At 42.7% G+C, this 72,089-nt stretch overlaps 1 protein-coding gene across 7 annotated transcripts; it reads left to right on the top strand.

Annotated features, from left to right (window-relative positions):
* Positions 1 to 18,423: 18,423 nt before the first annotated feature.
* LOC121552870 (ankyrin repeat and EF-hand domain-containing protein 1) lies at positions 18,424 to 52,548 on the top strand. 7 transcript variants are annotated; one of them, XM_045218427.1, is made up of 13 exons: positions 18,424 to 18,446; positions 39,599 to 39,756; positions 40,058 to 40,341; positions 40,803 to 40,888; positions 45,476 to 45,877; positions 46,509 to 46,708; positions 47,060 to 47,209; positions 48,063 to 48,186; positions 48,439 to 49,273; positions 49,553 to 49,779; positions 49,968 to 50,125; positions 50,765 to 50,905; positions 51,531 to 52,548. In XM_045218427.1, the coding sequence occupies exons 5-13, from the start codon at positions 45,526 to 45,528 to the stop codon at positions 51,684 to 51,686; spliced, it is 2,343 nt and encodes a 780-aa protein (XP_045074362.1). In that variant the 5' UTR covers positions 18,424 to 18,446; positions 39,599 to 39,756; positions 40,058 to 40,341; positions 40,803 to 40,888; positions 45,476 to 45,525; the 3' UTR covers positions 51,687 to 52,548. The 7 variants fall into 7 exon arrangements, with proteins under 7 accessions (XP_045074362.1, XP_041721886.1, XP_045074360.1 ...); XM_041865952.2 differs by lacking the exon at positions 18,424 to 18,446 and having other exon boundaries at positions 39,345 to 39,756; positions 45,500 to 45,877; XM_045218425.1 differs by lacking the exon at positions 18,424 to 18,446 and having other exon boundaries at positions 39,345 to 39,756.
* The last annotated feature ends 19,541 nt before the right edge of the window (positions 52,549 to 72,089 follow it).

Raw genomic sequence — 72,089 nt, 5'->3', positions numbered from 1 at the left:
ACACACTGTTGCTGGTATTTTGGCCCATTCCTCCATGCAGATCTCCTCTAGAGCAGTGATGTTTTGGGGGCTGTCGCTGGGCAACACAGACTTTCAACTCCCTCCAAAGATTTTCTATGGGGTTGAGATCTGGAGACTGGCTAGAGCCACTCCAGGACCTTGAAATGCTTCTTACGAAGCCACTCCCTTCGTTGCCCGGAACGGTGTGTTTGGGATCATTGTCATGCTGAAAGACCCAGCCACGCGTTTCATCTTCAATGCCCTTGCTGATGGAAGGAGGTTTTCACTCAAAATCTCACGATACATGGCCCCATTCATTCTTTCCCTTTACACGGATCAGTCGTCCTGGTCCCTTTGCAGAAAAACAGCCCCAAAGCATGATGTTTCCACCCCCATGCTTCACAGTAGGTATGGTGTTCTTTGGATGCAACTCAGCATTCTTGTCCTCCAAACACAAGTTTTTACCAAAAGTTATATTTTGGTTTCATCTGAGCATATGACATTCTCCCAATCCTCTTCTGGATCATCCAAATGCACTCTAGCAAACTTCAGACGGGCCTGGACATGTACTGGCTTAAGCAGGGGGATACGTCTGGCACTGCAGGATTTGAGTCCCTGGCGCTAGTGTGTTACTGATGGTAGGCTTTGTTACTTTGGTCCCAGCTCTCTGCAGGTCATTCACTAGGTCCCCCCGTGTGGTTCTGGGATTTTTGCTCACCGTTCTTGTGATCATTTTGACCCCACGGGGTGAGATCTTGAGTGGAGCCCCAGATCGATGGAGATTATCAGTGGTCTTGTATGTCTTCCATTTCCTAATAATTGCTCCCACAGTTGATTTCTTCAAACCAAGCTGCTTACCTATTGCAGATTCAGTCTTCCCAGCCTGGTGCAGGTCTACAATTTAGTTTCTATAGTGTCCTTTGACAGCTCGTTGGTCTTGGCCATAGTGGAGTTTGGAGGTGACTGTTTGAGGTTGTGGACAGGTGTCTTTTATACTGATAACAAGTTCAAACAGGTGCCATTAATACAGGTAACAAGTGGAGGACAGAGGCGCCTCTTAAAGAAGAAGTTACAGGTCTGTGAGAGCCAGAAATCTTGCTTGTTTGTAGGTGACCAAATACTTATTTTCCACCATAATTTGCAAATAAATTCATTAAAATCCTACAATGTGATTTCCTGGATTTATTTTTTCTCATTTTGTCTGTCATAGTTGACGTGTACCTATGATGAAAATTACAGGCCTCTCTCATCTTTTAAAGTGGGAGAACTTGCACAATTGGTGGCTGACTAAATACTTTTTTTTCCCCCACTGTATTTGTCTGCTAAACTATACTCAATACTGTATGGTGAGAAACTTGCTGTACTGAGACATTCTGACAGAGGTGAGTCAGATTGAGAGGACAATGGTTGAAATAGCAGTTTTAAGGCTGCTTGGGTCCCCTTTTGTATCTGATAAATATAATATACATTTTGATAAGTACATTTTTGTTGTGACATTCTGTGGATAAAATTATTCAATTTATGTGAAAAGCATACCTGTGAAATCTGTAAAGTATAATCTATATAAAAAATAATGATCTTATATTGCTATTGTCAGGTGTCAGGTTCAATGTTCAGGTTCAATGTTAGCTAGCTAGCTAACATTAGGCTATAACTAGCAATGCAAATGGATTTCTGAGATACTAATAATATTACTACACAGCTCATACACGTAATGTTAGATAGCGAGCCAGCCAGCTAACGTTAGCTAGCTAGCTAACAGTAAGCTTTAACTTGCAATGAAAACAACTTTCTGACAAAATTAGAAACTTATAATATCTGAAAATGTAGCTAGACTCTTACTTGTATACATATATGGACGCTTCTCCCTCTCTGTCACGGATGCCATGGTTGCCCTTAGTTTGAAGATGTAATCCGTGGAAAGGTGTTTTATACAACAGCTTTCTGTGTTCTCTTTTCGACTCCCACCGCATTTGCAGTCATACTCTGCTTCCACCGGGCATTCCACTGATTTTAAACTTCCTTGTGACAACAACAGTGTTGATCGCTGTTTCTTTCCCTATCACTGTCATCAGAAGACTCCTAATATGTCTGGTTCAATTAAAATGTTTTTACCACCACTACCGGTCAAAAGTTTTAGAACACCTACTCATTCAAGGGTTTTTCTTCATTTTTACTATTTTCTACTTTGTAGAATAATAGTGAAGACATCACAACTATAAAATAACATAGATGGAGTCATGTAGTAACCAAAAAAGTGTAAATCAAATGAAAATATATTTTATATTTGAGATTCCTTCAAATAGCCACCCTTTACCTTGATGACAGCTTTGCACACTCTTGACATTCTCTCAACCAGCTAGACCTGGAATGCTTTTCCAACAGTCTTGAAGGAGTTCCCACATATGCTGAGCACTCGGGGGATTGTGGAGGCCAGGTCACTCTGGGTCTTCCATTCCTGTGGCGGTCCTCATGAGAGCCAGTTTCATAATAGCGCTTGATGGTTTTTGCGACTGCGCTTGAAGAAACTTTAAAAGTTATTGAAATGTTCCGTATTGACTGACCTTCATGTCTTAAAGTAAAGTCTCTTTGCTTATTTGAGCTGTTGTTGCCATAATATGGACTTGGTCTTTTACCAAATAGGGCTATCTTCTATATGCCCCCCCCCCCCACACAACTGATTGGCTCAAACGCATTAAGAAGGAAAGAAATTCCACAAATTAACCTTTTAAGAAGGCACACCTGTTAATTGAAATGCATTCCAGGTGACTATCTCATGAAGCTGGTTGAGAGAATGCCAAGAGTGTACACAGCTGTCATCAAGGCAAAGGGTGGCTATTTGAAGAATCTCATATATAAAATATATTTTGATTTGTTGAACACTTTTTTGGTTACTACATGATTCCATATGTGATATTTCACAGCATTGATGTCTTCACTATTATTCTACAATGTAGAAAATAGTAAAAATAAAGAAAAACCCTTGAATGAGTAGGTGTTCTAAAACTTATGACCGGTAGTGTAAATCAGGAATTTATTCGTCGTCTGATTCATTTTCGGAGTCAGAGAGAGTCAGAATGGCACAATCCTCCTCCAGAAAGTAGTCCATCACAACTTTTCCCACTTATCTTTGTCGATAGCGCCTGCAAACTCTGTGCAGCAATGTATCTTTCAAAAGCTGATGTAGAAAGGATGATCTACACATTCTGAGCAGCTCATGTTATAGACATACCAATCCGAACTCATCTCTCGGCATATCCAGCCCATCCATTATCTCAGCCAATCATGGCTAGTGGGAAGGTTTCTGTCTTTTTCCATGGCTAAACCAACTAGGCTCGTAATTTAACAATTGTATTTGTATTTACAGATGGCATACAAGTTTGTTATTAAGGCACATGAAAGTCCATATGTTCCAGAAGGCATTTTGGCCAAAAAACACATTTTGATTTAAATAAAAGATAATAAATTACGTTCAAATGCCTCACCTGTTAAGTAGTGACGTGCACGTATGCCTAGCTTCCTGGAATGGGTCACAAACACACATTATTGCATGAGACAAGCTATACTTTTCACTTGTTTTTTTAACTAGATCCTGTGCATTGTTTCTATTTTAATTTGATTTATGTAGTGTCTAAATGCAGGAAACCACTCCAAACTACCAGCCAATGAGGACATGGTCAGTGCATCAAAATATGATGACATTTCTTTCATTATATTTACTCATATGAATCATGATTAAATCCAGCTGTTATCAAACAATGGGATGAATGTCCGAGTTTAAAGGCTTCATCTGTCATTTTGTCCTACTCCTCTTTGCAGATCTTCTCCAAGTCATTAAGGTGTCGAGGCTGACGCTTGGCAACTCGAACCTTCAGCTCCCTCCACAGATTTTCTATGGGATTAAGGTCTGGAGACTGGCTAGGTCACTCCAGGACCTTAATGTGCTTCTTCTTGAGCCACTCCTTTGTGGCCTTGGCCGTGTGTTTTGGGTCATTGTCATGCTGGAATACCCATCCACGACCCATTTTCAATGCCCTGGCTGAGGGAAGGAGGTTCTCACCAAGATTTGACGGTACATGGCCCCGTCCATCGTCCCCTTTGATGTGGTGAAGTTGTCCTGTCCCCTTAGCAGAAAAACACCCCCAAAGCATAATGTTTCCACCTCCATGTTTGACGGTGGGGATGGTGTTCTTTGGGTCATAGGCAGCATTCCTCCTCCTCCAAACACGGCGAGTTGAGTTGATGCCAAAGAGCTCGATTTTGGTCTCATCCGACCACAACACTTTCACCCAGTTCTCCTCTGAATCATTCAGATGTTCATTGGCAAACTTCAGACGGGCCTGTATATGTGCTTTCTTGAGCAGGGGGGCCTTGCGGGCGCTGCAGGATTTCAGTCCTTCACAGCGTAGTGTGTACCAATTGTTTTCTTGGTGACTATGGTCCCAGCTGCCTTGAGATCATCGACAAGATCCTCCCGTGTAGTTTTGGGCTGATTCTCACCGTTCTCATGATCATTGCAACTCCACGAGGTGAGATCTTGCATGGAGCCCAGGCCGAGGGAGATTGACAGTTATTTTGTGTTTCTTCCATTTGCGAATAATTGCACCAACTGTTGTCACCTTCTCACCAAGCTGCTTGGCGATGGTCTTGTAGCCCATTCCAGCCTTGTGTAGGTCTACAATCTTGTCCCTGACATTCTTGGAGAGCTCTTTGGTCTTGGCCATGGTGGAGAGTTTGGAATCTGATTGATTGATTGCTTTGGGACAGGTGTCTTTTATACAGGTAACAAACTGAGATTAGGAGCACTCCCTTTAAGAGTGTGCTCCTAATCTCAGCTCGTTACCTGTATAAAAGACACCTGGGAGCCAGAAATCTTTCTGATTGAGAGGGGGTCAAATACTTATTTCCCTCATTAAAATGCAAATCAATTTATAACATTTGTGACATGTGTTTTTCTGGATTTTTTTGTTGTTATTCTGTCTCACTGTTCAAATAAACCTACCATTACAATTATAGACTGATCATTTCTTTGTCAGTGGGCAAACATACAAAATCAGCAGGGGATCAAATACTTTTTTTCCCTCACTGTATATATATATTTTTTACATTTGCAAAAATGTCAAAAAAACAGTTTTCACTTTGTCATTATGCTGTATTGTGTGAAATTCATTAGGACTTTTATTTATTTAATCAATTTAGAATAAGGCTGTAACGTAACAAAATGTGGAAAAAGTCAAGGCACTTCATGTTTTGATAAGGTTTGTATCACAACTTAAGTGGCCAAATAACTTCTAAAATTAAGCACATTAATCCACTTTACAACCGGTGTAGAGCCTAACTGGCATACATACGCAGCGCTGAGTTTCAAGTATGGGGAAGATCATTTCCACCATATAAATGCACCTTTATAATAAAGCATTACATGCATAATCGCATTTGTGGTCACTTTTGAGAATGGTGTTTTCAGCCTCATTGCTTTTAAAACGTTTTTTTGATGCGAGCGGTTGTAATAATTTGGGATCTATCTTATCACACAGCTGTCCCAGACTATGTTTGGAATATTTATTACTCGCACAGAAGGACAAGTTGACCAATAGAATAGCTCAACGTTTGTACTATGGGGGATTGTAGATTGACATAGGCTAGTGCTTTTGCTGTTTGTTTGGCCTACTCATCTTGCTGGCTGAAGAATAGTAAATGTGACAGTTCTGCTAACATCTTCAATATGTGCCTCGAAATCGATAAGAAGGCGCTGCAGTTAAGGTCCCCTGATGTGTCTCTCTTCACTTGTAGCCTACTTCAGAGCTAGATAGATGCCTGTGAGAAGAACCCGATCACCTGACGGGCATTGGCTAATAAGAATTGTCATATCTGAGAGAGCCACGTGTATCACAACTAAAGTTGCATAAATAACTCTAAATTAAGCATATAGGAGGACCTGTTCCTTTGTTAACCGCTCAACACAGAATAGCTGCATGTGTGTGCACTCCTCAGAAATCGTTTGGAGAAAACATCCTTTCTATTTTATTCAGCTATGTTCAATTGTATTCTTCATACTATAAAATAATATAAAATAATGCCATGGAATTCTAAGCAAATAACTAGTGTAGCCCACAGCCATATGCTTATATGGCATAGCCAAATCAGGGCCTAACATAAGGACCACTCAGAGTATGCTATTCTGTTCTTCTGAAATAGACTACATTTTCTTCATATAGTGTTTCTTTAGACCTGTCTAAAATAAATAATGGATTTATTGTGATGGTGCAGGCTATATTCAATGGATTTATTAGACTTTTTAACATGTAGATGTTCCAAAGGTCTGCATCAGTGGCTTGTAGGCTATGCATGGAAGCCAGGAGATGCTAAATGTGTTTATGTTAATTAACAGTAAATTACTGTGAGACCAGAAGGTATTTGCTTGACAATCAACGGCTGACAATATGTCATGACCTCTACAGCCCTAGGTGCAACTCAATAGTAGGAAAGTGTTCTTAATGTTTTGTACACTCAGTGAATATTTACCACTTATAATGGATCCAATCTTTATGAAATTATTTGAGAAATTATTATGCTGTGTTACATGGATTAACTTTGTCTTACTTTCTAGGTGTGAGTGGAAACAAACTCTCTCAATATGTCAATGTGGGGGTTGATGTCCATCTACCTTGTCACAATACGGCTGATCCAGAAGACTGCTCCTCAACTACATGGCTTTACTCCAGAGCTGGGATTGGGAATGCTATTGCAGTTTTCTCTAAGGGGGAGGTGAGACATAACTCACAGAGAACTGAGAGACTGAGGTGAAGGCTCAGTCTCTATATCTGTAAGTCGCTTTGGATAAAAGCGTCTGCTAAATGGCATATTATTATTTATTATTATATCTTCAAAGTGTCACAGCTGAAGATGCTGGACTCTACACCTGTTGAGTAAACAACAGAACCCCATTTGAGACAGATAATGATACCTATTTGTCTATTCTCACCAGTGAGTTTTTCTGTTTACAGTAAAGTCAAGAGCGAAAAGTTGTCTTAGTTATACAACATATACAATACAGTAGTACACAATAAATGTACAACTACCACAATATTGTATTTTTCTTCTGTCTCTCCCAGTCTCCTCATCCACACCAGAGACAGATCTAAAGCCTAATAGATCAGTAACTTTAAGTTGCTCTCAGCACACATTTGATGGACTTGGAACAAGTATCCACCATTGACCATGCAGTTAGTCTTAGCTGGGAGGATGACAGGTAGTGAGCTGCAGGGAGACTCCAGATACCAGGTCAGAGGGTTTCGCTGTGACCTCACTCTGTGACACTCCAGAGGGAGGACAACAACAGGAAGTGGATGTGTCAGCTGACTGACAAGGGAAAAGTGAAGAACTCCATTGACTTCACCTCTACATTCTCAGGTACGTATTCTTCACAGGGGGCTGCTGAGGGAGGACGACTCATAATAATGGCTGTAACGAGCCGAATGTAATGAGCATCAAACACATGGAAACCATGTGTTTGATGTATTCGAACCATTCCACTTATTCCGCTCCAGCCATTACCACGAGCCCGTCCTCCCCAATTAAGGTGCCACCAACCTCCTGTGGTATTCTTGTTATGCTACTCTGGAAAAAAATGAACAAGAATGTAATATTAAACCTGATAATTTGGTAATGACCTGAAAAATAGGAAAACGTTGGTAAGAAAAAAATCTACTAAGTAAAAATTCAAACCCTGTTCATCAAGGCAACACTTTCACTACTGTACCTCATTGTGCTTCATCTATGTACTGTGTCATTTGTGTGTCAGTCCCTCTTTCACTCAACCTCCTTGTTGTGAGCCAGGCTGATGTTATTGTGAATATCATGTGTGTGTGTGTGTGTGTTTGTGAGTGTGTGTGTGTGTGTGTGTGTGTAGGGCCAGAGAACAGACATTACCTATACTGAGGTCAACCTTCCCACTGGTAGACTAACAGACTGAGTATGCAACCATTAGATCAAGACCCTGAACCATAGACTATTCACTATTAAGACTATAATCTTATATTGATATATTAAAGAGGTTAGTAGAATAATCAGATATTCAAATTCTCACCATTTCTGTTGCAAGATATATGTTTAAAGCAGTCGCAATGTGACGCAAGTTTTGACTGGGCTGAGCGGGACCTGTTCTTCCGCAGAGGTAGGGGGAAGAGACTCACGAAACTCACGTGAGTATTGTATTGCAAATGCAGCTGCCGACCGTGAAGTAGATCTTTTTTTACTAATAAAAAAGATTGGGTGTCGATGTCTTGCCAAGGCTGCACTGCAGCGTGTACTCACAGACGCTATCCCACTACTGGACGGCACGGGGGGGCTTTGACCTGCTTCGTTTCCGATCTGGGCCGGTACACCCCTCCTTAGACGACCTGGTGGTCCCCGGGCTCCCCCAGGAACACCATATCGATACCAAACTTAGTGCGGACACCCGTTCGACATACCGCGCTGCAGCCCAGAGCTCCTCAGCTCATTCGATCCACCAACCTCAGCCTCCCAGTGACTTGGATTACAGGCACGCGCCACCGCGCCCGGCGAGAAACTCAGCTGCAGGTAACGGTGATAAAGTGAGTAAGTAGCCCAGTCTGCAGCGTCATTTCGAAGAAGGGGTGTAGGCTACATTCCTTTGCAATGTCAATGGAAATAACTTAAACCTTTAAGTGCATCAAATTGCCTTACATTTGAATAGTTTTTCAATGAAAGTCAGAGTAGATAACGGAACATCTCTGACGGTCATTTGTTGATGTTTCTAGGATACAAAAGTAGTCTAGCCTGGGCCTATCTGTGCTGCTGGCTAGGTTGTAAAAATGAATTAAGGTAAATTATGCATGGTTTACCATACATTGTGGAAGTGTAAAGTAAAAACACCTGTAACTAACAGTTTGAAATATTGTATTTTTATTAGTTACAAAATATATTTTAAAACAGTAACAGATTCAATAAAATACTTAGAAAAAGTATTGTGCTAATTTAAAATCTGCTAAGGCCCAAAAACATATGAATGAACAAAACCAAGGAATATGCTGACTTCATGCACATCACAATGGGACATAATAAACACCAAACATATCATTCACACATCAACCATGCTTTGCTTAATTGATGTCTGCATCCCTACTGCATGCAATAAAAAAGTGTGTGAAAAATATACTAAAAGATGAGAATAGAACTATGAAGTCATCTTCAAGCACACTATGTGCTATCATAGAAGCTCAATACCAGATGTGGCTTCTTCTATACAGAGAACAAAACAACACACATGGTTCCTCCTGGTTGTGTAAATGGTGACTATGGCAACCATGATGGGCAGTGCCATAAAGAGCATGATGTGACTGATGGGCAACTCAACAACATTTCTGGTACCTGGACAATGAGACAGACAGTGATTAAACAAAATCATTTTGATTAATTTATTTGAAAGTAAAGGTTAGTATCACACAGCAGCCACTAGAGGCTGCTGAAGATCAATATCCATTAACCATTAACCGTTAACCAAACACCTACAACTCTGTTTATATTGCTTCATCACAGAAGCTTTATTATTCAGTAAATATTTTACCCTGTGGAAGTAGATTGATGAATAGAAAAGGATCTTTAGTTTGCAAACACATAACCATTCTCAATCCTGTCCTTTTGATAATGGCGTCTTTTTTGTAGGCACTAACTCCGCCATGGTTTGTTGGACAAAGCCTATGGGAAAATGATGAGTTTTCGTACGGTTTTTGGATAAACGAGAAAATATGGTCTGTGGTAAACACAGGCTTAGAAGATTTAATAAGTTTTGTTCTGTGAGATAATCTTCATCAGTTAACATCACTTTTTGTTATATACCCTTTGTTGGCAATGACACAGGTCAAACGTTTTCTGTAAGTCTTCACACACTGTTGCTGGTATTTTGGCCCATTCCTCCATGCAGATCTCCTCTAGAGCAGTGATGTTTTGGGGCTGTCGCTGGGCAACACAGACTTTCAACTCCCTCCAAAGATTTTCTATGGGGTTGAGATCTGGAGACTGGCTAGGCCACTCCAGGACCTTGAAATGCTTCTTACGAAGCCACTCCCGTTGCCCGTCGGTGTGTTTGGGATCATTGTCATGCTGAAAGACCCAGCCACGTTTCATCTTCAATGCCCTTGCTGATGGAAGGAGGTTTTCACTCAAAATCTCACGATACATGGCCCCATTCATTCTTTCCTTTACACGGATCAGTCGTCCTGGTCCCTTTGCAGAAAAACAGCCCCAAAGCATGATGTTTCCACCCCCATGCTTCACAGTAGGTATGGTGTTCTTTGGATGCAACTCAGCATTCTTTGTCCTCCAAACACAAGTTTTTACCAAAAAGTTATATTTGGTTTCATCTGAGCATATGACATTCTCCCAATCCTCTTCTGGATCATCCAAATGCACTCTAGCAAACTTCAGACGGGCCTGGACATGTACTGGCTTAAGCAGGGGGACACGTCTGGCACTGCAGGATTTGAGTCCCTGGCGGCGTAGTGTTACTGATGGTAGGCTTTGTTACTTTGGTCCCAGCTCTCTGCAGGTCATTCACTAGGTCCCCCCCGTGTGGTTCTGGGATTTTTGCTCACCGTTCTTGTGATCATTTTGACCCCACGGGGTGAGATCTTGAGTGGAGCTCCGAGATCGATGGAGATTATCAGTGGTCTTGTATGTCTTCCATTTCTAATAATTGCTCCCACAGTTGATTTCTTCAAACCAAGCTGCTTACCTATTGCAGATTCAGTCTTCCCAGCCTGGTGCAGGTCTACAATTTAGTTTCTATAGTGTCCTTTGACAGCTCGTTGGTCTTGGCCATAGTGGAGTTTGGAGTGTGACTGTTTGAGGTTGTGGACAGGTGTCTTTTATACTGATAACAAGTTCAAACAGGTGCCATTAATACAGGTAACAAGTGGAGGACAGAGGCGCCTCTTAAAGAAGAAGTTACAGGTCTGTGAGAGCCAGAAATCTTGCTTGTTTGTAGGTGACCAAATACTTATTTTCCACCATAATTTGCAAATAAATTCATTAAAAAATCCTACAATGTGATTTCCTGGATTTATTTTTTCTCATTTTGTCTGTCATAGTTGACGTGTACCTATGATGAAAATTACAGGCCTCTCTCATCTTTTTAAGTGGGAGAACTTGCACAATTGGTGGCTGACTAAATACTTTTTTCCCCCACTGTATTTGTCTGCTAAACTATACTCAATACTGTATGGTGAGAAACTTGCTGTACTGAGACATTCTGACAGAGGTGAGTCAGATTGAGAGGACAATGGTTGAAATAGCAGTTTTAAGGCTGCTTGGGTCCCCTTTTGTATCTGATAAATATAATATACATTTTGATAAGTACATTTTTGTTGTGACATTCTGTGGATAAAATTATTCAATTTATGTGAAAAGCATACCTGTGAAATCTGTAAAGTATAATCTATATAAAAAATAATGATCTTATATTGCTATTGTCAGGTGTCAGGTTCAATGTTCAGGTTCAATGTTAGCTAGCTAGCTAACATTAGGCTATAACTAGCAATGCAAATGGATTTCTGAGATACTAATAATATTACTACACAGCTCATACACGTAATGTTAGATAGCGAGCCAGCCAGCTAACGTTAGCTAGCTAGCTAACAGTAAGCTTTAACTTGCAATGAAAACAACTTTCTGACAAAATTAGAAACTTATAATATCTGAAAATGTAGCTAGACTCTTACTTGTATACATATATGGACGCTTCTCCCTCTCTGTCACTGGATGCCATGGTTGCCCTTAGTTTGAAGATGTAATCCGTGGAAAGGTGTTTTATACAACAGCTTTCTGTGTTCTTTTTCGACTCCCACCGCATTTGCAGTCATACTTCCTGCTTCCACCGGGCATTCCACTGATTTTAAAACTTTTGTGACAACAACAGTGTTGATCGCTGTTTCTTCCCTATCACTGTCATCAGAAGACTCTAATATGTCTGGTTCAATTAAAATGTTTTTACCTACACTACCGGTCAAAAGTTTTAGAACACCTACTCATTCAAGGGTTTTTCTTCATTTTTACTATTTTCTACTTTGTAGAATAATAGTGAAGACATCACAACTATAAAATAACATAGATGGAGTCATGTAGTAACCAAAAAAGTGTAAAACAAATGAAAATATATTTTATATTTGAGATTCTTCAAATAGCCACCCTTTACCTTGATGACAGCTTTGCACACTCTTGACATTCTCTCAACCAGCTAGACCTGGAATGCTTTTCCAACAGTCTTGAAGGAGTTCCCACATATGCTGAGCACTCGGGGATTGTGGAGGCCAGGTCACTCTGGGTCTTCCATTCCTGTGGCGGTCCTCATGAGAGCCAGTTTCATAATAGCGCTTGATGGTTTTTGCGACTGCGCTTGAAGAAACTTTAAAAGTTATTGAAATGTTCCGGATTGACTGACCTTCATGTCTTAAAGTAAAGTCTCTTTGCTTATTTGAGCTGTTGTTGCCATAATATGGACTTGGTCTTTACCAAATAGGGCTATCTTCTATATACCCCCCCCCCCACACACAACTGATTGGCTCAAACGCATTAAGAAGGAAATAAATTCCACAAATTAACCTTTAAGAAGGCACACCTGTTAATTGAAATGCATTCCAGGTGACACCTCATGAAGCTGGTTGAGAGAATGCCAAGAGTGTACACAGCTGTCATCAAGGCAAAGGGTGGTTATTTGAAGAATCTCATATATAAAATATATTTTGATTTGTTGAACACTTTTTTGGTTACTACATGATTCCATATGTGATATTTCACAGTATTGATGTCTTCACTATTATTCTACAATGTAGAAAATAGTAAAAATAAAGAAAAACCCTTGAATGAGTAGGTGTTCTAAAACTTATGACCGGGTAGTGTAAATCAGGAATTTATTCGCCGTCTGATTCATTTTCGGAGTCAGAGAGAGTCAGAATGGCACAATCCTCCTCCAGAAAGTAGTCCATCACAACTTTTTCCCCACTTATCTTTGTCGATAGCGCCTGCTAAACTCTGTGCAGCAATGTATCTTTCAAAAAGCTGATGTAGAAAGGATGATCTACACATTCTGAGCAGCTCATGTTATAGACATACCAATTCGAACTCATCTCTCGGCATATCCAGCCCATCCATTATCTCAGCCAATCATGGCTAGTGGGAAGGTTTCTGTCTTTTTCCATGGCTAAACCAACTAGGCTCGTAATTTAACAATTGTATTTGTATTTACAGATGGCATACAGCGTTTGTTATTAAGGCACATGAAAGTCCATATGTTCCAGAAGGCATTTTGGCCAAAAAACACATTTTGATTTAAATAAAAGATAATAAATTACGTTCAAATGCCTCACCTGTTAAGTAGTGACGTGCACGTATGCCTAGCTTCCTGGAATGGGTCACAAATACACATTATTGCATGAGACAAGCTATACTTTTCACTTGTTTTTTTAACTAGATCCTGTGCATTGTTTCTATTTTAATTTGATTTATGTAGTGTCTAAATGCAGAAACCACTCCAAACTACCAGCCAATGAGGACATGGTCAGTGCATCAAAATATGATGACATTTCTTTCATTATATTTACTCATATGAATCATGATTAAATCCAGCTGTTATCAAACAATGGGATGAATGTCCGGTTTAAAGGCTTCATCTGTCATTTTGTCCACTCCTCTTTGCAGATCTTCTCCAAGTCATTAAGGTGCTCGAGGCTGACGCTTGGCAACCGAACCTAGCTCCCCTCCACAGATTTTCTATGGGATTAAGGTCTGGAGACTGGCTAGGTCACCCAGGACCTTAATGTGCTTCTTCTTGAGCCACTCCTTTGTGGCCTTTGGCCGTGTGTGTTTGGGTCATTGTCATGCTGGAATACCCATCCACGACCCATTTTCAATGCCCTGGCTGAGGGAAGGAGGTTCTCACCAAGATTTGACGGTACATGGCCCCGTCCATCGTCCCCTTTGATGCGGTGAAGTTGTCCTGTCCCCTTAGCAGAAAAACACCCCCAAAGACATAATGTTTCCACCTCATGTTTGACCGGTGGGGATGGTGTTCTTTGGGTCATAGGCAGCATTCCTCCTCCTCCAAACACGGCGAGTTGAGTTGATGCCAAAGAGCTCGATTTTGGTCTCATCTGACCACAACACTTTCACCCAGTTCTCCTCTGAATCATTCAGATGTTCATTGGCAAACTTCAGACGGGCCTGTATATGTGCTTTCTTGAGCAGGGGGGGCTCTGGGCGGGCGCTGCAGGATTTCAGTCCTTCACAGCGTAGTGTGTTACCAATTGTTTTCTTGGTGACTATGGTCCCAGCTGCCTTGAGATCATCGACAAGATCCTCCCGTGTAGTTTTGGGCTGATTCCTTCACCGTTCTCATGATCATTGCAACTCCACGAGGTGAGATCTTGCATGGAGCCCCAGGCCGAGGGAGATTGACAGTTATTTTGTGTTTCTTCCATTTGCGAATAATTGCACCAACTGTTGTCACCTTCTCACCAAGCTGCTTGGCGATGGTCTTGTAGCCCATTCCAGCCTTGTGTAGGTCTACAATCTTGTCCCTGACATTCTTGGAGAGCTCTTTGGTCTTGGCCATGGTGGAGAGTTTGGAATCTGATTGATTGATTGCTTTGTGGACAGGTGTCTTTATACAGGTAACAAACTGAGATTAGGAGCACTCCCTTTAAGAGTGTGCTCCTAATCTCAGCTCGTTACCTGTATAAAAGACACCTGGGAGCCAGAAATCTTTCTGATTGAGAGGGGGTCAAATACTTATTTCCCTCATTAAAATGCAAATCAATTTATAACATTTGTGACATGTGTTTTTTCTGGATTTTTTTGTTGTTATTCTGTCTCTCACTGTTCAAATAAACCTACCATTACAATTATAGACTGATCATTTCTTTGTCAGTGGGCAAACATACAAAATCAGCAGGGGATCAAATACTTTTTTTCCTCACTGTATATATATATTTTTTACATTTGCAAAAATGTCAAAAAACAGTTTTCACTTTGTCATTATGCTGTATTGTGTGTAAATTCATTAGGACTTTTTATTTATTTAATCAATTTTAGAATAAGGCTGTAACGTAACAAAATGTGGAAAAAGTCAAGGCACTTCATGTTTTGATAAGGTTTGTATCACAACTTAAGTGGCCAAATAACTTCTTAAAATTAAGCACATTAATCCACTTTACAACCGTGTAGAGCCTAACTGGCATACATACGCAGCGCGTGAGTTTCAAGTATGGGGGAAGATCATTTCCACCATATAAATGCACCTTTATAATAAAGCATTACATGCATAATCGCATTTGTGGTCACTTTTGAGAATGGTGTTTTCAGCCTCATTGCTTTTAAAAACGTTTTTTGATGCGAGCGGTTGTAATAATTTGGGATCTATCTTATCACACAACTGTCCCAGACTATGTTTGGAATATTTATTACTTCGTCACAGAAGGACAAGTTGACCAATAGAATAGCTCAACGTTTGTACTATGGGGGATTGTAGATTGACATAGGCTAGTGCTTTTGCTGTTTGTTTGGCCTACTCATCTTGCTGGCTGAAGAATAGTAAATGTGGACAGTTCTGCTAACATCTTCAATATGTGCCCCGAAATCGATAAGAAGGACGCTGCGGTTGCGTCCCCTGATGTGTCTCTCTTCACTTGTAGCCTACTTAGAGCTTAGATAGATGCCTGTGAGAAGAACCCGATCACCTGACGGGCATTGGCTAATAAGAATTGTCATATCGAGAGAGCCACGTGTATCACAACTAAAGTTGCATAAATAACTCTAAATTAAGCATATAGGAGGACCTGTTCCTTTGTTAACCGCTCAACACAAATAGCTGCATGTGTGCACTCCCTCAGAAATCGTTTGGAGAAAAACATCCTTTCTATTTTATTCAGCTATGTTCAATTGTATTCTTCATACTATAAAATAATATAAAATAATGCCATGAATTCTAAGCAAATAACTAGTGTAGCCCACAGCCATATGCTTATATGGCATAGCCAAATCAGGGCCTAACATAAGGACCACTCAGAGTATGCTATTCTGTTCTTCTGAAATAGACTACATTTTCTTCATATAGTGTTTCTTTAGACCTGTCTAAAATAAATAATGGATTTATTGTGATGGTGTAGGCTATATTCAATGGATTTATTAGACTTTTAACATGTAGATGTTCCAAGGGTCTGCATCAGTGGCTTGTAGGCTATGCACTGGAAGCCAGAGATGCTAAATGTGTTTATGTTAATTAACGGTAAATTACTGTGAGACCAGAAGGTATTTGCTTGACAATCAACGGCTGACAATATGTCATGACCTCTACAGCCCTAGGTGCAACTCAATAGTAGGAAAGTGTTCTTAATGTTTTGTACACTCAGTGAATATTTACCATTTGTAATGGATCCAATCTTTATGAAATTATTTGAGAAATTATTATGCTGTGTTACATGGATTAACTTTGTCTTACTTTCTAGGTGTGAGTGGAAACAAACTCTCTCAATATGTCAATGTGGGGGTTGATGTCCATCTCACCTTGTCACAATACGGCTGATCCAGAAGACTGCTCCTCAACTACATGGCTTTACTCCAGAGCTGGGATTGGGAATGCTATTGCAGTTTTCTCAAAGGGAAGGTGAGACATAACTACAGAGAACTGAGAGACTGAGTGTAAGGCTCAGTCTCTATATCTGTAAGTCGCTTGATAAAAGCGTCTGCTAAATGGCAGTATATATTATTGTTTATTATTATTTCAAAGTGTGAAGATGTGACTTACACCAGATGAGTAAAACAACAGAACCCCATTTGAGACAGATAAGGATACCTATTTGTCTATTCTCACCAGTGAGTTTTTTCTGTTTACAGTAAAGTCAAGAGCGAAAAGTTGTCTTAGTTATACAACTATACAAACAGTAGAACACAAGAAATGTACAACTACCATAATATTGTATTTTTCTCTGTCCTCCCGGTCCCTCATCCACACCAGAGACAGATTAAAGTAAATTTGGTTGAGCACACATTTGATGGACTTGGAACAAGTATCTCACACATTGACCAAGTGCAGTTAAAGGTTAGCTGGGAGGATGACAGGCAGTGAGCTGCAGGGAGACTCCAGATACCAGGTCAGAGGGTTTCGCTGTGACGAATCCCACTCTGCGACACTCCAGAGGGAGGGCAAACAACAGGAAGTGGATGTGCCAGCTGACTGACAAGGGAAAAGTGAAGAACTCCATTGACTTCACCTCTACATCTCAGGTATCGATATTTCAAGGGGTTGCTGAGGGAGGATGACTCATAGACAACTGTAACGGTTAGCGACATATAGTACCAAACACATGGAAACCATGGGTTTGATGTATTTGAGTACCATTCCACTTATTCCGCTTCAGCTAATACCACGAGCAAAGGACCTGTCCTTCCCAACTAAGGTGCCACCAACTTGTCTTGGTAGGCTACTGGAAAAAATGAACAAGAATGATTAAAGCTGATAATTATGGTAATGACGAACAATGAGGAAAACGATGGTAAGAAACAATAAGAAACAATCTACTAAGTAAAATTCAAACCTTGTCATCAAGGCAACACTTTCACTACTGTACCAGTCATTGAGCCTCATCTATGTGCGGGGTTATTTGTGTGTCAAGTCTCACTGCAACCTCCTTTTGTGAGCCAGGCTTACGTGATAGAAGACGATGTGTGTGTGTGTGTGTGTGTGTGTGTGTGTGTTTGAGAGTGTGTGTGTGTGTGTAGGGCCAGAGAAACAGACATTACCTAGTACGAGGTCAACCTTCCCACTGGTAGACTAACTAGACTGAGTATGCAACCATTAGATTAGGACCTGAACCATAGACTATTCACGATTAGAGACTATAATCTTATATTATATATTAAAGAGGTTAGTAGAATAATCAGATATTCAAATTCTCACCATTCTGTTGCAAGATATATGTTTAAAGCAGCCCAATGTGACGTAAGTTTCTGACTGGGCTGAGCGGGACCTGTTCTTCCGCAGAGGTAGGGGGAAGGAGACTCACCGAAACTCACGTGAGTATTGTATTGCAAAAGCAGCTGCCGACCGGAAGTAGATCTTTTAGCCAAGAAAAAAGATTGGGTATCGTTTGCCAAGCTGCAGACTGCAGCGTACTCAAGCAGACGCTATCCCACTACTGACGGCACGGGGCTTTGACCTGCTTCGCCTCCGATCTGGGCCGCAGACACTCTCCTTAGATGACTGGTGGTCCGGCTCCAGGAACACCAATCGATACCAACTTAGTGCTACACCGCGACAACCGAGCTGCAGCCAGAGCTCTCAGCCCACAACCAACCAGCCTCCCGGTGATGGATTACAGACACGCGCCACCGCGCCCCGAAGCAGAAACCCAGCTGCAGGTAACGGTGATAAAGTGAGCAGCGATCCCAGCCCCTAGCGCCATTTCGAAGACAAGGGGTGAAGCGCATTCCCTTGCAATGTCAATGGAAATAACTTAAACCTTTGCGGAAATCAAAATTGCCCTACATTTGAATAGTTTTTCAATGTGAAGTGCCTAAAAAGAACCACTTTTGCTGGTCCATATGCTAGCAGATGATAAAAAGATCCGTCTCGACACTGTACTCTGTTTCACAAAGGCTTTTATTATAACAAAGAGTTTACAAGTAATTCGAATTTTGACCTAACACCTGCAGTATGTTTTGGAGAGCAAGCCAAACAATCTTCTATTCCTATTCTATTGTTCAAGACATGGTTTTATATCCCTTTATGACGTAATATGGTGTGATTCTAAAAACCAATCCCTGGCCATACATATCCTCTTTCCAGGAATTTAGTAAGTTTCTGTCCAGATGTTTCCAGCACAGGAGTACACCATTTTGCCACATCAGCAAAATCTTAGTGGCGCCAAGTTCCCCTATCACACTTTCTTTGCAACAATCAGCATTTCTAGACTGCTTAAGATACTACATATTTCCTCGAGACTAATTACGTCTCAAAGCAAAAAGAATAGGATTAAGACAAAGAACTACTTTTAAGCCCATGAGTAACTTTTAATAATAAACCAAAATTAATGGAGATTAAACAATGTTTATATAGACACATTTTTGTAAGGTAGTGTAAATACATTATTATTAAATAAATTGTTATGGAGTGTAAGTAAATTGTCATGGGAGTGTAGGTAAATTGTCATGGAGTGTAAATAAATTGTCAGGGAGTGTAAATAAATTGTCATGGGAGTGTAGATGAATTGTCATGGAGAGTAAAAATGAATTGTTATGGAGTGTAAGAGCGAAAACCTGTCTGGCAGCTTTCATTCCAAATATCCATTAGCCGTCAAGACAGGAAAATTCTTCCCACGGCCTTCTCCCTAGGCGACTCCCTAAGCACTCCAGATCAAATCCACATCTTCATGAATGCATTTAAGCTATGATGCAAATTGAAGACATAAGGAAACCCCGGCAAACAAAATACAATCAAAATGTCCACATCAGGCTGGTCGACTCCATCGACCCCCTGTGGATTCTTTCTGTCCTTGCCGAGATCCATATCCCTAAACTTCAACGAAATAAACAAAAACATCTGAGGTCCACATGTACCAACACAGAAAACATAATTTCTTCAAAAATTAATACAGAAAGAATATAACACTGGAATGTATCCACAACACTTCATTTCTCCATAGTGTCGTTTCAATGCGACGCTGAAGTGATGGAATCGGAACATTTCCACCCTTCCTTGTTCCACTTCCTCCAGTCCATTCATATTGTCCATGTTTGAGTATTTGAGTCTCTACTTATTCCCCATATGCTTCTGGAAGAAAAGAATACCAAACAGCATCTTTTGCAAAAAAACATATGCAAATTAAAATCATCAATGTCAGAACTAAAAATGATAAGAAACTTAGATATAAAATGAATCACATTCCATTTCCCCTTGATTCATCACAGAATAATATAATCATCCCACAATCAGATATTCCAATTTCCCAGAGATATTTCACCTAGTTTTCATAACATTTTAGTCTGACTTTTTCCAATTTTATCTTTTTAATTTTTTTTTTTTTTTCCAAAAACCATTTCACTGATTTATTCACAAAACTCTTTCCCATTTTCTGAGGATATTAAATTGAAAATTCCCACTCTGTGATACACTATTCAAACACGAGTGTTATTTTAGCTTAATGAAGCATTCTATGCAACCTCTTGGTATATGAATGTAACCAAGAATAATACCAGTGCTCATATTATTTTTCGGATAGATTATGCACCTACCTATGACATAATTGGTCTGATTCAAGAGAAATATGGTTCCCGCAAAAATCCCCACTTCTTGTGATCTTTATCCTAATCTCCCTTTTACACACATTAGCTAACCGATAGCTTCCAAATCATCATGGTATCTCCAAAACAATAATTGATTGCTACTTTAACCGATTTTTCTTTTTGTTGTTTCCCACAAACACTTGCTTTTCGAAAGTCTCAATTTGTGGTTCAATTTCCTTGGATTGCTTCATCTTTCAATGGATACGGATTCTTCCAAGGATGTCTTCCTCCTCAACTTTCACCTCAATTGGGCTGATTTCACAAATCCAATATCAGTACTACTTTGATATCTAAAAAGCGTTTCTTGAACTTTTTTTTTTTTTTTTTTTTTTTTTCAACATCTCTTCTTCCATAGATTCTCAATCCATCTCTACACCTTCAAACACATTCATTTATCTTCCGTATAGCTTATGACTCTCCTTGTCCGAGCCAAAATCATCATTTCCAGAAATCGCTGATTTTCACTCCTCCAAATCCTTCTCATAATTAGTTGATTTGACATGAGTGAGATGTGTAACCTCTTCAGGCTGAACACAGATAAAAGCCTTTCAATGCTACCTCCATCATTACTTTCATAGTCCATTGTTTATTTTCACTTCCATTGTTGGATCTTTTTCTCTTCTTCTCTAATCGAATGCTATCAGTTGAAACTCCTCCTTTCGGACTCTGGCACCTCTAGAATTCTTGCTCCTTTCCTCCAAAGGGTTCACCTGTCCTCAGATGATCTTCACTTGCTCGTACTTCCTCTGAACTTATTTCTTTCCAGAAACTATCTATGGATATGAAACAACTTGTACCACTAGTTGTGGCTGGTACAGTTGCATTTGACCTTGTTCAGTTGAAACTGTAGCAGTGATTGTTGATTTGGTTCACACTGATTCTGCACAACCAAAGCTTCTCTTCCTTCCTTCTTCTCAACCAGTTGTATTTGATTGAGTTTTCTGAGAGTTTCTTGGTCCTGTTCTTTCTGGTTGTGTTCTTTTTTTCCGGATACAGATCCACTTGATGGGCTAGTAGGATCTGTATAGACACCTTTTGTCATGCTCCCAAGTCCAACCATTTCTGCCAGTTTGCTCCTTACGGTAAGGGCAGTCCCATCTGTAGTTTAGCTCTCAAGATTGACTGCTCAATTTTGACTCACATCTGGATCATTTCCGGTAATATTTCTCCACACTTGATGAACTCTGACACGTAGGCTCTTGGATTTTCTTGTTGTCCTAGTGGGTCAATCAGAATGTTGTCAGGATGCAATTTGTTGGAAACGTATCCTTCAGTGCTCTCCACAGCATTCCTACCAGCCAACAATTCAGGATCGTTCACTGCAGTCCCCACATATCTATGAAGTCCAGCTCTCTGAAAAATTTCTTCCACCTGGAATCCCAAGGAGATTAGCCAAAAGTCTCTTGATGTCTCCTATGGCAGACTGTGTTCCACTGCAATTTCTTCCAACTTTGAAATCAAGGATATGCCCATCTTGAAGAGTAGGCAGCTTCTCAAGTATATCTGACATATCGGTATTCTGCAAAGGCTTATATTCTAGGTTTTGTCCTCGAATGATCACCGGCATAATTTTCTTACTAGTGCCATCTTTCCTTGGCCTCAATGTATATCTCTTCTCAGATTTTTGGGATTCTTTTCTTTGCAGCTTCCTTTCCTTTGTCTTCAGCTTTTTGAGTCGTTCTTCCAGTTCTTTACTTCTTCTAAGTTATTGGCCTTATACAGGTATGATACGCATCGGTCCTATCTCTTTGTACTTCTTCTGTGTTAGTCATTGGAGGATAAAATCCTGAATATGAAGCACCTTTAGTCTCCAAATCTTCATCGCTGTCTCCATCTTCATTTTCATCAGGGCTTGAATCGCTTGTATTCTTCTTCTTCCAACTTCCATCACCTTCTTTCCGCAAACTCACAACCCATCTGTCTGATGACAGGGTCATATCCACCCATGATCTCTTCTGAATCACTCTGATCATCATCATCATCACATCATCAAGTTCCCATCCTCCTTGATCTCACTCTACCCTTAGTCTCCAGACATCTCGTTTGTTTTCCTGCCTTTGGAGTTTGGATTCATCTTTGTATGGTCGTTTCTGCTTGTCCTCTCTCTGTATTCGTTCATCCTCATCTCTGATGCAATAATCACCTTCCTGAATGATACTGGAAGCTGAGATGAACGTCCTAAACTTTCTTCTTTCTCATAAGGTGGGGTGTTTTTGCTGAATCCATATGAGAAAGGTGTATTGACTCTGCAATCAGTTTTCTGTCACCTTCACCTCTTTTGCCATTTTCTCTGTATCTCTGTCTCTCCTGTCTTTTGTATCTTTTATCAGTTTTTGTCCTTCATTTTCAAACAGCTTAAGAACATCCAGCTCTCTTTGTCTTTTTTTTCTTTGCGAAGTTTTCCCTTCTTCCCCCTTCTTTTTTGTTCTGCCTTATACGTGGATACAAGCACTGCATTATCTTGATGACGTCTGGATTAAAAGTGCCTTCAATGGCCATGGTTGTTCAATGTCAGGCCAACGCTTTATTCCATTTCTCAGATAGTTTTGCTATACCATTAACTAGAGGATTACTATTCTGTACTACATGAAGAGGAGTAATTGCTTTTGTAGTTTTGATGTCCTTTTTCCCCCATTGTAATGACTATGTTATGTGTTTCTCTTGTTTCCCTCTTTTTTTTTTTTTTTTAATTAAAAAATATTTAATCAATTAATCCAATCAATCAATTAACCAATTAATCAACTAATCAATGAAATCAAATCAAATCAATCAATCAATCAACTAATTATATCAATCAATCAAATCAATCCAATCAACTAATTAAACCAAATCAATCAATCAATTACTAATCAATCAATCAATTGATCACCAATCAAATCAATCAATCAATCGATCATCAATGAAATCAATCAATCAACCAGTCAATCAATTAATTAACTAAATCAATCAAATAATCAATCCAATCAATCAATCAACTAATTACTTCAATCAACAAATTTAACCAATCAACTAATCTGATCAATCAATAATCAACCCAACTCAATCAAACAAACAATCAATCAATTAACTAAATCAATCAATCCAACCAATCAATCAAATCAATCAATCAGTCACTAATAAATCAATCAATCAATCGATCACCAATGAAATCAATCAATCAACTAATTAAACCAAATCAATCAATCAATTACCAATCAATCAATCAATGAATCGATTACCAATGAAATCAATCAATCAACTAATTAAACCAAATCAATCAATCAATTAATTAAAAATACAAAATCAATCAACCAATTCAATCAATAAATCAATCAATCAATTAATTAATTAAATAAAATCTATCAACCAATCAATCAATAAATCAATCAACCAATAATCAATTAACACATCAATCAACCAATTAACCAAATCAATCAATCAATTAACTAAATCAATCAATCAACCAACCAACTAAATCAACCAATTCAATCCATCAATTCAATCAATATATCAATTTGTTTGTGAATTCTATTTTACCAAATTATTGATTGGTGGCAGTCTTACCACATCCGATCAGGAAAGGTAAAGGAAAGTAGTCAACTCCAGAGCAATTCAATAATAAAAAATAAAATAAAAACCTGTACCAGCAACACTACCCAATTGCTTAATAAGCAATTAATTACCTTAATTTTACAGAATAATTTCAATGCTGGATTTCCAACACAACTCTAATCAAAACAAGTCATTGACAAAAACTGTAATGTGCAATTATCAATTACATAAATTCATCAGTCTGTTGCCAAGCTCTTGTAAATGGTCACAACATGAATATTCTATGAAACACAATGTATCAATTATATCCTGAAGGGAAAGTAGATTTGTGAATAATGACAGCACTGGCCTTGATTTGGACAGGGTTGCCGTCACTAGGTGTCAGTTGATGTCAGCCCCTCCTCTTTCTCTCTCTCTCTTCTCTGCTCCTTCTCCGTCTCTCGTATGACATAAAGACAAAAGCACAAAGAAGAGTTTAGTTTATACTTTTTTCCACATTCACGCTAAGAAATAAGCAAACAGCTTAACTCAGGAATATTATAAATAGCTCAATAACATTTTATTTTATTCATTTATTTTATTATTATTATTATTAATCCGTCAATATATCTGTCATTCACCAACTCAACCGATTATCAACCAAACAGTTTTACAGTCAAGCAATAGTTAATTCAAAAGAAAATTTCACTTGTGTGCAAAATTCCCCCTCCTGTTTTTCTATTTTGTCTGCACTGAAAACGGACTCTCCCTTTCTCTCTCCAGTTCAGTGCAGGGGAGTGGCTAACTCATGAATCTACGCGTGCGCAGTTCAGTCACCAATGTGATTTCAGAGTGGTAGGAGCGGACAGAGCAGACTGTTGCTCCGTTCTCTCCTCCCATAGACAATAACACTTAAGACTTTAACAGAGCTCTAGAAACTGAACACATAGAACATACAGAACACAGAACACAAACCCACTACCAAGCTTGTTATCTTTCACTTATCTGCAGATTTATAGTTATGCTGTTATCAATTACAAAACATCTCTATACACTCTTAAAAAAGTCCTCCCTGTAGGCTCATGATTCGTTAGTAAACGTTCTCTTTTATAGAGACTCATAAGATCTTTAAACTTATAGTCCTTCCAGGGGGCCTCATAGTTTATATAGTTTAAGAATTACAAACGTTCTCACAAACAGAGACTCATAAGATATTTAACCTTAACTGTGTTGTAGGGGTTTTAACTTTTTACTCTAGGGGCTTAACTTTTGAAAACCAAGATACCTAACACATTTATTTACAAGAGACCAAAAACTCTGCTCAAAACCTTAGTCGACACACATCTGGAAGTCATCAAGCACGTAGCCACACTCACTCCGTTTCACAAAACACACACACACACACACACAGGCTACGTTTCTGTCACATACAGGATCCGTTCGCACAAGGCATGCCTATCGCCGTTTCTTTGTCTTTTAAATTGTTTTGCTAAATTTCTGCTACCTTAAGTTGACGACATTAAATGAGAGGCGACATTGGATATACACTCGTCAACTATATACCAAGAGGTTACATACAATTTAATATATGTCGTACAAACTCACTGTTCCCAGAACAGACCAGAGAGTCAATCTAACAACTCCCCTGGTTTTACGGCCATCATATGGATGCCTTGGTCTCACAAGGGCTTCCTTAAATTAACGGCGCCCTAAAAGTATACTGTTGACTCATATCACGCGTTATCCTCTAAGCCTTTCATTGGACACTCCTTTCACTTTTATTCAAGGCAAAATATGTGTGTCCAAATCGGTGTGCCCTACAGACACTCCCCACTGTTTGCGTTGTTCTCAACGCAAACTAATTCAGAAAAATTTAGAACGGAACTCCTACCACACAGCAAAAAGAACCAGCAAAATGCACGCATAAGTAATTTAACGGTACATCTCTAACGCACACACTCTCTGGACTCACAAAACGACCAACGCCCAATGATTTAGTGATAAAAACTCACCCTTAGTTGCCGGCTTCTTGAGAGGTAGTCGTTTTGTAGCCCAGGAATGGAATGCAAAGAAGAGACATAGCACGTCCCAAAGAACAATAAAAATAAAATAAAACTACCTCGTCGCCATTAATGTAGTGCCTAAAAGAAACACTTTTGCTGGTCCATGCTTGTGATGATAAAAAGATCAGCCGACACTGTACTCTGTTCACAAAGGTTTATTATAACAAAGAGTTTACAGCATCGAATTTTGACCAACACCTGCAGATGTCTGGAGATAGCAACAGCCAAATCAATAATTCGCTATTCCCCTATTCTATTGTTCAAGACATGGTTTTATATCCTTTATGACGTATTATGGTGTGATTCTAAAAAACCAATCCCTGGCCATTACATATCCTCTTTTCCAGGAATTTAGTAATGCTTTCCAGATGTTTCCAGCACAGTAGAGTACACCATTTTGCCACATCAGCAAAATCTTAGGGCCAAGTTCCCTCTATCACACTTTCTGCAACAATCAGCATTTCTAGACTGTTTAAGATACTACAAATGAAAGTCAGAGTAGATAACGGAACATCTCTGACGGTCATTTGTTGATGTTTCTAGGATACAAAAGTAGTCTAGCCTGGGCCTATCTGTGCTGCTGGCTAGGTTGTAAAAATGAATTAAGGTAAATTATGCATGGTTTACCATACATTGTGGAAGTGTAAAGTAAAAACACCTGTAACTAACAGTTTGAAATATTGTATTTTTATTAGTTACAAAATATATTTTAAAACAGTAACAGATTCAATAAAATACTTAGAAAAGTATTGTGCTAATTTAAAATCTGCTAAGGCCCAAAAAACATATGAATGAACAAAACCAAGGAATATGCTGACTTCATGCACATCACAATGGACATAATAAACACTAAACATATCATTCACACATCAACCATGCTTTGTTAATTGATGTCTGCATCCCTACTGCATGCAATAAAAAAGTGTGTGAAAAAATATACTAAAAGATGAGAATAGAACTATGAAGTCATCTTCAAGCACACTATGTGCTATCATAGAAGCTCAATACCAGATGCTTCTTCTATACAGAGAACAAAACAACACACATGGTTCCTCCTGGTTGTGTAAATGGTGACTATGGCAACCATGATGGGCAGTGCCATAAAGAGCATGATGTGACTGATGGGCAACTCAACAACATTTCTGGTACCTGGACAATGAGACAGACAGTGATTAAACAAAATCATTTTGATTAATTTATTTGAAAGTAAAGGTTGTATCACACAGCAGCCACTAGAGGCTGCTGAAGATCAATATCCATTAACCATTAACCGTTAACCAAACACCTACAACTCTGTTTATATTGCTTCATCACAGAAGCTTTATTATTCAGTAAATATTTTACCTTGGAAGTAGATTGATGAATAGAAAAGGATCTTTAGTTTGCAAACACATAACCATTCTCAATCCTGTCCTTTTTGATAATGGCGTCTTTTTGTAGGCACTAACTCCGCCATGGTTTGTTGGACAAAGCCTATGGGAAAATGAATGGAGTTTTCGTACGGTTTTTGGATAAACGCAGAAAATATGGTCTGTGGTAAACACAGGCTTAGAAGATTTAATAAGTTTTGTTCTGTGAGATAATCTTCATCAGTTAACATCACTTTTTGTTATATACCCTTTGTTGGCAATGACACAGGTCAAACGTTTTTCTGTAAGTCTTCACACACTGTTGCTGGTATTTTGGCCCATTCCTCCATGCAGATCTCCTCTAGAGCAGTGATGTTTTGGGGCTGTCGCTAGGCAACACAGACTTTCAACTCCCTCCAAAGATTTTCTATGGGGTTGAGATCTGGAGACTGGCTAGGCCACTCCAGGACCTTGAAATGCTTCTTACGAAGCCACTCCTTCGTTGCCCGGGCGGTGTGTTTGGGATCATTGTCATGCTGAAAGACCCAGCCACGTTTCATCTTCAATGCCCTTGCTGATGGAAGGAGGTTTTCACTCAAAATCTCACGATACATGGCCCCATTCATTCTTTCCTTTACAGGATCAGTCGTCCTGGTCCCTTTGCAGAAAAAACAGCCCCAAAGCATGATGTTTCCACCCCCATGCTTCACAGTAGGTATGGTGTTCTTTGGATGCAACTCAGCATTCTTTGTCCTCCAAACACAAGTTTTTACCAAAAAGTTATATTTTGGTTTCATCTGAGCATATGACATTCTCCCAATCCTCTTCTGGATCATCCAAATGCACTCTAGCAAACTTCAGACGGGCCTGGACATGTACTGGCTTAAGCAGGGGGACACGTCTGGCACTGCAGGATTTGAGTCCCTGGCGGCGTAGTGTGTTACTGATGGTAGGCTTTGTTACTTTGGTCCCAGCTCTCTGCAGGTCATTCACTAGGTCCCCCGTGTGGTTCTGGGATTTTTTGCTCACCGTTCTTGTGATCATTTTGACTCCCACGGGGTGAGATCTTGAGTGGAGCCCCAGATCGATGGAGATTATCAGTGGTCTTGTATGTCTTCCATTTCCTAATAATTGCTCCCACAGTTGATTTCTTCAAACCAAGCTGCTTACCTATTGCAGATTCAGTCTTCCCAGCCTGGTGCAGGTCTACAATTTAGTTTCTATAGTGTCCTTTGACAGCTCGTTGGTCTTGGCCATAGTGGAGTTTGGAGTGTGACTGTTTGAGGTTGTGGACAGGTGTCTTTTATACTGATAACAAGTTCAAACAGGTGCCATTAATACAGGTAACGAGTGGAGGACAGAGGCGCCTCTTAAAGAAGAAGTTACAGGTCTGTGAGAGCCAGAAATCTTGCTTGTTTGTAGGTGACCAAATACTTATTTTCCACCATAATTTGCTAATAAATTCATTAAAAATCCTACAATGTGATTTCCTGGATTTATTTTTCTCATTTTGTCTGTCATAGTTGACGTGTACCTATGATGAAAATTACAGGCCTCTCTCATCTTTTTAAGTGGGAGAACTTGCACAATTGGTGGCTGACTAAATACTTTTTTCCCCCACTGTATTTGTCTGCTAAACTATACTCAATACTGTATGGTGAGAAACTTGCTGTACTGAGACATTCTGACAGAGGTGAGTCAGATTGAGAGGACAATGGTTGAAATAGCAGTTTTAAGGCTGCTTGGGTCCCTTTTGTATCTGATAAATATAATATACATTTTGATAAGTACATTTTTGTTGTGACATTCTGTGGATAAAATTATTCAATTTATGTGAAAAGCATACCTGTGAAATCTGTAAAGTATAATCTATATAAAAAATAATGATCTTATATTGCTATTGTCAGGTGTCAGGTTCAATGTTCAGGTTCAATGTTAGCTAGCTAGCTAACATTAGGCTATAACTAGCAATGCAAATGGATTTCTGAGATAATAATAATATTACTACACAGCTCATACACGTAATGTTAGATAGCGAGCCAGCCAGCTAACGTTAGCTAGCTAGCTAACAGTAAGCTTTAACTTGCAATGAAAAACAACTTTCTGACAAAATTAGAAACGTATAATATCTGAAAATGTAGCTAGACTCTTACTTGTATACATATATGGACGCTTCTCCCTCTCTGTCACGGATGCCATGGTTGCCCTTAGTTTGAAGATGTAATCCGTGGAAAGGTGTTTTATACAACAGCTTTCTGTGTTCTCTTTTCGACTCCCACCGCATTTGCAGTCATACTCTGCTTCCACCGGGCATTCCACTGATTTTAAAACTTTGTGACAACAACAGTGTTGATCGCTGTTTCTTCCCTATCACTGTCATCAGAAGACTCTAATATGTCTGGTTCAATTAAAATGTTTTTACCTACACTACCGGTCAAAAGTTTTAGAACACCTACTCATTCAAGGGTTTTTCTTCATTTTTACTATTTTCTACTTTGTAGAATAATAGTGAAGACATCACAACTATAAAATAACATAGATGGAGTCATGTAGTAACCAAAAAAGTGTAAAACAAATGAAAATATATTTTATATTTGAGATTCTTCAAATAGCCACCCTTTACCTTGATGACAGCTTTGCACACTCTTGACATTCTCTCAACTAGCTAGACCTGGAATGCTTTTCCAACAGTCTTGAAGGAGTTCCCACATATGCTGAGCACTCGGGGGATTGTGGAGGCCAGGTCACTCTGGGTCTTCCATTCCTGTGGCGGTCCTCATGAGAGCCAGTTTCATAATAGCGCTTGATGGTTTTTGCGACTGCGCTTGAAGAAACTTTAAAAGTTATTGAAATGTTCCGTATTGACTGACCTTCATGTCTTAAAGTAAAGTCTCTTTGCTTATTTGAGCTGTTGTTGCCATAATATGGACTTGGTCTTTTACCAAATAGGGCTATCTTCTATATAACCCCTCAAACGCATTAAGAAGGAAAGAAATTCCACAAATTAACCTTTAAGAAGGCACACCTGTTAATTGAAATGCATTCCAGGTGACTACCTCATGAAGCTGGTTGAGAGAATGCCAAGAGTGTACACAGCTGTCATCAAGGCAAAGGGTGGCTATTTGAAGAATCTCATATATAAAATATATTTTGATTTGTTGAACACTTTTTTGGTTACTACATGATTCCATATGTGATATTTCACAGTATTGATGTCTTCACTATTATTCTACAATGTAGAAAATAGTAAAAATAAAGAAAAACCCTTGAATGAGTAGGTGTTCTAAAACTTATGACCGGTAGTGTAAATCAGGAATTTATTCGTCGTCTGATTCATTTTCGGAGTCAGAGAGAGTCAGAATGGCACAATCCTCCTCCAGAAAGTAGTCCATCACAACTTTTTCCCACTTATCTTTGTCGATAGCGCCTGTTAAACTCTGTGCAGCAATGTATCTTTCAAAAAAGCTGATGTAGAAAGGATGATCTACACATTCTGAGCAGCTCATGTTATAGACATACCAATTCGAACTCATCTCTCGGCATATCCAGCCCATCCATTATCTCAGCCAATCATGGCTAGTGGGAAGGTTTCTGTCTTTTTTCCATGGCTAAACCAACTAGGCTCGTAATTTAACAATTGTATTTGTATTTACAGATGGCATACAAGTTTGTTATTAAGGCACATGAAAGTCCATATGTTCCAGAAGGCATTTTGGCCAAAAACACATTTTGATTTAAATAAAAGATAATAAATTACGTTCAAATGCCTCACCTGTTAAGTAGTGACGTGCACGTATGCCTAGCTTCCTGGAATGGGTCACAAATACACATTATTGCATGAGACAAGCTATACTTTTTCACTTGTTTTTTTTAACTAGATCCTGTGCATTGTTTCTATTTTAATTTGATTTATGTAGTGTCTAAATGCAGGAAACCACTCCAAACTACCAGCCAATGAGGACATGGTCAGTGCATCAAAATATGATGACATTTCTTTCATTATATTTACTCATATGAATCATGATTAAATCCAGCTGTTATCAAACAATGGGATGAATGTCCGGTTTAAAGGCTTCATCTGTCATTTTGTCCTACTCCTCTTTGCAGATCTTCTCCAAGTCATTAAGGTGTCGAGGCTGACGTTTGGGCAACTCGAACCTTCAGCTCCCTCCACAGATTTTCTATGGGATTAAGGTCTGGAGACTGGCTAGGTCACTCCAGGACCTTAATGTGCTTCTTCTTGAGCCACTCCTTTGTGGCCTTGGCCGTGTGTTTTGGGTCATTGTCATGCTGGAATACCCATCCACGACCCATTTTCAATGCCCTGGCTGAGGGAAGGAGGTTCTCACCCAAGATTTGACGGTACATGGCCCCGTCCATCGTCCCTTTGATGCGGTGAAGTTGTCCTGTCCCCTTAGCAGAAAAACACCCCCAAAGCATAATGTTTCCACCTCCATGTTTGACGGTGGGGATGGTGTTCTTTGGGTCATAGGCAGCATTCCTCCTCCTCCAAACACGGCGAGTTGAGTTGATGCCAAAGAGCTCGATTTTGGTCTCATCTGACCACAACACTTTCACCCAGTTCTCCTCTGAATCATTCAGATGTTCATTGGCAAACTTCAGACGGGCCTGTATATGTGCTTTCTTGAGCAGGGGGGCCTTGCGGGCGCTGCAGGATTTCAGTCCTTCACAGCGTAGTGTGTTACCAATTGTTTTCTTGGTGACTATGGTCCCAGCTGCCTTGAGATCATCGACAAGATCCTCCCGTGTAGTTTTGGGCTGATTCCTCACCGTTCTCATGATCATTGCAACTCCACGAGGTGAGATCTTGCATGGAGCCCCAGGCCGAGGGAGATTGACAGTTATTTTGTGTTTCTTCCATTTGCGAATAATTGCACCAACTGTTGTCACCTTCTCACCAAGCTGCTTGGCGATGGTCTTGTAGCCCATTCCAGCCTTGTGTAGGTCTACAATCTTGTCCCTGACATTCTTGGAGAGCTCTTTGGTCTTGGCCATGGTGGAGAGTTTGGAATCTGATTGATTGATTGCTTCTGTGGACAGGTGTCTTTTATACAGGTAACAAACTGAGATTGTTATGATTTAACTGGATAGAACCCAAATGCAGACAAGTACACCAAGCCAGAGAAGTTTTAACAGGTTTATTATAATGTTCAATAGTCCAGGTTTCCAATAAATGGGGAAGAGCAAGTCCAGGTTACAGGGAGGGTACAGATCCAGGTCAGGGCAGGTGTGGTACCGTAATGTCCTAGTGTCCGTGGTGAGTCCAAAGGAGAGGCCCGATAGTGGAGAGCAGGATGGTGGTGGCAGGAGTGAAGCGGAGGCAGGAGTCAGGTTCCAAATATCTGTGGCACAGGAGAAAAAGTAAATAAACAGTCCAAAAAACACAAGAGCGAAAACAGACAGGTTGAGTCGGCAGCGAGACTAACATGGTTGTCTTGACTATGATCTGACGATGAGTGGAAAGTTTGACCGGGTCTTAAAGGCTGAGGTGATTATGGTGAATGAGCTGCAGCTGGAACCCTGACTCCCGCACACCAGACTTCACTCCTGCAATCAAGGACAGACAGAGGGAGGGGGAGAGCAGAGAGAGAGCTACCTAGCAGCAGTAGGCCTAACAGTACCCCCCCTCTACGGACGCCACCTGGCGGCCGACAGGGTTTATCAGGATGTAACCTATGAAACTCACGAACCAGAGCAGGATCCACAATGAAGCTCCTGGGCACCCAGGAACGTTCCTCAGGACCATAACCCTCCCAATCCACCAGGTACTGGAAACCACGACCCCGGCGGCGAACATCCAGAAGTCGCCGGACAGTGTAGACCGGACCCCCACCCACGATCTTGGGCGGAGGAGGGGGACGAGAGGGCGGGCACAAAGGGCTAACCGACACAGGCTTAATCTGGGAAACATGAAAGGTGGAATGAACCCGTAGGGAGGCAGGAAGCTGTAGCTTAACCGCGCAGGGGGTTAACAATAGACAGTATCTTGAACGGTCCTATAAAACGAGGCGCCATCTTCTTCGACTCCACCTTCAATGGAAGGTCCCGTGACTTCAGCCATACCTCTTGACCAGGAGAGTAACCGGGAGCCTGGGACCGGTGACGGTTGGCTTGCCTCTGCATGTACGCCGGCTCGGGACAGAGCTACCCTGGCCTTCCTCCAGACCTTGCAGCAGCGGCGCATGTGGGACTGCACCGAGGGTACCGCAAGTTCCCTCTCTTGGGAAGGGAACAGGGGAGGTTGATAACCCAGAGCACACAGAAAAGGAGACAAACCAGAGGAAGCGTTAGTCAAGGTGTTATGAGCATATTCCACCCAGGGGAGCATGGAGCTCCATGACCCAGGGTTAGACCCAGTGACACAGCGAAGTGCGGTCTCCATCTCCTGGTTCGCTCTCTCGGCTTGCCCGTTGGTCTGGGGGTGATATCCAGAGGACAGGCTGGATGTAATGCCCAAAGCTTTACAGAAAGCTTTCCACACCTGGGGAGACAAACTGGGGACCCCTGTCAGAGACAATATCCGTGGGTAGACCATGAGCGGAACACATGTTCAACAAAATATCAGCCGTCTCTCTGGCAGTGGGCAGTTTAGGTAGGGCCAAAAAATGAGCGAACTTAGAAAAACGATCAATCACCGTAAGAATGACAGTCTTACCAGATGAGGGGGAAGTCCAGTGACAAAATCCATAGCGATATGCGACCAGGGCCGGCTGGGTATAGGTAGAGGTCGTAGATGACCAGCGCTGGCCTGGGTGGAGTTTTTACTTCGTGCACATACCGTACAAGCAGCAATGAAGGCTCGAGTGTCCGCCTCCATCGTGGCCCACCAGAACTTCCGTCGCACAAAGTCAAGGGTCCGCGAAACTCCAGGGTGACAGGTAAGGGGAGACGAGTGAGCCCACTGAAGTACCTGGGAGCGAGCAGACTCAGGGACAAACATCCGGTTAGGAGGACCCCTCCCAGGGTCAGCTTGATGATGTTGAGCCTGTCTAACAATCCCTCGATGTCACATGTGATGACTGCAATACTGCAGGTAGGAGGCAAAATGGGTTCAGGGTTACTACCAGTATCAACAGCCGAATGAACACGAGACAGGGCGTCAGGCTTGACGTTACGTGACCCAGGACGGTAAGACAGAGAAAAATTGAATCTCCCAAAAAATAGTGCCCACCTGGCTTGACGGGGGTTGAGCTGCTTCGCTGACTGGAGGTAAGCCAGATTCTTATGATCCGTCCAAACGATGAAGGGTTGTTCCGCCCCCTCCAACCAATGTCGCCACTCCTCGAGAGCCAGCTTAACGCGAGCAGTTCACGATTTCCAACATCATAATTCCTCTCTGCCTGAGAAAGTTTCCTTGAGAGAAAAGCACAGGGATGCAGTTTGTTATCTTCAGGAGAACGTTGTGACAACACTGCACCTACCCCAGTGTCGGATGCATCCACCTCCACGACAAACTGGCGGTCGGGGTCCGGCTGCATCAGAATGGGAGCCGAGGCGAGCGATGTTTCAGTTCTTCGAACGCTGATTCGGCCCCCTTCATTCCAAGCGAACGGTCGTGAGATGGAGGTGAGAGCGGTGAGTGGCGCCGCAATGCGGCTGTAGTCCTTGATGAACCTCCTATAGAAGTTCGCAAACCCCAGGAATCGTTGAAGTTGTTTGCGGGTAGAGGGAGCTGGCCAGTCCGTGACAGCAGAGATCTTAGCTGGGTCCATCCGCAGCTCCCCCTGAGCTATGATGTAACCCAAAAGAGGTCTCAGACACATGAAATTCACATTTCTCCATCTTCACAAACAGTTTGTTCTCCAACAACCTTTGCAACACCTGGCGCACATGCAGTTCATGTTCCTGGGAGGACTCTGAGAAAATCAAGATATCATCCAGATAGACAAAAACAAACCCGATTCAACATGTCCCGAAGGACATCATTGACTAGTGCCTGAAAAACAGCAGGGCATTAGACAACCCAAAAAGGCATAACCCGATACTCAAAATGTCCCAAGGGTGTGTTGAAGGCAGTCTTCCATTCATCACCCTTACGAATGCGCACCAGGTGATACGCATTTCGTAGATCCAGTTTCGTAAAGATGGTAGCACCATGAAGGAGGGGAAAAGCAGAATTAATCAAAGGCAGAGAATACTTGTTCTTAATGGTGATGTTGTTAAGTCCACGGTAATCAATACAGGGTCTGAGGGTCTTATCCTTCTTAGCAACAAAAAGAATCCCGCTCCTACAGGTGACGAGGAAGGACGCATAATACCTGCCGCCAAGGAGTCCCGAATGTAGTTCTCCATAGCCTCCGTCTCCGGCCGGGAGAGATTGTACAGGCGGCTGCTGGGGAGCGGGGCTCCTGGCTGGAGGTCAATGGCGCAGTCGTAAGGCCGGTGAGGAGGAAGAGAAGTAGCTCTGTGTTTGCAGAAAACGGATGCCAGGTCATGATACACGTCAGGAACAGCAGAAAGATCCATGGACTCCAGTGGAGGTTGAGGCACAGTACTGGCAGGAGTCTGAGCAGAACACAAACAATTCACATGACAAAATGTGCTCCATGAAACAATGCTACCTGTCACCCAATCAATGTGTGGATTGTGTTTTATGAGCCAGGGGATACCAAGGACCAGGGGAGTCTGTGGGCAGTCGATAATATGGAATTGAATGTTCTCCTGATGATTTCCCGACACTCTAAGACAAACAGGAACAGTCTGATGGGTAATGCGGGTCAACAATTGTCCATTTAGACCCTTAGCCTGCAGCGGACAGTCCATAGGAACAGTCTCCAAATCCATTTGTTGAGCCCACTCTCTATCCAAAAAGCTTTACGTCGGCACCAGAGTCAATCAGCGCACTAACAGAGAAATTCTGGGACTGCCACTGGAGGGATGCCTGGAGCAGAATGCGGGGAGAAGAGGAAGAATCCGCTGCTCGGCTCACCAAAACTTCTCCCATAAATGATGAGCCGGCCCTTTTCCCCGGACGAACTGGGCAGGAAGGAACGAAATGACCAGCTTCTCCACAATACAGGCAGACCCGAGCCTGAATACGACGTGCACGCTCCTCTGAGGACAACCGTGCACGACCCACCTCCATGGCTTCGGGTTCAGTGCTCCTCGTATCGACTCGGGAAGACACGGCTCTCTCCGTAGGGACGATGCAGGGAGGAGTTTGTTGATGACAGACAGGTTGCTTGGAACTAACACTCCTCTCCCGGCGGCGCTCCCGAATCCGATTATCCAACCTGATAGTGAGTGAAATAAGATTATCCAGCGTAGGCGATTCATCATATGACACCAATTCATCTTTTAAAGTCTCCGACAAAGCATTGATGAACACTCCTTGTAATGCCTCGTCATTCCAACCACTCACTGCTGCTAAAGTCCGAAACTCCACTGCCATCTCCGCCACACTCACGAGCCCCCTGCCGAGAGAAAACAACCGTTTCGCAGCCTCCTTGCCTCGTGCGGGGTGGTCAAAAACCTTCCTCATCTCCGTGGTGAAGGCCACGTAAGCGTTGCAAATGTCCGACTGACTCTCCCAGACCGCGGATCCCCAGGCACGAGCGGAACCGCTAGTAGAGTTGATAAGGTAGGCAATACGGGCTCTTTCTGAGGCGTAGGTGAGGGGGCTGTTGTTCAAACACTAACGAGCATTGAGTCAAAAAATCGCCACAGGTTCCCATGTTCCCGTCATAGCGCTCTGGAGCAGGAACAAAAGGCTCTCTGATCTGGGCTGAAGGGGTAGTAAGGGCAGACACTTGATTGGTGAGTAATTGAACCTGATTAAGCAGCACCTGACTGTCCTCAGCAATCGTCTTAAACAGGGTATCATGTTGGCCAAGTAGAATGCCCTGATTGGCTATGGCAGTCCAAATTTGAGTGCACTCTGGGGTGGTATCCGAGCTACTGTCTGCTGGGTTCATGTTGGTCAGATCATACTGTTATGATTTAACTGGATAGAACCCAAATGCAGACAAGTACACCAAGCCAGAGAAGTTTTAACAGGTTTATTATAATGTTCAATAGTCCAGGTTTCCAATAAATGGGGAAGAGCAAGTCCAGGTTACAGGGAGGGTACAGATCCAGGTCAGGGCAGGTGTGGTACCGTAATGTCCTAGTGTCCGTGGTGAGTCCAAAGGAGAGGCCCGATAGTGGAGAGCAGGATGGTGGTGGCAGGAGTGAAGCGGAGGCAGGAGTCAGGTTCCAAATATCTGTGGCACAGGAGAAAAAGTAAATAAACAGTCCAAAAAAACACAAGAGCGAAAACAGACAGGTTGAGTCGGCAGCGAGACTAACATGGTTGTCTTGACTATGATCTGACGATGAGTGGAAAGTTTGACCGGTCTTAAAGGCTGAGGTGATTATGGTGAATGAGCTGCAGCTGGAACCCTGACTCCCGCACACCAGACTTCACTCCTGCAATCAAGGACAGACAGAGGGGGAGGGAGAGCAGCAGAGAGAGGCTACCTAGCAGCAGTAGGCCTAACAGAGATTAGGAGCACTCCCCTTTAAGAGTGTGCTCCTAATCTCAGCTCACTACCTGTATAAAAGACACCTGGGAGCCAGAAATCTTTCTGATTGAGAGGGGGTCAAATACTTATTTCCCCTCATTAAAATGCAAATCAATTTATAACATTTGTGACATGCGTTTTTCTGGATTTTTGTTGTTGTTATTCTGTCTCTCACTGTTCAAATAAACCTACCATTACAATTATAGACTGATCATTTCTTTGTCAGTGGGCAAACGTACAAAATCAGCAGGGGATCAAATACTTTTTTCCCTCACTGTATATATATATTTTTTAACATTTGCAAAAATGTCAAAAAAACTGTTTTCACTTTGTCATTATGCTGTATTGTGTGTAAATTCATTAGGACTTTTATTTATTTAATCAATTTTAGAATAAGGCTGTAACGTAACAAAATGTGGAAAAAGTCAAGGGTCTTTCACTTCATGTTTTGATAAGGTTTGTATCACAACTAAAGTGGCCAAATAACTTCTTAAAATTAAGCACATTAATCCACTTTACAACCGGTGTAGAGCCTAACTGGCATACATACGCAGCGCGTGAGTTTCAAGTATGGGGAAGATCATTTCCACCATAAAAATGCACCTTTATAATAAAGCATTACATGCATAATCGCATTTGTGGTCACTTTTGAGAATGGTGTTTTCAGCCTCATTGCTTTTAAAACATTTTTTGATGCGAGCGGTTGTAATAATTTGGGATCTATCTTATCACACAACTGTCCCAGACTATGTTTGGAATATTTATTACTCGCACAGAAGGACAAGTTGACCAATAGAATAGTTCAACGTTTGTACTATGGGGGATTGTAGATTGACATAGGCTAGTGCTTTTGCTGTTTGTTTGGCCTACTCATCTTGCTGGCTGAAGAATAGTAAATGTGGACATCTTCAATATGTGCCTCGGAAATCGATAAGAAGGACGCCGCGGTTGCGTCCCTGATGTGTCTCTCTTCACTTGTAGCCTACTTCAGAGCTTAGATAGATGCCTGTGAGAAGAACCCGATCACCTGACGGGCATTGGCTAATAAGAATTGTCATATCTGAGAGAGCCACGTGTATCACAACTAAAGTTGCATAAATAACTCTAAATTAAGCATATAGGAGGACCTGTTCCTTTGTTAACCGCTCAACACAGAATAGCTGCATGTGTGCACTCCCTCAGAAATCGTTTGGAGAAAACATCCTTTCTATTTTATTCAGCTATGTTCAATTGTATTCTTCATACTATAAAATAATATAAAATAATGCCATGGAATTCTAAGCAAATAACTAGTGTAGCCCACAGCCATATGCTTATATGGCATAGCCAAATCAGGGCCTAACATAAGGACCACTCAGAGTATGCTATTCTGTTCTTCTGAAATAGACTACATTTTCTTCATATAGTGTTTCTTTAGACCTGTCTAAAATAAATAATGGATTTATTGTGATGGTGTAGGCTATATTCAATGGATTTATTAGACTTTTTAACATGTAGATGTTCCAAAGGTCTGCATCAGTGGCTTGTAGGCTATGCATGGAAGCCAGGAGATGCTAAATGTGTTTATGTTAATTAACGGTAAATTACTGTGAGACCAGAAGGTATTTGCTTGACAATCAACGGCTGACAATATGTCATGACCTCTACAGCCCTAGGTGCAACTCAATAGTAGGAAAGTGTTCTTAATGTTTTGTACACTCAGTGAATATTTACCACTTATAATGGATCCAATCTTTATGAAATTATTTGAGAAATTATTATGCTGTGTTACATGGATTAACTTTGTCTTACTTTCTAGGTGTGAGTGGAAACAAACTCTCTCAATATGTCAATGTGGGGGTTGATGTCCATCTACCTTGTCACAATACGGCTGATCCAGAAGACTGCTCCTCAACTACATGGCTTTACTCCAGAGCTGGGATTGGGAATGCTATTGCAGTTTTCTCTAAGGGGGAGGTGAGACATAACTCACAGAGAACTGAGAGACTGAGTGTGAAGGCTCAGTCTCTATATCTGTAAGTCTTTAACTCAAAGTGTCACAGCTGAAGATGCTGGACTCTACACCTGTTGAGTAAACAACAGAACCCCATTTGAGACAGATAATGATACCTATTTGTCTATTCTCACCAGTGAGTTTTTCTGTTTACAGTAAAGTCAAGAGCGAAAAGTTGTCTTAGTTATACAACATATACAATACAGTAGTACACAATAAATGTACAACTACCACAATATTGTATTTTTCTTCTGTCTCTCCCAGTCTCCTCATCCACACCAGAGACAGATCAGTAACTTTAAGTTGCTCTCAGCACACATTTGATGGACTTGGAACAAGTATCTCACTCATTGACCATGCAGTTAGTCTTAGCTGGGAGGATGACAGGTAGTGAGCTGCAGGGAGACTCCAGATACCAGGTCAGAGGGTTTCGCTGTGACCTCACTCTGTGACACTCCAGAGGGAGGACAACAACAGGAAGTGGATGTGTCAGCTGACTGACAAGGGAAAAGTGAAGAACTCCATTGACTTCACCTCTACATTCTCAGGTACGTATTCTTCACAGGGGGCTGCTGAGGGAGGACGACTCATAATAATGGCTGTAACGGAGCGAATGTAATGGCATCAAACACATGGAAACCATGTGTTTGATGTATTTGATACCATTCCACTTATTCCGCTCCAGCCATTACCACGAGCCCGTCCTCCCCAATTAAGGTGCCACCAACCTCCTGTGGTATTCTTGTTATGCTACTCTGGAAAAAATGAACAAGAATGTAATATTAAACCTGATAATTATGGTAATGACGAAAAATAGGAAAACGACGGTAAGAAACAATCTACTAAGTAAAATTCAAACCCTGTTCATCAAGGCAACACTTTCACTACTGTACCTCATTGTGCTTCATCTATGTACGGTGTCATTTGTGTGTCAGTCCCTCTTTCACTCAACCTCCTTGTTGTGAGCCAGGCTGATCTCAAGTGACACAGGTGTGCTCTGTGTCATCAGGTCTTAACCAGTCGGGGGTGATTTGGGTGTCAGTGGGGCTGTGTGTGTGGCCGCAGCTCTGGTTGTCATCTTCAGGAGGAGGGCGCGTAAGTCATCTACAACTCTCTTAATTACCCTCTGAAGTCAGGTTCTATTCTATCTGAACTGAACTAATTTCCTTCATACAGTTAGTAGATATTTATAATGTTGTATAGTAAAGAAAACCTTTATTTTGGTGTGAAATTAGTATTTTATTAAGGATTCACGATCGTTCTACCTCAGATTCTGTTTCAGAAAATCAGATGCTAGTCAACACAGGAAATGTTATTGTGAATATCATGTGTGTGTGTGTGTGTGTGTGTGTGTGTGTGTGTGTGTGTGTGTGTGAGAGTGTGTGTGTGTGTGTGTGTGTAGGGCCAGAGAACAGACATTACCTATACTGAGGTCAACCTTCCCACTGGTAGACCAACAGACTGAGTATGCAACCATTAGATCAAGACCCTGAACCATAGACTATTCACTATTAAGACTATAATCTTATATTGATATATTAAAGAGGTTAGTAGAATAATCAGATATTCAAATTCTCACCATTTCTGTTGCAAGATATATGTTTAAAGCAGTCGCAATGTGCCAAATTACTTCCCTGTGCTTGGTCATTGAGCAACAGATAATGATGTTGTTTGAGACGTATGTGTGCCATGTTAAAATATTTGCTTTTGTTTTGTAAAATTACTTGATTGTTTTTCATTTACTGGCTCTGAGTTTCAAGATTGTCAAGTGGAGACGAGGAGAAAGATGTACAAATGTAAGAACTTGAAGGTTCATTTTAAAGAAACTTTCTCAGTAAAGCTATACCAAAAAGGGTACTTCTTCCATCACCACACCTTTTCAGAGGAATAGTTGGCCTTGCATCAGTCTACTCAGCGACAACTTCCTGTGTAGTCTCGACTTCCCTTTCTTATTCTGCTCCAATGCATGATGAAAATAGATTTTACTGTTATTCTCAATCATAGCGGTCAAGAGGTCACAGAGGAATCTAAAAGAGGAATCCTCATGAAGTACTACTGAATTACTACTCATCACTACTACACAAGATCGACACAGAACCTACTGGTTTTACTACATGATTGCTATTGAAATGTGTAGTAAACCAGTAGTGATTTATGTAGTAATTTAAGTAGTAATGAGTGATAAATTGGGACATTTCACTACTGGTGACCACTACATATTTCCTACTCAAATCACTGCATAATTATCCCTTAATGACTACTGTGTAACTACTGAGCTTTTGGGTAGCTACTACTTAAAACCTACACATATCTACACAATTCCTACAAGTTTTCAATTGAATTACTACACAATGCCTACACATTACTTCTGTATGTCTACTCAATCCCTATTGAATTACTACTACCAGTGCCATCTCTGTGTGTAGTGTTGTGTCACTACTGAATTGCTCCTGAGACTATTTAATTTCCTACATAAACCCTTTTGAATTACTATTGAAAACATTTGACTACTTTTTGCCTATTCAAAATTATTCTTGTTTCACTACTGTGTCACTACTAGAGCAGTGCACGTTATTTCCTCAAGTTTCTAAATGTAGTTATATCATAAAACAAAAAATACTAAGCGTAGCTCAGTTGGTAGAGCATGGCGCTTGCAATGCTAGGGTTGTGGGTTCAATTCCCACAGGGGCCTGGAGGGCCAGTATGAAGATGTATGCACTCACTAACTGTAAGTCGCTCTGGATAAGAGCGTCTGCTAAATGACTAAAATGTAAAAAATATATATATGTAAATGATATTACAACCAAAATACAAACATTTTTGTCATTAAATTACATATTTACACTTTTTTGTTAATCCCTTTGAGGCCTTGTCTTCATTCAGCTTTCACTCTTTTGTGCTTGTAGTTGAACCCCCCAAACCGTTAAAAAATATATTTTGTTTGGTTACAGAGAGTCATCATTTGCCATAGACAATAATGCATTATGAAAATGTGTCTAAGCATGTTATAAAACGCTCCAAAACACTCCAAACCAACTCATATTACATCAGAATCTCATTCTGGATAATGTCTCTCCACTCAATTTTGTTTTTAAAAATCCACTGTCCCATAAATCCATATTTGCATCTTTTTGTTGTTGTTGTAAGCAGCATTATCTAAATTTTCTCAAATTTAGTGCAGAGACTTCCAGAATGAGATTCTGAGTTGGTTTGGAGTGTTTGTAGTATTTTATAACATGCTTTAGACACATTTTCACAATGCATTGTAGTCAATGGCAAGTGATGACTCCGCAAAATGTGACAACCATTATTTTGCAACAAAACAACTAAAAGCACAGAAAGAGTGAAAATAAGGCCACATGTAAAAATGGGTTAACTTCCCTTTTAACTTTTTGTTGCAGCCACATTTCTACACCATGTAACCTTTTAGAAAATAAAGACAAGCACAAGAGACTACCATTATACGGGCCTCTGTAGCTCAATTGGTAGAGCATGGCGCTTGAAACGCCAGGGTAGTGGGTTCGATCCCCGGGACCACCCATACGTAAAAATGTATGCACACGTGACTGTAAGTCGCTTTGGATAAAAGCGTCTGCTAAATGGCATATTATATTATATAAGCCATTATCAATAATATGCTAAGAGGTCACATAAGACAATACAGACAAACATTTGAAAACAATTTTAATCTTACCAACAACGGCCTCCAGTCTTCCTTGACAACAGGTCAAAAGGGGTAAGTAGAATCGGTAAGTATACCAATATGAACATACTGTACATTTGTATACAAACACATTACTTATTAGCAAGCATGACAAAAACAAAGGCTACGTAGTCATAGCTACATTTCAATATGGTTAGCAAACAGCTAGGCTAGACTCAATACATCTCTATGACAACAGCTAAGACCATTTTTGCTAGCAATCTTTTTTATGTGGTAAAAAGAAGAAGGTATTCAGAAAACATAAAGGAACATTACATTTACATATGGTGATAAGGAAGACAGGATGACGAAGAATGGAAGATGATTACATTCGGGATTGTCAAAAACAGTAGCTACAGTAGCTAACAACAACAAAGTAGGCTACTTTCTGTTTGGTCTTCTTCTCCGGTGTAGTCTGTTGTGATAGGCCTACTTATTTATTACCAACATCAATAAGTAAAAATCTCTACCTGATTACTACGGGAAATTACTGTTTTCCTACTAAACACTACAAAACTCTACTTGTGTATCTTGAGTAGTGCATAAACTACACATTCACCACACAATCCCTACATGTCTCTACATAGTCACTACTGCACGAATAGGTTTTGTGTATTAATTCAGTAGTACTTTTTCATTAGGGAAGAGTCTGACAATGATTGATCTGGACTTAAATGTATTAGTCATAATATACTCCTACGTTTTACCGAAACACCTCCTTTCACACGCTTTCGTGGGACAACCTAATCTGTTGTGTGAAAATAATGATAAGAATGTCAGCCTCTGATCATTTAGCAGTAGGCTACAATAGGCAACTTGTCAATGTTTGTGGCCAGGCACAATTACACACTTGATCATTATCTTAGTTGTCTTCACTGTAAACTGTTGCACTAGTGAAATCTTATGTCCAGAATTATATGATAGCTCTACTTGACTGTGCTGCTGAACAGCTCGGAATATTTGGAGATTACTTTTTCATTTTGAAGAGAGGAGGCAATATTCATCCTCTTTTACTATCACAGTCTGATCTTATTCCTTGGCTTTTGTTTTTACCCTCTTTAAGACTGCCACTCCTGACACTCAAGCACAAAGTCACTGACACACCATGTAAACTGATATTTGCAATGCCAGTGAAGTGGAATGAACCCGTAATTCTACCCACTTAAGAACATAGCCATTGAGTAAAATAGAATGTGCGTTGCCTGCCAGCATTCAAGATGCCTGCAGTTATTCCTTGAGGCCCATCCTCTCTAGTGATTTTACCCGCGCGTTCCGTTGCTATGGGAATTCTTTCTCCTCCCCCCTGCTCTCACCAACAAAAGTCACAGGTTGTGCTTTGAAACAACCAGCTTTCAAACTATTCTGTCGATTACTCATTAATTTCGCTCCAATGATGACTGGATTTGTCAACAAGCTAACCGCATAGAAATAGTTTCTGCATGTGAGATTTTTTTTAAGGTAAGAAAGTACACTTTAAAAGTTGTTTTGCAGTTTACGTTAGCTTGGTCTAGGCATATTTTACGTAACCATGCATATTTTACGTAGGTAGCCAGACACGTAAACAAGCCAGACGTACCCACTTGTTTTTGATTTGATATGCGTAAACAGAACGTAAACAGTTTACAACAGCGAGGCAGAATGACCACAAGGAGCTGTGAGTGTGAGTTGATAGTAACGTAATAGGGCCTACAGTTTTAATGTATTCAAGGAGACAGGGACAAAGAAATACATATAGTTGAAGGTAGGCTATTAGTTGAGTTGTGCTAGTGGACTAAACTCCACTCCATGGTGAAGGAAGTTTATAAACCATTATGAAGGAAGTTTATCAACTTCCTTCACCGTAGAGTGGAGTTTAGTTCTGCTAGAGTTGTGCATGCTTTGGCTTAAAATGTGCATTTTGAGGACTATACCATTGGTTACATTGTACCAGACAAATTAAATAAAGTGAAACTCAAGTATTTTAAACTTTTGACATACAGTATTTGACCCTGGTCTGTAACCAGAGCCACTACTGGCCCACTGACCCATAATGAAGACCCCAGTGGCTGAGGGTCGCCTGCAGGTGCTGCAGATTTACCGGCTCCTCCAGTATGTCCATGAGGGAGACCAGCCCCAGATAGAGAAGATGGTGGACATGGGTGTGGAGGACCTCATCAACCTGACAGAGCCACAGGAGGGCACCGGAGTTCTCCACCTGGCTGCTGTGGCCAACAACACAGACATGGTCAGCTTCCTGCTGGCCCAGGGCGCCCAGCCCAACGTCCAGGACAAAAGGGGACGCACCCCGGTCATGTTAGCAGCTGAGCTGGGGCACAACGGCATGGTGGCCCTGCTAGCTAAGAACTATGCTGAAATGAACCTGTTGGATGCTGAGGGGAAAGGTGAGAGGATCCAGTCAGCCCCCAGATTAGGTGATGCTGTGTTTGATAAAGATATTGAGTAGAGTAGAGTAGTGTAGTGTAGTGTAGAATAGTCAGCCACTGAGAATATAATACCATTTTATAGATTGGGATGGAATAGAATAGAATGTGACTTTATTTATTACCCGTAGATGGAAATTTGCACTTGGCATCAATTCAAACCACTGTATTTAAATTTCCACTCCACGGTTTGCTTACTTAATGTATTACTGTGTGTGTAGCTCTGATACCAAGAGATGGGTTCTGTTTCAAGTTGAGTCTGGTAGCCTCCTGTTGAATGGCGTGCCTGTTTGACTCATGAAAATGCATGCTTTCTCTGTTTACATATTGATGAGATCAGTGTCTCAGGCGGCTCAAATTGGCCCAACCCAATGGCGCTCATACAAAACTCCTTAAAGCCCAATTATGATAATAGCCTCAATTGCAGTGTGGTCCAGTCTTCAGTTACAGTCAATGAGTCTTGGCTCTTTTGTGGGGATGATTGTGGACACATCTAATTACAGATCAAAAGGGATCCTCTGCCTGGTCTGTAAAGCCTGCTGGGTAATCCGATCCAATCAGCTCACTTGGTGGCTCTTGGCTCTTTTCCCAGGTGTGCTCTTCTACTGCATCTTCCCCACCAAGCGTCACATGCGCTGCCTGCAGGTGGCGCTACACAGCATGGCTGATGTCAACAACGTCTCGCTCGCCGGGACACCCGTGTTCCTGCTGGCGTGTCAACATGCCGCCGACTGCTCCGCCATGTGCCTCAGCATCCTGGAGCAGGGCGCCGACCCCAACGCATCCAATCAGGTCTCATAACACATGACATGGGAGGTTCTGGGGAGATCAAAGGGCAAATCTGAAATGACACTCTATTCTCTATTTAGTGCAATACTTTAGTCTTATGAGGTACAGTTTGGTGAAATGTTAGAAGTGTGCCATTTTGGATTCAACAAATTGTATATTTCTAAAATTGAACTTATTGTGACTTGTTGAATTATGGGAGATGAAATTACCTGAATTCACCTGAATTGTTGGCTCTCCTGAGTAATGTAGAAACCTGTGTTGAATAGAATAAGGTAACTAAGACTTTGATGTGTGTGAATTTGGTCTTGATAATCACACTCATCACATAGAGGTGACATCCTCCTGTCTCTCCAGGTGACAGGCCGCACTGCGTTGATGGAGGCAGCCAGGGCTGGGGCTGTGGAGCTGGTCAGAGCCATCCTACTGAGGGGGGCGAACCCCAACACCCTCGACAAGAAACACCTCCACGCCACACACTTCGCTGCCATGGGGGGATTCTTTGAGGTGGGTTATACAGTAATAATTAATTTGAACGTCAGGTGTCTGTCAGTATAGGCTACCCATGTCTACTTGTGGCTTTAATTCCCACATGGGCCACATGTACAATATGTCTGTACTAAGGTTGCAAAGGGAGGGTATATTACTGGAGACTTTCTGTATTTATGTAATCAATCACTAGACATCTAGTGGGCCTTTTGGGTACTTCAGATTATTAAAGGTGTCTGTAATTATCTCGGGCCCTCAGTGTGGCTTTATCACATGTCAAATATATGAAATAATTCAAATATGTTTTTAATATAGAAAAACAGAATGACAAAGCTGTAAAACATTATCCTAAATATAAACCATCAACTTAGTGAATACCATTGGTGTTTAATATGAGGGTTTCTGCATGAAATGTCCTTTATATATTTTTTTACACAGTTTTATTTTACTATTTCAATATGTATTTGTTGTCAATGTTTTGGCGTCAAACTAGTGGCAGTTGTGAAACAAGTCAATAGTTGGTTGGGTTGCAGAGTTAATGCCATTGTTGATTAGATGTTTTTTTGATTAACTAGGCTATTTTCTCTTGAACCATCATTTTTAAAAAGGTTATTCAAGTATAAATTACCAAAGTCACGATAGATTGCCATATATTTTCTGTTAATTACCAAAATTACGGAAGATTCTGGTAACTTTGGTAAATTACCGGTAGCTTTGCAACCCTAGTCTGAACTCCATGCCCCAGTTTCCTGGACCCAGATTAAGTCTTGAATTTAGGCTTATTTTGGGTCCGGGAAACAGGCCCTATACGTCATCTGTTGTTTTGTGTAAAAGCATCATCAGTTACTATGATTGTACTGACTTCCTGCAGGTGATCCAGGTGCTGTCTGCTTACTCAGCTGACATGGGGGTGATGACATCAGAGGGGGACACTCCTCTGCACTATGCTGCCCGAGGGGGCTTCACTGATTGCTGCAGGTTCCTAGCACAGAGAGGTATAGGCCTTAACTAATATGTTTTTTTACAAATACTGTAACTAATATAAACGGAATGAATCAGTCCTTCTTAAACTCAAACAAACACATTGACGTTAAACTCAGTGGATACATCTGTTTTAAACATTTTAAGCATTTTATAAATTTTATTCCCAGCATTTGGAATGTTTTCAGCGGGCTTTTGACTTGTATGATTTTTATTTCACTTCAGTCACTGAAGGGTTTCTATCTTTTATTGTGTGATAACTCCAGGTTGTAACCCCAAACAAAAAAACCAGGAGGGTCTTCTCCCCCGTCAGATTGCCAAAGACAATGGCTACAAGGCAGTGGTAAAGGAACTCAAAAAAGCAGAGCGGATACACGGGAAATACTCCAAACCCGGGGTGTCCAATCCCAACACTCCCTGGGCCCTGACCCTCCACGATTGGTCCCACGAGCACGAGGCCGCCCTCCGGAATGCCTTTTTGGACGAATCAGAAGCCAAGGGAACGGAGACAGTCTCTAGGGAGATGTTTATATCGGTGCTACAGAAGCTCCAGGCCCCAGTGGAACTGGACCAGCTCCATAAGGTGGTAGTGGCCCACGACAAGAGGAGAGAAGGACTAGTCAACATCAGTGACTTCTTCAAGGGCCTCAAGTACCTCCAGAAACCATTTACCATCGCCTCCTATGGTCCCAAGAAGAAGAAAGGCGAAAAGAGAGGTAAAAAGGGCAAGAAAAAGGCTAAATTCACTCTCCCCATGCCTATTTGTACCATCCCACCTGAGCTTATATCCCGGCGGGACGACGGCGGGCCGCCTCACTACATGATCGAGACGTACCAGCATTGTACTGACGTCACCCGGTTCGACCGCGACCACCCGCCAGTCCACCCAATCGAGGATGACTCCGCCTGGTACCTAGATGAGCCGGAGAGGGTCTACATCAACATCAACGACTGTGTGAAGACGGGGGACCTGGAGTCTCTGAGCCTTGCCTTCAGTCAGGGGGTCCCTGTGGATGTGAAGGACCGCTTCTATAAGACCCCTCTCATGACAGCCTGCTCCAGTGGAAACTACGAGGTGGCCCACTTCCTCCTCAACTTGGGGTGAGGAAGAACACTCTCCTGGACGAGTTTATTTTGTTTTAGTTTATGGAACACCCTACAATATTAGTCAACATATGTAAAGGCATAAACACACACAAATGGGGTTGTAACACAACTCATCCTTATCACTTCTCCTTTTTGTAGATTGTATACATTTCTCGATGTTGTTCTTTGCTTTATAATGCAGTGTGAATATACTGGTAAAGGGATAAGGTTTAGTCAGTCATAGCAATAGGCCTATTTCAGTACTGTACCGTATGTGTTTCTTATATACCACAGGGCTGACGTGAATGCATGTGACCAGTTCCGTTGGACGCCCCTCCACCACGCTTCTCACGCTGGACAGCTGGACATAATGGAGCTGCTGGTGGAGAGAGGAGCCAAGGTGGACACGCCCACTCTCAACGGTGCCACACCCCTCATGAGGGCCATCGAGAGCTGCAGGCCCTGCTGTGTGGACTACCTCATCAAGGCCGGGGCAAAGGTCACCGCAGAAAACAAGAAAGGTACTGTGATACCATCATGAATAGCATGATGCAGTAGGATAGTAAATAGCAAACACTCACTCACTCTGTAGGCTGCCCAAATAACACATAAGGTCAACACTCAAAACACCCAAGTTGGTTGACTGTTTGAGTTGATCGATTGCCTCAGAGACCTTTGCAGTCATTTGAATAAGTGCATTTTGTTTCAGAGCAAAATTGCTTGGACATCGCCCATGCCTATGCAGACTTGAGGATTGTGGACTTGGTCCAGGCTAAGATTGATACTCTTCCCAAACCCAAGGAGAACAATAAAGGAAAAGGGGGTAAACCTCAACCTAAGCCCAGACCTGCAACTGCCAAAGAAAAGGTACAATAACTTTTCATGCTCTACTACTGGTTTGTCCTAACAACAATTGGACCGTTTCTTTCTATTTTTGATCCAATCGATGGTAGTTAAGACTGTTAACGAATCATCATATTCCTGTACGTCAAAGATGTGGTCACACACCCATTCTTTTTTGATCTGTGCATAGGCCTCGCTCCCCACCTCTCAGTGCGACCGAAAACCATAGAGTGTAAAAGGATAGCCCATGTTACTCTATCCCAGTGACTTGTAAGCAAATTAGTCCAGACGTGTAGAATTACCTGCTGACAAGGCCTTGGTGTGGTTCTCAATAACCACACGCATCGTAGCCGGCAGAGACACCATGCAAGTCCCTATTCAGACTCAGACTGTGACTGTGTTGCTGTGTCACTGTGGTTACTTCTGTGTTGCTCCAGGGTTGGGCTCAATTCCATTTCAATTCAGTCAAGATATTAATCATAATTCAAGTATTGAAAAATCCTCATTGAAAATCAATGAGGCAACATTTCAGTCGTTGTAGAATTAAAATGCTGATACAATCTCCAGAAATGGACTGAATTTGAATTTAATTGAACTGACCCTAAACCTTGATTGCTGTTTTCTTTGTCACCTTGATCACTGTATTGTCGTGGTCCCCCCCAGGGTCATGGTCCGGTGACCCCTGCCCCATCTGAGAAGGTAGTGAATAAAGCGATGTCCCTGAAGGAGAGCGTCATCCTGCACAGCACTCAGATCATCAGCGGACAAGTCAACAAAGTGGACATCAGCTATGTGCCAAAAACGGTAGGACTGCTATGCCATTGGAGTGCTGATGTAACGGGTAATACATTTAAAATGACAACGAGTTGAGGCTTGTCCACAAAAATGTCCTGTCAAAATCTCTCAAAATAATTTGGTAACTATGTTAATTTTTTTCTGCAAGACATGTACATGGAGGTCCATGAGGGGAATTGAACCTGTATATTAGAATAGAGTTGAGCTACATTTATTGCATTCAGTTTAGTTGTTTCTCCCTCATAGAGTTGTATAGAGATCGCAACATTGTGTCTGTCCCATTATTGCCTCTTTGAGGGCACGGGCAGCGCCATTGAGGCATCTCCATTTTGAAGTAGTCAATATTCTTCTACTATGTCAAAGAATTGGTAAACAAACTAAAAGGGTTCATACTGCCACTTGGAGTGTGTTGTTTGAACAGGTATAAATAAACACAAGGTTGGTGATTTTAATGCCACCTGCAGTTATGGAATGTTTGCTCACCAGTATAATTAATTGGCTGATCCCTCCTGATGACCTGGATGGAATTATGTGATCTTTCCTTAACTCATAGTATGTCCCACCCAGTTGACTACTTAAAAATGGTGAAAGTCATCTATACAACTCTATGTTCTCCCCCTACTTTATGTTCCAGGTGTGGGGCAAGCAGACCAGCACCAGCCAGCTGGTGGAGAAGAAACAGAAGAAGAGGGAGAGGTTTTCCTACGAGGTAGACTTTGAGGACTTTATGATGCCCTTCAGTAAGAACATCCAGCAGAAATCTCTGAAGCTGACTCAAGCTACTAACTAGTGGGAACAAGACATGGTTGTACTGAGTCAGAAGTTATGTTTGCAGATGGAATATCTTTGCCTCACGGAGTTAGGTTCAAATCAGTTTTCAATTCAGTCAATTCAGTAAGTGAATTGGAATTAATTTAGTCATATTTTCAATTTATGTATTGAATTTCAATTCACTATCTGAATTGACTGAATTGAAAACGGAATTTACCCCAACCCTTTTGCCTTAGCACACTGTTGGCTGAGAGGATTGTTTCCTCACTGTCATAGAAAGCAGGTAAATGTATTGACTAAAATAAGAGACACCGAGTAGTAGATGTAAAGACGTAAGAATAATGTATAGATGTTGTTTACTGTATCTATTGAAATATATCCACTTGAATTTAGTACAAAATTGTCTTCTTCTGACATGCCTACCGAATACTCATTGTTATCACTAGACACAAAGCACATGGCTAAGAGTCTGTCCTATATACCAGACAGCTTCCACTCTTCCAGACAGCTTTACAGTTCTACGGATCTGAAATAGAAGGCCTAGTATTGATGTGAAATATGCTGGGGAGGATCCAGATCTGGGCTGGTGGTTGGCATGTGTCAACGTCTCCTCTCTGTCTCTCACCACCGTTTGCCAGGCACGCTGGATAGCAGGCCTCACTCTGCAGGTACACACACACACCTCTCCGCACCACACACTTCACCACACCACACACCACACGCACATTAAGACACACCTCCCCAAGCCTGTAAATGCCAATGACATTTTACATTTTAGTCATTTAGCAGACGCTCTAATCCAGAGCGACTTACAAATTGGTGCATCCAACTTAGGATAGGCAGTGGGAAAACCACCAGTTAATTTTTTTTCTTTCATTATTTTGGAAGGTGGTCAGTGACTCCGCTGTCCTGGCGTCGTAGGGGAGCTTGTTCCACCATTGGGGTGCCAGAGCAGCGAATAGCTTTGACTGGGCTGAGCGGGAACTGTGCTTCCATAGAGGTAGGGGGGCTAGCAGGCCAGAGGTGGATGAACGTAGTGCCCTCGTTTAGGTGTAGGGTCTGATCAGAGCCTGAAGGTAAGGAGGTGCCGTTTCCCTCACAGCTCCGTAGGCAAACACCATGTGTCACGCTCTGGCTCCGGGACTCTGTATGTTGAGCCAGGGTGTGTTCGTTTCTTTGTGTTCTGTTTCTTGGTTGGGTTGTTCTAGGTTGTTGTATTTCTTTGTTTGAGTGACTCCCAATCAGAGGTAACGAGTGTCAGCTGTTGGCTCGTTGTCTCTGATTGGGAGCCATATTTAAACTGTCTGTTTTCACCTTGTGTTTGTGGGTTTTTGTTCCTAGTCAGTCATTGTCACTGTGGACTTCACGAATCGTTATTTGTTTTGTTGTTTCGGTGTTTCGCTTTAATTAAATAAAGCATCATGTTCGTGCAACACGCTGCGCTTTGGTCTACTCCTTTCCAAGACGATCGGTGACAGAAAAACCCACCATACCAGGACCAAGCAGCGTGTCCAGGAACAGGCAACCTGGACGTGGGAGCAGCGTCGGAGGGTCGAGAGGCAACCCCAAGAAATTTTTAGGGGGGCACACGGCATGGGACGAAGGGGCTGACGGAGGCAAAGATGGGGCGAATCCAGGAGGCCACCAGGCCAGGGCACACCGCCCTGTACGTCCTGTGCGGATGCCTCACACAGAGTGTGTGAGGGTAGGCATTCAGCCAGGACGGGTGGTGGCCGCTCTTCACTCCAGGTCTCCTATCCGTCTCCACAGCCCGGCCCGGCCTGTCCCTGCTCCACGCACTAAGCCTACGGGGTGCGTCGCCAGCCCAGCCCGGCCTGTCCCTGCTCCACGCACTAAACCTACGGTGTGCGTCGACAGCCCTGCCCGGCCTGTTCCTGCTCCACGCACCAAGTCTACGGTGTGCGTCGACAGCCCTGCCCGGCCTGTTCCTGCTCCACGCACCAAGTCTACGGTGTGCGTCGACAGCCCTGCCCGGCCTGTTCCTGCTCCACGCACCAAGTCTACGGTGTGCGTCGCCAGCCCTGCCCGGCCTGTTCCTGCTCCACGCACCAAGTCTACGGTGTGCGTCGACAGCCCCTGCCCGGCCTGTTCCTGCTCCACGCACCAAGTCTACGGTGTGCGTCGCCAGCCCTGCCCGGCCTGTTCCTGCTCCACGCACCAAGTCTACGGTGTGCGTCGACAGCCCTGCCCGGCCTGTTCCTGCTCCACGCACCAAGTCTACGGTGTGCGTCGCCAGCCCTGTCCGGCCTGTCCCTGCTCCACGCACCAGGCCTACGGTGTGCGTCGTCAGCCCAGCCCGGCCTGTCCCTGCTCCACGCGCCAAACCTACGGTGTGCGTCGCCAGCCCTGTCCGGCCTGTCCCTGCTCCACGCACCAGGCCTACGGTGTGCGTCGTCCAGCCCAGCCCGGCCTGTCCCTGCTCCACGCACCAAGCCTACGGTGTGCGCTCGTCAGCCTGGTCCAGCCCGTTCCTGCCACTCGCACCCAAGCCAGGGGTGCGAGTCGTCAGCCTGGTCCAGCCCGTTCCTGCCACTCGCACCAAGCCAGGGGTGCGAGTCGTCAGCCTGGTTCAGCCCGGGTCCTGCTACTCGCACCAAGCCCGGGGTGCGAGTGCGTCAGCCTGGTAAGACCGGTCAGCTGCTCCACAACGGAGCGTAAGCAATCCGCTCCGTCATTGTCCAGTCCAGATCCAGCCAGCGGGGTCAGACCGACCAGGGGCGCTATGGGGGGTTGTTTGGAGGGTGGTGGGCAAGGCCGGGGCCAGAACCGCCGCCGAGGAGGTATGCCCGCCCAGCCCTCCCTTGTTTAGCCCTTATTGGCGCGGTCGCAGTCCGCGCCTTTAGGGGGGGGTACTGTCACGCTCTGGCTCCGGGACTCTGTATGTTGAGCCAGGGTGTGTTCGTTTCTTTGTGTTCTGTTTCTTGGTTGGGTTGTTCTAGGTTGTTGTATTTCTTTGTTTGAGTGACTCCCAATCAGAGGTAACGAGTGTCAGCTGTTGGCTCGTTGTCTCTGATTGGGAGCCATATTTAAACTGTCTGTTTTCACCTTGTGTTTGTGGGTTTTTGTTCCTAGTCAGTCATTGTCACTGTGGACTTCACGAATCGTTATTTGTTTCGTGTTTTCGCTTTAATTAAATAAAGCATCATGTTCGTGCAACACGCTGCGCTTTGGTCTACTCCTTTCCAAGACGATCGTGACACCATGGTTTTGTAGTAGATGCTGTGACACTCTGGCTCCATGGACTTTGATTGTTGAGCCAGGGTTGTTCATTTTCGTTATTTGGGGTGTATTTCTATGTTGGTAGTTCTGTTGTGTGTATTTCAGGTTTGCCTTTCTGTTGGGTTCATGTCTAGGTTTGGTCTATGACTCCCAATCGGAGGTAACGCAGTGTCAGCTGTCGGCTCGTTATCTCTGATTGGGAGCCATATTTAATCTGTATGTTTTCTTGTGGGAGTTGTGGGTTTTGTTCCGTTTTCGGTCTGTGTACCGTGGACTTCATTGAGTCGTCTTTTGTTTTGGATTTTGGTTACTTTGCTAAATAAAGTCATGTTTCTTGGACACGTTGCGCCTTGGTCATACTTGGACGACATAGACGACCGTGACAGAAAAACCCACCACAAAAAGACCAAGCAGCGTGTCAAGCGGCAACAGGACCTACCTACACAGGATTTATGGACTCCCATAAAGGATTCATGGACATGGGAGGAGATTCTGGATGGTGAGGGGCCTTGGGATCAACCGGGGAGAATATCGCCGTCCTCGTGAAGAGCTGGAGGCAGCTAAAGCCGAGAGCGGCGATATGAGGAGGCAGCACGGAGGCAAGGCTGGAAGCCCAAGAGTACTACCCAAAAATTTCTTGGGGGGCTAGAAGGGAGTGTGGCGAAGTCAGGTAGGAGACCTGCGCCTACTCCCTGGACTGACCGTGGAGAGCGAGAGTACGGGCAGACACCGTGTTACGCAGTAGAGCGCATGGTGTCTCCTGTACGCAGGCATAGCCCGGTTCGGTACATTCCGGCTCCACGTATCGGCCGGGCTAGACTGAGCATTGAGCCAGATGTCATGAGGCCGGCCCCACGCATCCGGTCACCAGTGCGTCTCCTCGGGCCGGCTTACATGGCACCAGCCTTACGCATGGTGTCCCGTTCGCCTACATAGCCCGGTGCGCGTTATTCCACCTCCCTGTACTGGTCAGGCGACGGGAGCATACAACCAGGTAAGGTTGGTCAGGCTCAGTGCTCAAGGGAGCCAGTACGCCTGCACGGTCCGGTATTTCCGGCACCACCTCCTGTCTCCAGTCCAGTACCACCAGTGCCTACACCACGCACTAAGCCTCCTGTGTGTTCCCCGAGTCCTGTGCGTCCTGTTCCTGCTTCCCGCACTAGCCCTGAGATGCGTGTCCTCAGCCCGGTACCTCCAGTTCCGGCACCACGCATCAGGCCTACGGTGCGTCCCCCAGGGTCCAGCATGCCCTGTTGCTTCTCTCCGCACTAGCCCTGAGATGCGTGTCCTCAGCCCGGTACCTCCAGTTCCGGCACCACGCATCAGGCCTACGGTGCGTCCCAGGGTCCAGCATGCCCTGTTGCTTCTCCCCGCACTAGCCCTGAGATGCGTGTCCTCAGCCCGGTACCTCCTGTTCCGGCACCACGCACCAGGCCTACGATGCGCCTCAGACAGCCAGAGTCTGCCGTCTGCCCAACGGGGCCTGAACTGTCCGTCTGCCCAACGCCCGTCTGAACTGCCCGTCTGCCCAACGGGCCTGAACTGTCCGTCTGCCCAACGCCGTCTGAACTGCCCGTCTGCCCAACGCCCGTCTGAACTGTCCGTCTGCCAAGCGCCGCCGGAACTGCCCGTCTGTACTGAGCCTGCAAAGCCGCCCGTCTGCCATGAGCCTTCAGAGCCGTCCGCCAGACCGGAGCCGCTAGAGCTCTCCGCCAGACAGGAGCAGCCAGAGCCTTCCGCCAGACAGGATCAGCCAGAGCCTTCCGCCTGACAGGATCAGCCAGAGCCTTCCGCCAGACAGGATCAGCCAGAGCCTTCCGCCAGACAGGATCAGCCAGAGCCTTCCGCCAGAGCAGGATCAGCCAGAGCCGTCCGCCAGACAGGATCAGCCAGAGCCTTCCGCCAGCCATGAGCAGCCAGATCCGTCAGCCAGCCATGAGCAGCCAGATCCGTCCAGCCAGCCATGAGCAGCCAGATCCGTCAGCCAGCCATGAGCAGCCAGATCCGTCAGCCAGCCATGAGCCGTCCAGCCAGGATCCGCCAGAGCCGTCCAGCCAGGATCCGCCAGAGCCGTCCAGCCAGGATCCGCCAGAGCCGTCCAGCCCGGATCCGCCAGCCAGCCAGGATCCGCCAGAGCCAGCCAGCCAGGATCCGCCATTCAGTCGGAGCTGCCCCTCAGTCCGGTGCTGCCCCTTAGTCAGGTACTGTCCCTTAGCCCGGTGCTGCCCCTTAGTCCGGTGCTGCCCCTTAGCCCGGTGCTGCCCTTATCCCGGTGCTGCCCCTTATCCCGGTGCTGCCCCTTAGTCCGGTGCTGCCCCTTAGTCCGGTGTTGCCCCTTAGTCCAGGTGGGGTTAGTTGGAGGGTGGTCATTGGGAGGAGGCTACTGAAGCAGGTTGTGACTGTGGTGGGGTGGGGATCACGACCGGGGCCAGAGCCGCCACCGTGGACAGACGCCCACCCAGACCCTCCCCTAGTCCTTATGTTGGTGCGCCCGGGGTTCGCACCTTTAGGGGGGGGTACTGTGACACTCTGGCTCCATGGACTTTGATTGTTGAGCCAGGGTTGTTCATTTTCGTTATTTGGGGTGTATTTCTATGTTGGTAGTTCTGTTGTGTGTATTTCTAGGTTTGCCTTTCTGTTGGGTTCATGTCTAGGTTTGGTCTATGACTCCCAATCGGAGGTAACGAGTGTCAGCTGTCGGCTCGTTATCTCTGATTGGGAGCCATATTTAATCTGTATGTTTTCTTGTGGGAGTTGTGGGTTTTTGTTCCGTTTGGTCTGTGTACCGTGGACTTCATTGAGTCGTCTTTTGTTTTGGATTTTGGTTACTTTGCTAAATAAAGTCATGTTTCTTGGACACGTTGCGCCTTGGTCATACTTGGACGACATAGACGACCGTGACAGATGCGAGCTTCAACTGGAAGCCAGTGGAGTGTGCGGAGGAGCGGGGGTGACATGAGAGAACTTGGGAAGGTTGAACACCAGACGGGCTGCAGTAAAGATGAGGTCAAGCATATTGCCTGCCTTGTGAGTAGGGGGGACGGTGAGAGGGTGAGGTCAAAAGAGGAAAGGAGTGGAAAGAAGGAGGCAGAGAGAAATTAGTCAAAGGCAGACGTAGGGAGGTTAAAGTCACCCAGAACTGTGAGGGGTGAGCCATCCTCAGGAAAGGAACTTATCAAGGCGTCAAGCTCATTGATGAACTCTCCAAGGGAACGTGGCGGGCGATAAATGATAATGATGTTAAGCTTGAATGGGCTAGTGACTGTGACAGCATGGAATTCAAATGAGGAGATAGACAGATGGGTCAGGGGGAAAAGAGAGAATGTCCACTTGGGAGAGATGAGGATTCCTGTGCCACCGCAGCGCTGACCAGATGCTCTCGGGTATGCGAGAACACATGATCAGACAAGGAAAGAGCAGTAGGAGTAGCAGTGTTTTCTGTGGTAATCCATGTTTCCGTCAGCGCCAAGAAGTCGAGGGACTGGAGGGTAGCATAGGCTGAGATGAACTCTGCCTTGTTGGCCGCAGAACGGCAGTTCCAGAGGCTGCCTGAGACCTGGAACTCCACGTGGGTCGTGCGCACAGGGACCACCAGATTAGAGTGGCAGCAGCCACGCGGTGTGAAGTGTTTGTATGGCCTGTGCAGAGAGGAGAGAACAGGGATAGACAGACACTCAAATATAACTCTCCCAACTTCCACTTTAGAAATTATAATTGTTGTAACTACAACGGTTCAATGTTTCTAGGAATAGATTCTAACTTAGTTTATTCAGCTAGCTAACTTGGTACAGTATTCTTCCGTGAAAACCGCCCAGGGCACCGTATCCTATGACGCCATAGCTAACTAGCATGCTAGCATCCAATAACACACGGTTTAGCACCAATAATTGGTTACAACAAACTACCAATAGTGTGTTAACACACTAAACAGATCGTCCGTGTCTAGTTACTTTCATGACATCACACATGGTTGATGCTGTGCTATTTGATTTCACTGCCTGACTGATTTTTTTAATGTGCCTGTTTCATCCTTTTGTTAGTCATCTATGTGCCTGTAATGGACTGGGTTTTTGACACTTTCCTTCTTCTGGTGAGTAGAGAGGGTATGGTTTTCCATGCAATACACAGTTCCTCCTCTGAACCTGCAGGGGGCACTGTTTGGCTAACTTTATTCTTGAATAGAAACTTCTTGGGAGCTCTTTTCTTACAGCTCAGAATGAGGGAAAATGGCAGTCATTTAAACTTTCATTGTTTATAAACCACCATGGCTGTTATTAGCTTGCTATACAATTATATAATTGGTCAGTTTATGTTTATGTTTTTAAGTGAGTCGATCAGAGAATAAATAACAAGATAAGCCATGGTATAAGCAGTGGTGTAAAGTACTTAAGTCGTTTTTCTGGGTATTTGTACTTTACTATTTATATTTTTTTACTACTTTTACTTCACTACATTCCTAAAGAAAATAATGTACTTTTTACTCTATACAGTTTCCCTGACACCCAAAAGTACTCGTTATATTTCGAATGCTTTAGTAGGACAGGAAAATTGTTAAATTCACGCACTTATCAAGAGAACATCCCTGGTCATCCCTACTGGCTCTGATCTGGCGGACTCACTAAACACAAATGCTACTTTTGTAAATAATGCCTGAGTGTTGGAGTGTGCCCCTGGCTATCCGTAAAAAAATTACAACAAGACAATTGTGCCGTCTGGTTTGCTTAATATAAGCAATTTGAAATGATTTATACTTTTACTTTTACTTTTGATACTTAAGTATATTTAAAACCAAATACTTTGAGACTTTTACTCAAGTGGTATTTTACTGGGTGACTTTCACTTTTACTTGAGTCATTTTCTATTAAGGTATCTTTACTTTTACTCAAGTATGACAATTGGGTACTTTTTCCACCACTGGGTATAAGCGCTTATATTGATCCCAATTATACCCATAGTGCCTCATTTAATAATTGTTGCATGATACATTCAGTGTTACAGTTGAACAGTATCTCAAGACTGCAGACTGCATTGCGAGTTGATGATCACATTGAGAGACAAAGATTACAATCACACTCATGGATCTTCTCTCAGTGGCTCTCTCTATCTATCTCTCTGTGTTAAATGTGTTAGTACTTGCTGATGCTGATCCATGCTCTCTCACATTTACATTTACATTTTAGTCATTTAGCAGACGCTCTTAGTGTCCTCAAGGTCCATTGGACATGTTACATAATCAAATAAAAGGAAAAAGACCAACATCAAGGTCAGTAACAGGTCCATGTTGAATATGCATTACCACAGGACCTTTAAAGGGATACTTCGGGATGTTGGCCATGAGGCTCTTTATCTACTTACCCAGAGTCAGATGAACTCGTGGATACCATGTTTATGTCTCTGTGTCCAGTATGAAGAAAGTTAGAGGTAGTTTCGCGAGCCAATGCTAACTAGCATTAGGGCAATGACTGGAAGTCTATGGGTATCTGCTAGCATGGGAGAGGATGAGATAGGGATGTCAGTGACAGAGAGAGGGAGAGCAAGAAGGATAAGCTAAATGAATGAACGCAATAGACGGAGAGAGAGAGAAAGCCCAGTAGTAACTTTCATGTCTGTGGATCAGTGTAATGAGATGGAGAGGAAGAGAGGGGAGAGCACGGCAGGTTGACTCAGTGAGGAGGAGGAGGAGGAGGGAGAGTGGAGGGCTGGCTGTTCTACCCATATACATCTATTTCTATGGTTAGTAGGAGTAAACCAGGCTGTACTATGCTGTTCTAGATACTGCTGTCTGAGAACAATGTCTGGAGCTCCCAGCAGAACTGCAGTGTTTCAGATCACAGAGCCCTTAGTAGTACACTATATACAGAAAAGGGTGCCATTTGAGACGCACATGTATTTCCAGCTGTAGTATAAAGGAAACACCTACACTGTATAGTAAACATCTGTATAGTAAAGGAATGTTTACTTTGTGGTTGTGATCTGTGTCTACTATTCATTATTAATGAAGGGGTCATATTTAATTAATCGTATCACATGGATTGGATGTGGTTATAGGGCTAATACTAGAGGATAGCTCCCTGTCCTCTGCTCTGTGCTGTGATTGACTGTTATGTAAAGATGAAGTGAAGGGGAGACCTGCTGTTTGGAATGGTCTGACAGACAGCACATCAGCCCAAATGACAGGCAAGAGGACTATAGATGCATCCCAAAGTGCCCATTGGGCTCTGGTCAAAAGTAGAATAGGGTGCCATTTGGGATGTAGCCTGAGTGATGCTTTAGTGACTTTAGGTGACAACAAACAGAGAAATTGACCTGATGAAAGAGAAAAAGAGAATCTCTGAAATGGTATCTGAGGTGAGGAGAGAGAATGGAGGTTTCTTTCTGGTGAGTGAGGGAGAGAGGGGTGTTTTCCTCAAACTGGGTAGCACTGCAGAGCCTGAAGCGTGGCTGTGCCAGCCAGTGCCTGCTTCTCCTCTGCTGCACTGAATCAATAGAGCTGGTTGGCTGGTTGGGGTACTGTTTCTCTCTCACTCTCTCTCTCCGCCTCTCTCTCAGTCTCTCCCTAACCCTCTCTTTAAATCTGTCACACACTCGCTCAGTCTTTGTCACTCGTTAATCTTAATATTCTTCTCCTCTCCTGTCCAGAGACTCTAGTAGTATTATACAGCAGTAGACAGCAGTAGCTGTGATGTGATGTGGAGGAGATGGCCTGTGAGGTTTAGAGATACAGGTCGATACCAGGTCAATATTCTCCCTGACAGTCATCCTTGCCATTGGATAAAAGATCTTCAGTCTCACACTTATTAATGTCACCACTCGGCCCAAATCTATTAATATCTCAATTATCAGATTGAATATCACTCTATCCGGACAACGCTGAGGCTGAGAGATGTGAGGTCAATGCACCTACTATGCTTCACAATCCCATACATACAGTAGATTGGTTTTATGTACACCCACACAAGTACATGTGCCACAATTGTGCACTGTAGCAGTTTAAGGAGCTCAGTTAGCTCGTTAGTTGATCAGGCCCAGGCGTGGCAAACCTGGGCCAACACCCATCTCCAAGGAGACCAGCCAAGGGGAAGGAGTCTATAATAAATCAATTAGAAAGCACAAAAGGAGGCACAGCAAACAATAGATTCTCATGCAAATTAGAATAAGGCATGCAAAATATGTTAAATAAACGATCACTGCAAACTGAAAATAAATAATAAATACACAAAAAAAAGGGCTGCTCTCCAATCAGGGAAAAACATGTGACACATATCTACTCTGTACTGTATTATAAATACACATCATGGATTGCTAAATGGCTGGCCATTTCTAAATACATGCAGTTACTATCTGTTGGTTTTATTAATGAAATGGCCTGCAAGAGACTCCTTTGTCAATCTCTCTCTCTCTCTCTCTCTCTCTCTCTCTCTCTCTCTCTCTCTCTCTCTCTCTCTCTCTCTCTCTCTCTCTCTCTCTCTCTCTCTCTTTCTCTCTCTCCATCTCTCTCTTTCTCTATCCCACATCTACAGTATCTATCTATATCTCTCCCCATCTGTCTCTTCCCATATCGCTCCCTCTCTCATTCTCTCTCTCTCTCCCCATGTATCTATATATATATATATATACAGCTGTGGAAAAAATGAAGAGACCACTGCAAATTTCTTAAATCAGCATCTCTACATGTATGACAGCCATTCCATTCCAGTGTCTGTTGAATTCCAACACAGGCACACCTCATTCTACTGAATTAGGTACTGATTAGGTGATCACATGAACCAAATCTTATTTAACGAGGAAAATTATAAAAACCACTGCTGTGGTCATCACTATCCTCTTGCAATAGGACCAGCTGGATGGCAAAAACAGTGCTAATAGTACCTCAAAAGTAATATCAATCAAAAAATAACTATTGACCATGCCAAAAGAGTTGAAAAGGAAAGTTTTGAGTGAGGAAAAGAAGGGTTCAATTGTGGCTTTACTGGCAGAGGGATACAGTGAGCGTCAGGTTGCTTCCATCCTTAAAATTTCAAAGATGGCGGTTCATAAGAACAAGGTCAAGCAGCAGACATTGGGGACAACAAAGCTACAGACCGGCAGAGGGCGAAAACGACTCTCTACTGACCGGGATGACCGCCAACTCATTCCAATGTCACTCAACAACCGTAGGATGACATCAAGTGACCTACAAAAAGAATGGCAAACGGCAGCTGGGATGAAGTGCACGGCGAGGACGGCTCCTAGGGGCAGGGTTGAAGTCGTGCAAAGCTAGAAAAAAGTCCTTCATCAATGAGAAGCAAAGAAGAGCCAGGCTGAGGTTTGCAAAATACCATAAGGATTGGACCGTAGAGGACTGGAGTAAGGTCATCTTCTCTGATGAGTCCAATTTCCAGCTTTGCCCAACACCTGGTCGTCTAATGGTTAGACGGTGACCTGGAGAGGCCTACAAGCCACAGTGTCTCGCACCCACTGTGAAATTTGGTGGAGGATCAGTGATGATCTGGGGGTGCTTCAGCAAGGCTGGAATCGGTCAGATTTGTCTTTGTGAAGGACGCATGAATCAAGCCACGTACAAGGTTGTCCTGGAAGAAAACTTGCTTCCTTTTGCTCTGACATTGTTCCCCAACTCTGAGGATTGGTTTTTCCAGCAGGACAATGTGCCATGCCACACAGCCAGGTCAATCAAGGTGTGGATGGAAGACCACCAGATCAAGACCCTGTCATGGCCAGCCCAATCTCCAGACCTGAACCCCATTGAAAACTTCTGGAATATGATCAAGAGGAAGATGGATGGTCACAAGCCATCAAACAAAGCCGAGCTGCTTGAATTTCTGCGCCAGGAGTGGCATAAAGTCAGCCAACATCAATGTGAAAGACTGGTGGAGAGCATGCCAAGACACATGAAAGCTGTGATTGAAAATCAGGGTTATTCCACCAAATATTGATTTCTGAACTCTTCCTAAGTTAAAACATTACTATTGTGTTGTTTAAAAATGAACATGAACTTATTTTCTTTGCATTATTCGAGGTCTGACAACACTGCATCTTTTTTGTTATTTTGACCAGTTGTCATTTTCTGCAAATAAATGCTCTAAATGACAATATTTCTATTTGGAATTTGGGAGAAATGTTTTCAGTAGTTCATAGAATAAAACAAAAATGTTATTTTTACCCAAACACATACCTATAAATAGTAAAACTAGAGAAACGGATAATTTTGTAGTGGTCTCTTAAATTTTTCCACAGCTGTATATATATATATATATATATATATATATATATATATATATATCTACAGTGCCTTGCAAAAGTATTCAACCCCCTTCGCGTTTTTCTTATTTTGATGCATTACAACATGTAATTTAAATTGATTTTTATTTGGATTTCATGTAATGGACATACACAAAATAGTCAGAATTGGTGAAGTGAAATAAAAAAAATTACTTGTTTCAAAAAATTCAAAAAACAAATAACGGAAAAGTGGTGCGTGCACATGTATTCACCCCCTTTGCTATGAAGCCCCTAGATAAGATCTGGTGAAACAAATTATCTTCAGAAGTCACATAATTAGTTAAATAAAGTCCACCTGTGTGCAATCTAAGAGTCACATGATCTCAGTATATATACACCTGTTCTGGAAGGCCCCAGAGTCTGCAACACCACTAAGCAAGGGGCACCACCAAGCAAGCGGCACCATGAAGACCAAGGAGCTCTCCAAACAGGTCAGGGACAACGTTATTGAGAAGTACAGATCAGGGTTGGGTTATAAAAAAATATCAGAAACTTTGAACATCTCACGGAGCACCATTAAATCCATTATTAGAAAATGGAAAAAATATGGCACCACAACAAACCTGCCAAGAGAGGGCCGCCCACCAAAACTCACGGACCAGGCAAGGAGGGCATTAATCAGAGGCAACAAAGAGACCAAAGATAACCCTGAAGGAACTGCAAAGCTCCACAGCGGAGATTGGAGTATCTGTCCATAGGACCACTTTAAGCCGTACACTCCACAGAGCTGGGCTTTACGGAAGAGTGGCCAGAAAAAAGCCATTGCTTGAAGAAAAGAATAAGCAAACACGTTTGGTGTTCTCCAAAAGGCATGTGGGAGACTCCCCAAACATATGGAAGAAGGTACTCTGGTCAGATGAGACTAAAATTGAGCTTTTGGCCATCAAGGAAAACGCTATGTCTGGCGCAAACCCAACAGTTCTCATCACCCATGAGAACACCATCCCCACAGTGAGGCATGGTGGTGGCAGCATCATGCTGTGGGGATGTTTTTCATCGGCAGGGACTCGGAAACTGGTCAGAATTGAAGGAATGATGGATGGTGCTAAATACAGGGAAATTCTTGAAGGAAACCTATTTCAGTCTTCCAGAGATTTGAGACTGGGATGGAGGTTCACCTTCCAGCAGGACAATGACCCTAAGCATACTGCTAAAGCAACACTTGAGTGGTTTAAGGGGAAACATTTAAATGTCTTGGAATGGCCTAGTCGAAGCCCAGACCTCAATCTAATTGAGAATCTGCGGTATGATTTAAAGATTGCTGTACACCAGTGGAACCCATCCAACTTGATGGAGCTGGAGCATTTTTGCCTTGAAGAATGGGCAAAAATCCCAGTGGCTAGATGTGCCAAGCTTATATGGACATACCCCAAGAGACTTAAAGTATTGACTTTGGGGGGGTGAATAGTTATGCACGCTCAAGTTTTCTGTTTTTTTGTCTTATTTCTTGTTTGTTTCACAATAAAAAATATTTTGCATCTTCAAAGTGGTAGGCATGTTGTGTAAATCAAATGATACAAACCCCCAAAAAATCCATTTTAATTCCAGGTTGTATGGCAACAAAATAGGAAAAATACCAAGGGGGCTGAATACTTTCGCAGCCCACTCTATCTATCTATCTACAGTATAACAATGCTTTCCTCTACTATGCTTTATGCTAGAAATTAGTTGCACAACAAGACGCGACTCATAAAATGTATATAGTATGTATAAGCTGGAAGTAGAGGCCTAAGCATTGTTGTTCACAAAAAAAAAATCCAGAAAATCACATTGTAGGATTTTTAATGAATTTATTTGCAAATTATGGTGGAAAATAAGTATTTGGTCACCTACAAACAAGCAAGATTTCTGGCTCTCACAGACCTGTAACTTCTTCTTTAAGAGGCTCCTCTGTCATCCACTCGTTACCTGTATTAATGGCACCTGTTTGAACTTGTTATCAGTATAAAAGACACCTGTCCACAACCTCAAACAGTCACACTCCAAACTCCACTATGGCCAAGACCAACGAGCTGTCAAAGGACACCAGAAACAAAATTGTAGACCTGCACCAGGCTGGGAAGACTGAATCTGCAATAGGTAAGCAGCTTGGTTTGAAGAAATCAACTGTGGGAGCAATTATTAGGAAATGGAAGACATACAAGACCACTGATAATCTCCCTCGATCTGGGGCTCCACTCAAGATCTCACCCCGTGGGGTCAAAATGATCACAAGAACGGTGAGCAAAATCCCAGAACCACACGGGGGGGACCTAGTGAATGACCTGCAGAGAGCTGGGACCAAAGTAACAAAGCCTACCATCAGTAACACACTACGCCGCCAGGGACTCAAATCCTGCAGTGCCAGACATGTCCCCCTGCTTAAGCCAGTACATGTCCAGGCCCGTCTGAAGTTTGCTAGAGTGCATTTGGATGATCCAGAAGAGGATTGGGAGAATGTCATATGGTCAGATGAAACCAAAATAGAACTTTTTGGTAAAAACTCAACTCGTCGTGTTTGGAGGACAAAGAATGCTGAGTTGCATCCAAAGAACACCATACCTACTGTGAAGCATGGGGGTGGAAACATCATGCTTTGGGGCTGTTTTTCTGAAAAGGGACCAGGACGACTGATCCGTGTAAAGGAAAGAATGAATGGGGCCATGTATCGTGAGATTTTGAGTGAAAACCTCCTTCCATCAGCAAGGGCATTGAAGATGAAACGTGGCTGGGTCTTTCAGCATGACAATGATCCCAAACACACCGCCCGGGCAACGAAGGAGTGGCTTCGTAAGAAGCATTTCAAGGTCCTGGAGTGGCCTAGCCAGTCTCCAGATCTCAACCCCATAGAAAATCTTTGGAAGGAGTTGAAAGTCTGTGTTGCCCAGCGACAGCCCCAAAACATCACTGCTCTAGAGGAGATCTGCATGGAGGAATGGGCCAAAATACCAGCAACAGTGTGTGAAAACCTTGTGAAGACTTACAGAAAATGTTTGACCTGTGTCATTGCCAACAAAGGGTATATAACAAAGTATTGAGAAACTTTTGTTATTGACCAAATACTTATTTTCCACCATCATTTGCAAATAAATTCATAAAAAATCCTACAATGTGATTTTCTGGATTTTTTTTCTCATTTTGTCTGTCATAGTTGACGTGTACCTATGATGAAAATTACAGGCCTCGCTCATCTTTTTAAGTGGGAGAACTTGCACAATTGGTGGCTGACTAAATACTTTTTTCCCCCACTGTATCCATAGCGACTTACAGTCAGAGGGGCAGTACATTCAACTAAGGTAGATAAAACAACCAAGTTCCACAGTCATTGCAAGTAAAAACATTCCTAATTAAAGCAGCTATCAGCTCAATCAGTGCTAGTAAGAAAAGACAAGTGCTCCCGAGTGGCGCAGTGGTCTAAGGCACTGCATCGCAGTGCTAGCTGTGCCACTAGAGATCCTGGTTCGTATCCAGGCTCTGCTGTAGCCGGCCGCAACCAGGAGACCAATGGGGCGGCGCACAATTGGTCCAGGGTAGGGGAGGGAATGGCCGGCAGGGAGGTAGCTCAGTTGGTAGAGCATGGCGTTTGCAACACCAGGGTTGTGGGTTCAATTCCCACGGGGGGCCAGTATGAAAATAAAAAAAGAATAATGTATGCACTAACTGGAAGTCGCTCTGGATAAGACCGTCTGCTAAATGATGTAAGTGCTTAGTCCATGTATTAGTGCTTCCTCTGGCAGGAAATGCATACATTAATTGCACAGACATTTTGTAGGAAACAGGGTGAGATTTATTCTCCATTCATGCCTGCAACCAAGCAGAGCACACAAACAATGAATTTAAACTGATCAATAAGCTCACAGTTCCACGTCACATCAAGAGCTCACCAGCTTGTAGTCCTAAAACCCAAAAATGAGTTACCTCTGGTTTGTTCAGCCATTCCTATTAATGGGTAAAGAATAGGGTTTTGGGATAAACATAGAAAATTTGGTCTGAGATTACCACAGGTTTAGGAGATCTTATACGTTTGGTTCTATGAGATAATATCAGTCAGTTAACATGACCTTTATGAATTATGAAGCCTTTATGTGCTTTTTAATATTACATTAATGCTTCAAAATTCACAAAAAGTGATGTTAACTGATGAAGATTATCTCACAGAACAAAACGTATCAAATCTTCTAAGCCTGTGTTTACCACAGACCATATTTTCTGCGTTTATCCAAAAACCTTACAAAAACTCCATTCATTTTCCCATAGGCTTTGCCAACAAACCATGGCGGAGTTAGTGCCTACAAAAAGACGCCATTACTATCGCTCTCTATAGAGGCACTTCCACCCTATTACACTTTGATAGCAGAGTACCACAGGCGGCCGGTGGATGGGCTCATAGTAATGGCTGGAACAGAATAAATGGAATGATATCGAACACATCAAACACGTTTGTTTTTTTATACCATTCCATTAACTCCATTCCAGCCATTATTATGAGCTGTCCTCCCCTCAGCAGCCTCCTGTGCAGGGTACATATTTATCAGCTTATAGAAGTGACACATTTTACCATGTGTTACATTTGGGCTTGTGGTTTAAAGTTCTCAAAAGGGACAGGATTGAGAATGGTTATGTGTTTTCAAACTAAAGATCCTTTTCTATTTATCAATCTACTTCCACAGGGTAAAATATTTACTGAATAATAAAGCTTCTGTGATGAAGCAATATAAACAGAGTTGTAGGTGTTTGGTTAACGGTTAATGGTTAATGGATATTGATCCTCTGTGTGATACAACCTTTACTTTCAAATAAATTAATCAAAATGATTTTGTTTAATCACTGTCTGTCTCATTGTCCAGGTACCAGCAATGTTGTTGAGTTGCCCATCAGTCACATCATGCTCTTTATGGCACTGACCATCATGGTTGCCATAGTCACCATTTATACAACCAGGAGGAACCATGTGTGTTGTTTTGTTCTCTGTATAGAAGAAGCATCTGGTATTGAGCTCCAGTCTGGTCCTGGAGGAATGACCCCAAGTTTCTTACTCTTCTCCCTGTGCTGGACTATAGACTTTCAAACTGTCTAAGGCTTTATTGATTGAGTAACAGAGGATATCTTTTTTATTCATTTTTTACAGCTGATGTGAATCTATGATAGCACATAGTGTGCTTGAAGATGACTTCATAGTTCTATTCTCATCTTTTAGTATATTTTTCACACACTTTATTATTGCATGCAGTAGGGATGCAGACATCAATTAAGCAAAGCATGGTTGATGTGTGAATGATATATTTGGTGTTTATTATGTCCATTGTGATGTGCATGAAGTCAGCATATTCCTTGGTTTTGTTCATTCATATGTTTTTGGGCCTTAGCAGATTTTAAATTAGCACAATATTTTTTCTAAGTATTTGATTGAATCTGTTACTGTTTTAAAATATATTTTGTAACTAATAAAAATACAATATTTCAAACTGTTAGTTACAGGGGTTTTTACTTTACACTTCCACAATGTATGGTAAACCATGCATAATTTACCTTAATTCATTTTTTACAACCTAGCCAGCAGCACAGATAGGCCCAGGCTAGACTACTTTTGTATCCTAGAAACATCAACAAATGACCGTCAGAGATGTTCCGTTATCTACTCTGACTTTCATTGAAAAACTATTCAAATTTAGGGCAATTTGATGAACTTAAAGGTTTAAGTTATTTCCATTGACATTGCAAAGGAATGTAGCCTACATCCCTTCTTCGAAATGACGCTACAGACTGGGCTACTTACTCACTTTATCACCGTTACCTGCAGCTGAGTTTCTCGCCGGGCGCGGTGGCGCGTGCCTGTAATCCAAGTCACTGGGAGGCTGAGGTTGGTGGATCGAATGAGCTGAGGAGCTCTGGGCTGCAGCGCGGTATGTCGAACGGGTGTCCGCACTAAGTTTGGTATCGATATGGTGTTCCTGGGGGAGCCCGGGACCACCAGGTCGTCTAAGGAGGGGTGTACCGGCCCAGATCGGAAACGAAGCAGGTCAAAGCCCCCGTGCCGTCCAGTAGTGGGATAGCGTCTGTGAGTACACGCTGCAGTGCAGCCTTGGCAAGACATCGATACCCAATCTTTTTTATTTGTAAAAAAAAATATCTACTTCACGGTCGGCAGCTGCATTTGCAATACAAAAACCTTGGCCGCCCACAAAAAGAGTAAGCAGACGAACATATTTAGAATATACTTTTCTTCTGAAAATGTATAATTATACTGACTCCTTCTGAGAAAGGGAGTCAATAACACATTCAAATCTCAATGCAGTATCCATAGTTACTATTTTGCTGGGATGCTTATTTACAACCTGGTCTCAGAGCATTCTGTATTATTCTGTACTTAAACACTCCATTCAGCATCAGGGCCAGCGCCAGAACGAATCAGTTGGACAGGCATTTTATTTCTATAGGCGGGCCGTTTTTTTCACGGGACCTCCCACATTATTTTTATGGGTGTTATAATAAAGACCATAGGCAGCTCGTGAGTTTCGTGAGTTTCATCCCCCTACCTCTGCGGAAGAACAGTTCCCGCTCAGCCCAGTCAAAACAGTTCGCTGCTCTGGCACCCCAATGGTGGAACAAGCTCCCTCATGACGCCAGGACAATGGAGTCACTCACCACCTTCCGGAGACACTTGAAACCCCACCTCTTTAAGGAATACCTGGGATAGGATAAAGTAATCCTTCTACCCACCTTCTACCCAATTGCTGGCTTCCCAAATAGGCATAGGCCTATGCACTTGTGATTTGAAACGATCCACAGCTATTAAAAAATACATAAGCTAATGAACCTCTGTGTCTAAGTCAAGCTCTCTGGTAAAGTATTTTGAATGATTTTATTTAGACAGGAGTAATTATATGATTTTAGGAAAAGCTAGCATTCGGGGGAGCTAGCATTCGAACAGAGCACAGTGCACCCGCCAACTTTCCTTTCTAATTTTCAAGTGGTCTAACCAGAGGTCTGTATATAATGACGAGATGTCTCTGCCCTAACAATTCGAGTCGTTGTCCTAAAGGCGGGAATGCAGGCGACAAGCTTAGGTCTGCATATAATGCCCATAGAAATGCATTGGATTTATTCAGGACAGATTTTTGAGAGAGTGAGCCCTCTCACTTCACCCGTTCCTCTCTGCTGAAACTAGCGAGCGAAACAGCGACAGTTTGTAGACCATGTACAGTATCTGATGCTGTCTGGTCAGAAAAAGTATGAAATGCCATACTCCTTTTGTCCAGATAGCATCAGATACATGGTCTACACATACGTAGACAGAGGGGCGCCCTTTCACTCGCTCGGATGCTTTATCTGAGATTGATGTGTCTTTCTGTCGACGCGCGTCTCGGTCAAATAAATTATACATTTTATTTGGACGGGCAAGGAGGTACAGTAGGGCGGGCCAGCCCCCCTGGGGCCCGCCCCCCTAGGGCCCACCCATAATGTTGGCCCTGTTTAGTATGATATGTTACATTTCATATGGTATGTATTAATTTGTGTATGTCCATCACCCATTTCGTATTATACACTGCTCAAAAAAATTAAGGGAACACTTAAACAACACATCCTAGATCTGAATTAATGAAATAATCTTATTAAATACTTTTTTCTTTACATAGTTGAATGTGCTGACAACAAAATCACACAAAAATTATCAATGGAAATCAAATGTATCAACCCATGGAGGTCTGGATTTGGAGTCACCCTCAAAATTAAAGTGTAAAACCACACTACAGGCTGATCCAACTTTGATGTAATGTCCTTAAAACAAGTCAAAATGAGGCTCAGTAGTGTGTGTGGCCTCCACGTGCCTGTATGACCTCCCTACAACGCCTTGGCATGCTCCTGATGAGGTGGCGGATGGTCTCCTGAGGGATCTCCTCCCAGACCTGGACTAAAGCATCCG

Source organism: Coregonus clupeaformis, unplaced genomic scaffold (assembly GCF_020615455.1).
Source record: "Coregonus clupeaformis isolate EN_2021a unplaced genomic scaffold, ASM2061545v1 scaf1573, whole genome shotgun sequence".
NCBI lineage: Eukaryota > Metazoa > Chordata > Actinopteri > Salmoniformes > Salmonidae > Coregonus > Coregonus clupeaformis.
This window is presented reverse-complemented; position numbering and strand designations above follow the sequence as displayed.

Excerpts from the sequence above, each read along its gene's own strand:
- LOC121552870 (XM_045218427.1), top strand. The coding sequence starts at position 45,526 with ATGAAGACCCCAGTGGCTGAGGGTCGCCTGCAGGTGCTGCAGATTTAC. Across the intron at positions 49,780-49,967 it reads CACCGCAGAAAACAAGAAAG|AGCAAAATTGCTTGGACATC; the intron begins GTACTGTGATAC and ends ATTTTGTTTCAG. Across the intron at positions 50,126-50,764 it reads CTGCAACTGCCAAAGAAAAG|GGTCATGGTCCGGTGACCCC; the intron begins GTACAATAACTT and ends GGTCCCCCCCAG.